We start from the raw sequence: 72,089 nt of genomic DNA, 5'->3' as shown, positions 1-72,089 counted from the left end.
TGACGGCGGATAAAGGTGTTGAGCAGGCTATAAGGTAGTCCATGATTTCCAGAAGTAGATAAACTAAAATTATGTGGATTCTTGAATAATGAAGCAGTGGCCCATGCACAGCCTCTGAAAGGTTTACCCAATGACAGCTCTACCTCAGTCGATTTCCAAGAACTTTGCTTTAGTATGATACAATGTAAATTAAGTAGGGAAGCAGAGGCCTGGCTGATAGAAGGACTGGGGACAGTCATAACCACTCTTCTGCTGCTTTCCATGCTTCAAGCACACTTTACAGCGGCAAACTGGATGATTCTTTTTGGGTGCTTTAGGAATGTGATCAGCAGCATGTCGCTCCTGCAGCCTTGCCACATCCTCCAGAACATATAAAGTGGAGGCTGCTGCTTCTGTAGCAACAGTGGGGCTTTCAATCACAGACAACTGGAAGTCAAGGAAAGACATGAGTCTTACTTGGTTGTCTGACAATAAATAACATACGCATTGCATGTTGCCATCTGGATCAGATGGGTAAACAGTGTCTTGTACGAGTTCTACAACACACATTGTATGGTTAAAGAACCTGGTCGTTCTTGCCCACTATGCCCATGTACTTATTGTAACCAAGTATACAAGTGGGCTTGTGGACTTCGGCCATCTGACCCCAAACCGTGATGACAGAAGTGCTCTCATCATGAATTGTAGTGAGCACATTTACATCATGCCTATTCGAGAACTTGACTGTGAGCAGTTCGTTAGAATGCAAAGCAGTACTCCAGGATTTCTGGAGCTTTTTGCAAACAAGCTCCTGTGGGAATCCTTTTCGGTTACAACAAACTGTACCGCAGGCCATAGTGCCAGCTTTGTAGAGCTGAATGAACAGCTCTACTCCTGTATAGAGATTGCCCACATAAAGGTTAAAACCTTTGTGGACGAGTGGCTGGACAAGCTCCGATACAGTTTTCCCTGTAACCCCTAGCGTGGGAGGACAGCCTACAGGGTTTAGCGTGGAGTCCTTTCCTGTATACACTCTGAAGCTGTACACATAGCCAGAAGAGCTCTCACACAGCATGTACAGCTTGATGCCATAGTGAGTTCTTTTGCTCGCAATGTACTGTCTGAACTGTAGGAAAGTACCATCTTGCCTGGCATGTTACCCCCATATTTCACTGTATATATGTTGTTTTAGTTGTATGTGTCACTGGGACCCTGCCAGCCAGGGCCCCAGTGCTCATAAAGTGTGCCCTGTATGTGTTACCTGTGTTATGACTAACTGTCTCACTGAGGCTCTGCTAATCAGAACCTCAGTGGTTATGCTCTCTCATTTCTTTCCAAATTGTCACTAACAGGCTAGTGACCAATTTCACCAATTTACATTGGCATACTGGAACACCCTTATAATTCCCTAGTATATGGTACTGAGGTACCTAGGGTATTGGGGTTCCAGGAGATCCCTATGGGCTCCAGCATTTCTTTTGCCACCCATAGGGAGCTCTGACAATTCTTACACAGGCCTGCCACTGCAGCCTGAGTGAAATAACGTCCACGTTATTTCACAGCCATTTACCACTGCATTTAAGTAACTTATAAGTCACCCATATGTCTAACCTTTACCTGGTAAAGGTTGGGTGCTAAGTTACTTAGTGTGTGGGCACCCTGGCACTAGCCAGGGTGCCCCCACATTGTTCAGGGCAAATTCCCCGGACTTTGTGAGTGCGGGGACACCATTACACGCGTGCACTACACGTAGGTCACTACCTATGTGTAGCTTCACAATGGTAACTCCGAACATGGCCATGTAACATGTCTAAGATCATGGAATTGCCCCCCAATGCCATCCTGGTATTGGGGAGACAATCCCATGATTCCCCGGGTCTCTAGCACAGACCCGGGTACTGCCAAACTGCCTTTTCAGGGGTTTCACTGCAGCTGCTGCTGCTGCCAACCCCTCAGACAGGTTTCTGCCCTCCTGGGGTCCAGCCAGGCTTGGCCCAGGAAGGCAGAACAAAGGACTTCCTCAGAGAGAGGGTGTTACACCCTCTCCCTTTGGAAAAAGGTGTTAAGGCAGGGGAGGAGTAGCCTCCCCCAGCCTCTGGAAATGCTTTCATGGGCAGAGATGGTGCCCATTTCTGCATAAGCCAGTCTACACCAGTTCAGGGATCCCCCAGCCCTGCTCTGGCGCAAAACTGGACAAAGGGAAGGGGAGTGACCACTCCCCTGACCTGCACCTCCCCTGGGAGGTGCCCAGAGCTCCTCCAGTGTGCTCCAGACCTCTGCCATCTTGGAAACAGAGGGGCTGCTGGCACACTGGACTGCTCTGAGTGGCCAGGGCCAGCAGGTGACGTCAGAGACTCCTTCTGATAGGCTCTTACCTGTGTTGCTAGCCTATCCTCTCACCTAGGTAGCCAAACCTCCTTTTCTAGCTATTTAGGGTCTCTGCTTTGGGGAATTCTTTAGATAACGAATGCAAGAGCTCATCAGAGTTCCTCTGCATCTCTCTCTTCACCTTCTGCCAAGGAATCGACTGCTGACTGCGCTGGAACCCTGCAAAACTGCAACAAAGTAGCAAAGACGACTACTGTGACCTTGTAACGCTGATCCTGCCGCCTTCTCGACTGTTTTCCTGGTGGTGCATGCTGTGGGGGTAGTCTGCCTCCTCTCTGCACTAGAAGCTCCGAAGAAATCTCCTGTGGGTCGACGGAATCTTCCCCCTGCAACCGCAGGCACCAAAGAACTGCTTCACCGGTCCTCTGGGTCTCCTCTCAGCACGACGAGCGAGTTCCCTTGAACTCAGCAACTCTGTCCAAGTGACTCCCACAGTCCAGTGACTCTTCATTCCAAGTTTGGTGGAGGTAAGTCCTTACCTCCCCACGCTAGACTGCATTGCTGGGAACCGCGTGTTTTGCAGCTACTCCGGCTCCTGTGCACTCTTCCAGGATTTCCTTTGTGCACAGCCAAGCCTGGGTCCCCGGCACTCTAACCTGCAGTGCACGACCTCCTGAGTTGTCCTCTGGCGTCGTGGGACCTTCCTTTGTGACTTCAGGTGAGCTCCGGTTCACTCCACTTCGTAGTGCCTGTTCCGGCACTTCTGCGGGTGCTGCTTGCTTCTGAGAGGGCTCCTTGTCTTGCTGGGCGCCCCCTCTGTCCCCTCACGCAATTGGCGACATCCTGGTCCCTCCTGGGCCACAGCAACATCCAAAAACCCTAACCGCGACCTTTGCAGCTAGCAAGGCTTGTTGGCGGTCTTTCTGCACGGAAACACTTCTGCACGACTCTTCATGACGTGGGACATCCATCCTCCAAAGAGGAAGTTTCTAGCCCTTGTCGTTCTTGCAGAATCCACAGCTTCTACCATCCGGTGGCAGCTTCTTTGCACCCACAGCTGGCATTTCCTGGGCATCTGCCCACTCCCGACTTGATCGTGACTCTTGGACTTGGTCCCCTTGTTCCACAGGTACTCTCGTCAGGAAATCCATTGTTGTTGCATTGCTGGTGTTGTTGTTTCTGGCAGAATTCCCCTATCACGACTTCTGTGCTCTTTGTGGAACTTAGGTGCACTTTGCACCCACTTTTCAGGGTCTTGGGGTTGGCTATTTTTCTAACCCTCACTGTTTTCTTACAGTCCCAGCAACCCTCTACAAGGTCACATAGGTTTGGGGTCCATTCGTGGTTCGCATTCCACTTCTAGAGTATATGGTTTGTGTTGCCCCTATCCCTATGTGCCCCCATTGCATTCTATTGTGACTATACATTGTTTGCACTGTTTTCTATTGCTATTACTGCATATTTTGGTATTGTGTACATATATCTTGTGTATATTTGCTATCCTCATACTGAGGGTACTCACTGAGATACTTTGGCATATTGTCATAAAAATAAAGTACCTTTATTTTTAGTATATCTGTGTATTGTGTTTTCTTGTGATATTGTGCATATGACACTAGTGGTACTGTAGGAGCGTCACTCATCTCCTAGTTCAGCCTAAGCTGCTCTGCTAAGCTACCTTTTCTATCAGCCTAAGCTGCTAGACACCCCTCTACACTAATAAGGGATAACTGGACCTGGTGCAAGGTGTAAGTACCCCTTGGTACCCACTACAAGCCAGTCCAGCCTCCTAGATGAACAGCAGCCGCCCTTTATACAGCATCAAGGACTCATTGACTGCTATGTTCTCTCCAGGAGTATAGCTCTCTATATGTTCCACAACAGGCTGAGTTTTGAACAACCTGTCATTGTCTGGATGGTCCTGGGGCAATGCAGCAGAATTGTCATTGAAATGCAGCATACAATGCAATAGCATAAAATGATCTCTGCTCATGTATGGTGCGAAGAGACCCTAATGGGTGAGTACCAGTGCTCTAAACACACTGATTGATTGATTGATTAAAGATGGGGGTTACCCAAACCGTGTGAGTCGTCCAGTAGGACTGTATGGTGGGTCTCTGCACTAACCCCATTTTGAGCGTAAAGCCCAAAAATATCTTCAACTCCGCTAGCAAAGTGGGAGTCTACTGGCGTGCACTAGAATGGGCCCCTAGAGTGCCTCCATGCTCCCTCAGAAATTCTTCTGTACGCAAGTTTGTTTGCTGCACTATTTGTGGAAGGGAGTCAACACCCAAAAAGGGATGGACGTAGTGGACTGGCAAAAAGTTGATCGTATCGACTTTACATCCAGCGTCACTGGTAAAAGGTGGAATCTGGGGCTAAACTATGGTGGGGGGCTGCCAAAAGAGCACTCTGTCCGTGCTTGCCACTGCACTCACCTGCTCTCTGCGTTGGGCTAACCCGCTGTTGTCCTGCTGCACAGGCTGTGCTTGTGAAGGGACAACACGACTGTCCACATCGTCTCTCTTAGAATCACTGGAAGAGGTGTCGTCAGACGGGACTCTGTGGACTGTAAAATCACTCCCAGATTCTGCTCCATTGTCCTCTTCCTCAGTTGCTGTCTCAGTCTCTGAACCTGCCTTAGAGCTGTCCCCATATCCTGAGTTACGGCTTGAGTAGCAGTCATTCAGCAAGACGCCATCTCTGCTACTGGCTGAACTGTCCCTCTAAAACACTAGCCTGGACAGCAGATATGTTGTCAGCAAAATTTTGCGTGTGTGTGTGATGTATGCAACAATAAATGTTAGTCACCTTACTTTTGCTTTCTCCTTCAATCAGCAGGTTCAATAAAGACACTAAAAAGAACAAAAAAGGCGCACTATTACTTTACTTTGACACATACCCATCATCACAGCCTTTAGTGCTAGTGGTGCCCAGTGTGACAATCATTTTTGGCACTCTTGTCCCATGACCTCCTCCTTGTATTCCCTCACTACCACCCAACAAAAGTGCCCTTCATCTCTCAGTAGCTCCCCTCGCACATACATTTCATTTGTTTTAAAGCGTAGGTAACGGCTGGTTTTACCAATCCACTTAGCTATTCACATAAAATACAGATCTATTCCCTGCAGCAGGCATATAAACCTAATGCGGTACTTTATGGTGTCAAAACCGCCACTAGACAAAAGTCTCTTTCTCTTGTAGAAACATAATCACAAGATATTACTTGATATTTTCATTGCTGCCTGACAGTTATCTATGCCTGAGAGGTAGATATATATCTATATACATAGATATATGGTGGTCATTACAACCCTGGCGGTCGGTGTTAAAGCGGTGGTAAGACCGCCAACAGGCCGGCGGAAAAAAAAATTGAATTACGACCGTGGCGGAAACCGCCAACAAAGACAGCCACACTCCGACTGCCACGGCGGTACAAACAAACAGCATGGCGGTCACCGCCAACAGACAGGCAGGGGACAATGTACCGCATACAGTATCACAACCTACCAATCCCCCACCTTTTCCGGGGCGGATTCACCGCGAAGAAAAACATGGCGGAAACAGGACTTCGAAGTGAAAACGCTCACCTCTACACACCCCACGAGGAACCAGGACACCATGGAACCAGAGCTGCACATTTTCCCTGCCCTTATCTTCTTGCTCCCCTACCAGGAGCACGAACGCCGGCGGCAAAGACCACGGTGAGTACTGCACCTACGACACAGGGGAGGGGGGGAGGGAAAAAAAAGTGACACACACACGCAACACCCCCACTCCCACCCTCACCCACAACAAATTACACACAAATACAGCATGATACATTACAGTTACACCCCCCAAAACCCCTGGAAGAATGCAAAGACAAAAGGAATTGAGTGTAATCATTGTAATATATCAAAATCCAGTAGGCAAAAATATATATACACTATTAACAAATATATACACCAAGAATAGTAGTCCAGGTATTGCTTCATTGAAGTCCGTGGAACACTGGGCCCACACGGCATGGGCGAGGCCCACACCCAATACCCGAACATGACGGAGAGAACACTGCAGGGGCATCAGATAGCAATAAAACAGACACCTCAGGGGGAAGGGAAAGGGGGGGCACCTCAGCCGGTTGAGTGCACGACCCCAAATCCACGAGGGGGCCCCATGCCCACTGTCCAATCCTGGGGAGTGCAAAGCCACAGTCTCTCAAGTCTCTATAGTGGGTGGTCTGCCTGCTGTCCAATTCTGGGGAGTGCAAAGCCACAGTCTCTCAAGTCTCTGCAGTGGGTGGGTTGCCCACTGTTCAATCCTGGGGAGTGCAAAGCCACAGTCTCTCAAGTCTCTACAGTGGGTGGGTTGCCCACTGTTCAATCCTGGGGAGTGCAAAGCCACAGTCTCTCAAGTCTCTACAGTGGGTGGTTTGCCCACTGTCCAATCCTGGGGAGTGCAAAGCCACAGTCTCTCAAATCTCTGCAGTGGGTGGTTTGCCCACTGTTCAATCCTGGGGAGTGCAAAGCCACAGTCTCTCAAGTGGATAACAGTCTCCACTGGTTCTGGAGGGGGCTTTGTGCCCAGAGTGCATCATCCTGCCAAGGACAGAGGTAGTGGATGCCTTTCTCCACTGGTTCTGGAGGGGCCTTTGTGCACAGAGTGCATCATCCTGCCAAGGACAGAGGTAGTGGATGTAAATCTCAACTGGTTCTGGAGGGGGCTTTGTGCCCAGAGTGCTTCATCCTGCCAAGGACAGAGTCAGTGGATGTAAATCTCCACTGGTTCTGGAGGGGGCTTTGTGCCCAGAGTGCTTCATCCTGCCAAGGACAGAGGTGTAGTGGATGTAAATCTCCACTGGTTCTGGAGGGGGCTTTGTGCCCAGAGTGCTTCATCCTGCCAAGGACAGAGGTAGTGGATGTAAATCTCCACTGTTTCTGGAGGGGGCTTTGTGCCCAGAGTGCTTCATCCTGCCAAGGACAGAGGTAGTGGATGCCTTTCTCCACTGGTTCTGGAGGGGGCTTTGTGCCCAGAGTGCTTCATCCTGCCAAGGACAGAGGTGTAGTGGATGTAAATCTCCACTGGTTCTGGAGGGGGCTTTGTGCCCAGAGTGCATCATCCTGCCAAGGACAGAGGTAGTGGATGTAAATCTCCACTGTTTCTGGAGGGGGCTTTGTGCCCAGAGTGCTTCATCCTGCCAAGGACAGAGGTAGTGGATGCCTTTCTCCACTGGTTCTGGAGGGGGCTTTGTGCCCAGAGTGCTTCATCCTGCCAAGGACAGAGTTAGTGGATGTAAATCTCCACTGGTTCTGGAGGGGGCTTTGTGCCCAGAGTCCTTCATCCTGCCAAGGACAGAGGTAGTGGATGCCTCTCTCCACTGGTTCTGGAGGGGGCTTTGTGCCCAGAGTCCTGGGCAGCGGGGCTGATGGCGGTCTTCTCCGCCTTGCTGCTCTTCCTAGACTTGCTGAGTTTCTTGTGCCCCTTCCCCACCTTGGAAGGTGTCGAAGCTGAATCTACACTCCCACCTGTACCCCTGGGAGCGACTTTGGTGGCTGGAGTCTTCCCTCTCTCCCGCCGGGCACTGGCCAACTTCTGATGCTTGACAGGTGGGGGACTGTCCGTGCTGTGGCTCCTTGCCACACTGGCTGCCCAGCTGCCTAGTGCACTCCAGAATCCGGTGACTACTGGCACCACTGGTCCCAGAGAAGTTGTGGCTGAGGTGCTAGGTTGGGACCTGGAGAGTCGGGCCCTAGGATACTGACGGGGTGGGGGAGGTGAGGGAAATAGGTCAAGGGTGGACAGGAAAAGTTTTTGGGGAACACTGGGACGGGCAGCTGGAGGGGGTTTGGGAGTGGAGGAAGAGGTTGTGGTTGTAGGAGGTGTTCGTTTGGTGACTTTGGGTGAAGGTGCATGCGCTGGAGGGTGGGTGGGTGTGTTCCTGTGTTCGTGTATCTTGGGAGGGGGCATCACAGACACACTGGGAGAGGACACAGGGGACGTGTGAATGGTAGTGGGGGTGGTGACTGCACGTGAGTGGGGTGTGGTGGTGTGTGTGCTGGTGATGGAAGTAGTGGCTGTAGATGTAGTGCATGCAGGTGGGAGTAGAGACTAGACTGGGAGGGAGGAGGGAGACGAGGAGGATGGGGACACAGTGGAGGCAGTGGATGTTGGTGTGTCTGCATGTGTGTGATGCTTGCGTGAGTGCCTGTGTGATGTATGGTGCTTATGTTTGCCTGAGCTTCCCTTGTGTGTTGACGTGTGTGCATGCTGGTCTGATGGTGTGCTTGGTGTAGGCTGAGGTACAGCGGTGTGGGTCTGGGTGGAGGTAGTTGGAGGGGGAGGCTAGAGACAGGGACAATAGCTGCCATCAGTGCTGAGGCCAGAGTCTGAAAAGCTCGCTGAAGGGCTGCCTGACCAGAATGAATGCCCTCCAGGAATGCATTTGTTTGTTGCAACTGCCTTTCTACACCCTGGATGGCATTCAAAATGGTAGACTGCCCAACAGTGAGGGACCTGAGGAGGTCAATGGCCTCCTCACTGAGGGCAGCAGGGGTGACTGGGGCAGGGCCTGAGGTGCCTAGGCCGAAGGTGATGCCCACCCCCCTGGGGGAGCGGGCACGGGGCAAAGGATGAGGGGCTTCTGGGAGGGCAGTGCTGGTAGGGGGGGTGGCGGCTGTACCTGTAGATGCGGGGGCACAGATGTGGCTGCCACCACAAGGAAGCTCCCATCAGAGGACAAGTCCGTATCACTGGTCTCAGCTCCGGTCCCCGCTGTGGACCTCCCCTCGCCCTCCGTCCCACTGGTGAATTCAGAGTCCGTAGTCTCGCCCTCCAGGGCCATGTGGGATGCAGCTCCCTCCTGCTCCGGTGCCACTGCTTCTCTGCCTGATGATGCTAATGCACACAAGAACAGGGAGACCACAAGAAGGGGGGGGCGACAGAAGAAAGACATGTTGAGTGTGTCGTAGTTTGGACTCTTGCTCTGAGCAAGACTGCTGGTCTCAGGATGACAGTACTTTCGTTTGTAGGTGACTAAGGGGGTCATTCCGACCCTGGCGGTAAATACCGCCAGGGCCGGGGACCGCAGGAGCACCGCCAACAGGCTGGCGGTGCTCCCTTGGGCATTCTGACCGCGGCGGTTCGGCCGCGGTCAGAACAGGAAAACCGGCGGTCTCCCGCCGGTTTTCCGCTGCCCTGGGAATCCCCCAAGCTGCGCCGCCATGGGGGATTCCGACCCCCTCACCGCCATCCTGTTCCTGGCGGTTCCGCCCGCCAGGAACAGGATGGCGGTGAGGGGTGTCGTGGGGCCTCTGGGGGCCCCTGCAGTGCCCATGCCAATGGCATGGGCACTGCAGGGGCCCCCGTAAGAGGGCCCCACTTTGTATTTCAGTGTCTGCATTGCAGACACTGAAATACGCGACGGGTGGCGCTGCACCCGTCGCACATCCTCCACTCCGCCGGCTCCATTCGGAGCCGGCATCCTCATGGAGGGCTGTTTCCCACTGGGCTGGCGGGCGGCCTTTTGGCGGTCGCCCGCCAGCCCAGTGGGAAACCCAGAATGACCGCCGCGGTCTTTTGACCGCGGTACGGTCTTCTGGCGGTTCCCTCCAGGCAGGCGGCTCCCGCCGCCCGCCGGGGTCAGAATGACCCCCTAAGTCTCTTCCTACAACTATTTGTAACTGTTGTCCAAACCTTACCGGCTTACTAGCAGTACCTCACCAAAAACACAATAGTAAAAGGTGATTTGTAGCAGTCGCTTACGCATGGACTCAAAATACAATATCTCAGGGTTGTCGTGGTTAAACGGAAATTACCCTTTTCTCACAGATTTATTATGTCTCATACAAACAAAGGCAATAACACAGATGCAGTAAAGTTATAATAGTTTTTATTCAACATAACTGCAATTTGTGATAAGTTGCATGAACTGCAATGATTAGGATAATGAATATGCCAAGCAACAGTATTGTAAAGAGGAGAGTCATTGTTATAAAGACCCCCACCATTATGCAATATATGAAAGAAATATATGTATATGTAAAAGATGGAATAAGCCCTAAAACCCTAAGGAGAGTAGGTCTAACCTCCTACCTAAAAAGGAAGAGCTGCCTAATCTGCCAAAACCGTGTCCATGAGAGGAGCCCCCAACCCTCGTTACCTTGGAATGAGGTCTCTATCTCAGACTCCGCAGGGACACGAAGACTGGATCAGTGTCAAGATGACTGCAGCATCGGTATCAGCGATGGTGGCGATGCCCTCTGGTCGGAATCCCTCTGATTATCTGTCTAAAAGTGTGTTGTATTTATACAGATCTACAAGGTCCCCTGACATAAGTGTTATTCATAACAATAGATAACAGGCATGCTTGGGACGGCAATTAATATCAACAATCCCTTGAAAGTATAGAGAGGGAAAATCCCTAAGTGTGAATGCCTACTGTATGTTTGTCTTTCGTGCTTGATCTTGACGCCTTGGCGCAATGACACTGATAATAGAACCCATAACAAGTGGCCTAACTATAAACAAGGCCGCCATTTTAAAGGAAATAAATAATTAAATGGACTATGACAGAGCAATCTAAGTAGGTTAAAAGTCACTAGGTGACGGGGGCACGAGTTTACAAGCCTACGGCTAAGCTAACTCCTGTTATCCCGCTAAAACAACCTAGGATTCACTACAAGTGCATGCATTACCACTACCGTTGGCGGACACGACAGACACAGAAGCCCCCTGCACTACGCCGCGCACTTGGGGTCCACTGTTCAATCTCTGGGACATGGCCTACAAGGCTATGGCCGACATCTGCACACATGGATGTCACAGGAGCCTGACTAGGTGTAGTTGCCACTGTACACAAATGGGGTGGGGTGCCACAGGGTCTGCCAGAAGAAGGGGACCTAACTAGCACACTCGCCCTGGCCTAGGGAAACCTACAGCCCTCCTCCCCCACCCAGACACCTCCACTGCGCGCTGAATCAGCTGAATGGGAGTGTACTCACCCCCTTGTGGCTGCTGTGATGCCCTCAAGCGCCCATCCAACTCCGGGTATTCCACCGCCAGGATCCTGAACATCAGGGGGGTCATGGTGCGACGGGCACCCCTCCCACGTTGGGAGGCCATCCCCAGCTGGGCCTCCGCCGTCTTCTTGCTCCAGCGGCGAATGTCGTCCCATCTCTTACGGCAGTGGGTGCTCCGTCTGTGATAGACCCCCAGGGTCCGGACGTCCTTGGCGATGGCACGCCAAACATCCTTCTTCTGGTGGGCGCTGACCTACAGGAATTGTACAGGGGAAAAAGAAAAGTTATTACCAACTGCACCGTCACAGTCATTGGCACCCATCCCTACCCTTGCCATGTGGCACATGCACTCACCGTCATTTCATGCACGCCTCAATCTCCCCCCCCCCCATCTTTCATCCACCCCACTCCACACAGGCATAGCCCATACAGCATGCTCCCAGTGTACTAACCTGTTTGTCTGGAGGACCGTAGAGTAGCTTGTACTGGGGGAGGACCCCATCCACGAGTTTCTCCAACTCCTCCGATGTGAAAGCAGGGGCCCTTTCCCCAGATGCACGAGCCATTGTCTCTTCCAGACTGAGGTCACAGCAGCACTTGCAGTGTAGGGCCTCTCCTGTCGAAGATCAGGTATCGAGTGATTGAACAGATAGAAAATGGCGGTCACGTCCGCAGCGGTGCGTACCATCACCGCCGGCGTACAACATCATTGGCTCCTGGGACCCATAGGGTCCAATGTTAACCAATGCAGAATTGCGCCGCGGTCTTCGACCGCCTACTGCGACGGTGTACAACGCCAGCGCAGTTACCTCACATCCCATTGTCCCACTTTACAGGTCAGGCAGCCGCCATTTCAGGGGCCCACATGGCTTAATTTTTAACTGCGTCACACATACCTAGGCCTTGCCTCAACACTCATACATGCAAATTTCGGATTATGAATCGTGTTCTGTGTAAGCTGTGTGTACGTACCTCTGAGTTGGTTGACTCTGTGTTCGCTGTTGTCCTTCATAGGCACCGTCCGCTGGGACGTGAGGAGATGGCAGCATCCTCCGGTGTACAGTCCGCTGGTGGACCTGTCGACAATGGAGGAAAGACATGTGATCAACACCTACAGGCTTGATCGTGCCACAATCCTGGAACTGTGTGCCCAGTTGGAGCCAGACCTGATGTCGGCTATCCGCCATCCCACAGGAATCCCCCCTCTAGTGCAGGTGCTGTCAGTACTCCAATTCCTTGCAAGTGGGTCATTTCAAACAACAGTGGCCATAGCATCATGGATTTCCCAGCCTATGTTTTCTAACGTGTTGTCCAGAGTGTTGTCTGCCCTGCTGAAACACATGCGGAGCTACATGTGGCTTTGCTACCCCCCCCCCCCCCCCACCGCAGGAGTGAACAGGTGTACAGAAACCGGAAGAGTTATCATTCGATGAGTGTGCAGATGGTGATTTTGGCCGACCAGTACATCTCCCATGTTAATGCCAAATTCCCTGGCTCAGTGCATGACGCTTACATCCTGAGGAATAGCAGCATCCCCTATGTGATGGGGCAACTCCAGAGGCACCGTGTGTGGTTATTAGGTGAGCACCTGGTAGCAAGTCAGTGGGAATGGTTGTCTGGGTCTGGGGATATCCCTACAGGTTAGTGTGTGTCTAACAGTTGTCCCTCCATATTTGCAGGTGACTCTGGTTACCCCAACCTGTCATAGCTACTGACCCCAGTGAGGAATCCCAGGACAAGGGCAGAGGAACGCTACAATGAGGCCCATGGGCGAACTCAGAGGATTATAGAGCGGACCTTCGGCCTCCTGAAGGCCAGGTTCAGGTGCCTCCATATGACAGGTGGTTCCCTACTTTACTCACCAAAGAAGGTGTGCCAGATCATCGTGGCCTTCTGTATGCTTCACAACTTAGCTTTGCGACGACAGGTGCCTTTTCTGCAGGAGGATGGTCCTGATGGAGGTGTTGTGGCAGCTGTGGAGCCTGTGGACAGTGAAGACGAGGAAGCAGAAGAAGAGGACATCGACAACAGGAACTCGGTGATCCTGCAATACTTCCAGTGAGACACAGGTAAGAATACAAACCTGCCTACTACATGTACTTTAACACTACTACCTCTCTACTGTCTGTCGTTTTCACCCAGTGTATGGTCACTGAGTTGTCACTTTCCCTTACGATTTCACAGATGTGGGTCCCACTGTGTGACATCTGCTTTGTTTCCTCATGGACTAGAGCTGTGTGACATAGGTATGTTGACATTACAATTGAAAGAGCATTTTGACACTGACTCCAGATTTTTTTGTGCTGTAAGTGTGTTTATTTAAGTGCTAAATAGTGGAGGGGGTTGTAAAATGGTTAGGGGTGATGGTGGAGGAATGTCCATGGCAGAGTCCAGTCTATTAGTCTCACAGGTGCATTGTCCAAAGGGGCATAGGAAGTGGAGCTGGGGCAGTTTAAAGATGGACAGGGTGACAAGGTGGGACAAAAGGATAACAATCAGGGCGGTCTCATTTCTTGGCGGGGGTCTTGGCATCGTTCTCTATCTTTGTCCTGGATCTCAGGGACTGTTTGCGGGGTAGTTCTCCCTCTGCAGGGGGTGGTGTGGTGGTCCTGTGGCGGTGCCTCCTGTCCACTAGCGCCGGCGAAGGTGGTGGGCAGTTCATCATCCAGGCTAGTGTCAGGGACCCCTTGTTGTGCCACAGTGTCCCTCCTGGTGTTGAGGACTTCCTTCATCACCCCTACGATGGTGCCCACGGTGGAATTGATGGATCTGAGTTCCTCCCTGAAGCCCAAATACTGTTCCTCCTGCAGCCGCTGGGTCTCCTGAAACTTGGCCAGTACCGTTGCCATCGTCTCCTGGGAATGATGGTACGCTCGCATGATGTTGGGGAGGGCCTCGTGGAGAGTGGGTTCCCTGGGCCTGTCCTCCCCCTGTCACACAGCAGCCCTCCCAGTTCCCCTCTGTTCATGGGCCTCTGTCCTCTGGACCGTATGCCCACTGCCACTGCCCCCAGGTCCCTGTTGTTGTTTGGGTGGTGGGTTAGCCTGGGTTCCCTGTAGTGGTGGACACACTGCTGATTTACGTGTCTTGGGGACAGAGGTATGAGCCCGCTGGGTGGGTGCTGTGCTGGTGTTTCCAGAGGGGGGAAGCTCTGTGGTGGCCTGTGCCAGTGTGTGGGGAACCGACTGTCCCGAGGTCCCAGATGGGCCGGGCTGTTCATCTAGATCCAGTTGGACAGAGCTGCTGTCATCACAGTGGGCCTCTTCTCTTGGTGGTGTGGACATGTGTGGACCCTCCTGTCCGGTGACGTTGGGTAGGGGTCCTGCAGGGGTATAATAGGATGTTTATTGCATCTGTGTGTGCCATGGTGTGCAATGGGTGGGTGACCGGGTACCCCAGTGCTTGCATTCCTGTGTGGGACCTTTCGTGATGGTGGTTTAGGGGGTGTATGGGTATGTGCAGTGGACATGCATTGGTGATGGGTGTCCATGCTTTGGTGTTGCATCCAGGGCTTGGTGTTGGGATGTGTGGTTTGTGATATTGGGACATTTGTGAGGAGTTGGAGTGATGGGGGTGAGGTTGAGGGTGGGGGTATATGATAGCATGCAGGTAGGGTGGGGGATGTAATAGTTAAGAATTGACTTACCAGAGTCCGTTCCTCCATCTACTCCTGGAAGGCCCTCAGGATGCAGAATCGCCAAGACTTGCTCCTCCCATGTTGTTAGTTGTGGGGGAGGGGGTGGGGGTCCGCTGCCAGTCCGCTGAACTGCAAGGTGGTGTCTTGAGACCACGGAACGCACCTTCCCCCGTAGGTCGTTCCACCTCTTCCTGATGTCATCCCTATTTCTTGGGTGCTGTCCCACTGTGTTGACCCTGTCCACTATTCTTCGCCATAGCTCCATCTTCCTAGCTATGGAGGTGTGCAGCACCTGTGCTCCGAACAGCTGTGGCTGTACCCGGACGATTTCCTCCACCATGACCCTGAGCTACTCCTCAGAGAACCTTGGGTGTCTTTGCCGTGCCATGGGGTGGTGTGGGTGATGTGTGGGGTGGTGTGTGTTGTGATAAGTGGGGTGATATTTAGTGGTGTGTTGTGTGAAGTGCGTGGAAGTTATGTGGGTGATGGTATTGTGTGCCTGTGGATGCCTGGTAGTAGTTTGTAGTGTCTCTCTCTGGCCTTCTTTTGGTATTTTGGTCATAGGGGTTTGTGGGTGATGTGGGTGTGTGTTTTATATTGTATTGGGTGTGTGGGAGTAGTGTGTGTATGTTTATCAGGTGTGTGTATTTCGATTTGTCCAATGTGGGAGTGTTTTGTAAATGTGTGTGTATTTTGAGTGCGGCGGTGTGTACCGCCAATGGAATACCGTGGTTGAAAGACCGCCGCGTGGATTCGTGGGTCGTGATAGTGTGGGCGTATTTCTGTTGGCGTCACGGTGGAGGTTTTGTTTTCGCCAGTTTATCACTGACCTTTGGTATGGCGGACTTCTGTGGGTGTCTCAATTTTGGCGGATTCCGAGCAGTAAGCCGTAATTGCTGTGGCAGAATTCCGCGGCCGTGGCGGTGTGTTGGCGGTCTTCTGCACGGCAGTAAGCGGCTTTTACCGCCAATGTTGTAATGAGGGCCTATATCTCTTATAAAAAAAATACCCCTTGCTATATATACATATATACATATAGTGAGAGAGAGTCTCTCTCACTATATCACTTTTTTTTAAATATATATGCGTGGTTCCCCTGGGGGCTGAGCACTGCCCCCAGGAAAACCCTACATTTATAAAACAAAGTTATATATATATATTGATAGAGAGATATCTCTCTCTCTCTCTCCATATATATATATGTATATGTGTATATATGTATATGTGTGTATGTATATATATATATATATATATATATAACTATATATATGTGTGTGTGTACACACTCACCTAAGGGTTTAAATCTAATTTTTTGTAAATGGCTGAACAGATTTACACTAGATCACAAAAAGCACACTTTCAAGTAAAGTTCTAACTTTTTGCCAAATTTGGTATAATTCCACTCAGCTGTCTGTCCTCTTTCGTACAGCAAAGTTTCCTATAGGAATTAAAATGGTAAATTGCACTTTTAGAACTCATATTGCTTTAATTCCTGAGCCCCCACTTGAAGGATCAGCACCGAAGAGTATTGTGACCCACTCAAAGCTTCGATCTTGCGAGTCATGATGACCCCTACCCAACTATGATAATACATTGAATATTATACTGTGTACATCTTTTTGTGATAGTAAAATTAAAAAACATGGATATGCTCATTTACTACATTCTATCTGTTAAGTCAGTGACTCTTGTGTCCTCGTGCCAGCTCCCCCGTGACAATCTCCTGTCCAGCTTGCCTGCAGCCAGCCTCTGCTGCCTTGGTTTGTGTTACGCTTCTGCTCCTATTTCTCTATCTTCTAGTTTTCTGCTCCTATTTCCCTATATTCTAGTTTTCTGCTCCCTTTTCCCTCTCTGTTGCTCCTTTTTCTTTCTTCTGGTTGTTTTTCTGCTCTTTTTCCCTCTCTTCTCTTTTTTCTGCTCATTTTTCCTGCTTTTCTGCTTGTTTTTCCTCTTCTTTTTTTCTCTCTTGTGCTTGTTTTTCTGCTCCTTTTTCCCTCTCTTCTGCTCATTTTTTGCTCCCTTTTCCCTCTCTTCTGCTTCTTTTTCTCTCTCTTCTGCTAGTCTTTCTGCTCCTTACTTCTTCCCACCATTTCCCTCCTCCCACTGTTTCCCGCCTCCCACTACCCCACACCCCACACCCCACCCTACCCCCAGGACCTACGTAATGAAGGCTGAGCATGTCCTCATGCCAGCAACCCCTGTGACAGTTTCCTGTCTAGCTTGCCCTCAGCCATCTTCTGCCTCCTTGATTTGTGCCGCTCTTCTGCTTCTTTTTCTCTATCTTCTGCTCATTTTTCTGCTCCTATTTCTCTCTCTCCTTCTTGTTTTTTCTGCTCATTTTTCTCTCTGATCTGCTCATTTTTCTGCACCTTTTCCTCTCTCCTCTGCTAGTTTTCTGCTCATTTTTCTCTTCTGCTTGTTTTTCTGATCCGTTTTCTCTCTCTTCTGCTTGTTTTTCTGCTCATTTTTCCCCTCTCTTCTGCTTGTTTTTCTGCATCTTTTTCTCTCTCTTCTACTCATTTTTCTGCTCCTTCTCCTCTCTTCCTGCTATTTCCCTCCTCCTGCTACGCCACACCCCACCTTCTCCCCAGGGCCTGCTTAATGGAGGCCGCAGTGCAACCCCATTGAGCAGGTCTTGCCCACAGCCACCATTTGCTGCCATGGTTTGTGCTGCTCTTCTGCTTGTTTTCCCTATCTTCTGCTTGTTTTTCTCTCTCTCCTGCTTGTTTTTCTGCTCCTTTTTCTCTCCCATCTGCTCCTTTTTCTGCTCCTTTTTCCCCTCCCTTATGCTTGGTTTTCTACTCCTTTTTCTCTCTCTTCTTCTTTATTTTTGCTGGTTTTTCAGTCTCTTCTCATTTTTCTGCTCCTTATTCTCTCTCTTCTGATCATTTTGCTGCACATTTTTGCCTCTCTTCTGCTTGTTTTTCTGCTAATTTTTCTCTCTGTCCTGGTCGTTTTTCTGCTTGTTTTCTCTCCTCTGCTCATTTTTCTGCTTGTTTTTCTGCTTCATCTCCTCTCTTTGCGCCATTTTCTGCCTTTAGGCCCCCCAGAACCGTGCCCTCCCCCAGGACCTACTTAATGGAGGCTGCAGTAAGGCATTGCTTCTGGCACACGTCAAAGGCGTGCCCGACTGCGCCCACCTCTGTCTGTTCTGCATCCAGTGCCAGGACCCCAGGCCCTCCCATTGCTACACCGCCAAGGAGATCCTGGCCCTGAGTCCCAATCACCAGAACAACTGCTGCAACGCGTCCTTGCCTTAATCAACCAAAAGACTCTTCACCTGCCGCCACTGCCAATTCTCATGCAACACAGGTCTGCCAGCCTGCATGGGACCCTATGCCACTTCTGCCCACCACAAACAACCAGGAACCACTCCAATCCATCCTGCTCAAGGCCCAATCCCTCTGCAAGCATACCATGGAAATCTGGGACTCCATCCCACCCTCTCCCCTGATGTTGCCTTCATCACCAAAACCGGGTTCAACCCCTCCTCGAGTCCTGACATCGCCACTGCAACTCCAGCTGGCTACAAGATGATATGCCGAAACTGCTCCAATGAAATCGACCGGGGCATCGCCATCATCTTCAAATGCACCATCAATGACAATGACCCCACGTCTCTCATAGAACACCTCAACTTCCAACGACAGACCAATGCCAAGACCACGATAAGAGGCACTCTTGTATACAGACCACTGGGACCCTGACCAGCTTTCTGCAACGCCATCCCTAACCTCATTGCACCACTGGCCATCGACTCCTGCCACTATGTCCTACTTGGTGACCTTAATTTCCACATCAACGACCCCAAAGATGCCAACTCCAACAGCCTTCTTGAGAATCTGAACAACATTGGCCTCACTAAACTGGTCACTGAAACCACGAACAAAGCCGGTCACACTCTTCACCGCCAGCGACAGAATCAAATCCAGTGCCTCAGAACTCGCCAACTCCAAGCATCAGAACTCCACACACCGCAGCTGGAGCAGAGTAACCAAGATACAGGGACAACGGACCCTCAGCACCACCCAACCCGAAGCATCATGAGACCTTGACCAAGCCATCAATAACCGCTCTGCATGGATCACCAACTGTGGCAACAGAGTCGCCCTGTTGAAACCAGCAAAAACCAGCAAAACCTCAAAACATGCTAGCTGGTACACCCCAGAGCTCAGAACCATCAAGCACAACTGCTACAGACTCAAGCAATGATGGCACGTCACAAGCAGCCCCTCTGCCAGAGCCGTCCATAAAGCATCCCTCAGCAACTACCACCTATGTATCAAGGAAGCCAAGAAAGCAGGCATTGCATCATACATCGACATGGCAGCCAACCACACGAAAGTACTCTTCAAAATAGTCAAGGAATTCTCTGGCCCGACAGCCACGAAGAACAACATTCACCCCTCTGAAGAACTTGAGAGTTCCTCTCGGAATACTTCCACACCAAAATCACCTACATATACAACAATTTTGACCCCCAACCCACGTCTCTTAACCTCAACCAACCAACGCACACCAGCCGAGTTATCCCCACCTCTTCTCCGCTCACCACGCAGATCACCATGGCCATCATGTCTTCCATCCACTCCGGTGTGTCCTCCGACCCCTGCCCCACTGACTCTAAAACCTCAGAGCTATCCCAATCAGCACGATCTCACCAGTATCATCAATACCTCCATTTCCATGGCAGCCTTCCCAGAGAGATGGAAACATCAGAGGTCAAGTCACTCCTAAAAAAAAAAAAAAAAAACTCCGCCAACCCCATCAATTAAAAAAACTATCAACCGATTTCTCTGCTCCCCTACCCAGCCAAATTACTCGAGAAAGCCATCTGCCAACAACTCACCGAACACCTTGAAGAAAATCACCTACTTGATACCTCATAATCAGGGTTCGACACCAACCACAGCACTGAGACCATGCTGATCGCTGCCACAGACGACATCATATCTTTCCTTAACCGCGGAGAAGCTGTGGCCCTGATCCTTCTCAATCTCACTGCTGCGTTCAACACAGTTTCCCACCACACCCTCATCGACAGACTCTACAACATCTGCATAGGGCAAAACACTCTCAAGAGGATTTCCTCTTTCTGTACAGGGCTCACACAGAGCATCCAGCTGTCTTCCTTCATCTCTTAACCCAAGGACATCATATGCGGTCCACCCTAAGGATCCTCCCTCAGCCCCACCCTGTTCAACACCTACATGACCTCCCTCGCAGACATAGTCAGATTTCACAGACTCAACATATTCTTCTATGCTGATGACACTCAACTAATCCTATCACTCACCGAGGACCTCTCCAATGCCAAAAATAACTTCCATGACCAACATAGTCAAATGGATGAGAGACAACTGTCTCAAACTCAGCTCCGATAAGACAGAAGCACTGATCTTTGGGAATAGCACCTCCACTCGGACCAGCACCCATACCCACAAACAATGCACACAACCTAGTCATCACCCTCAACAACAAACTGACCATGAAACGACAAGTCATCACAGTCGTCTCCTACCACTTCCACACCCTTTTCATGGTCCACAGAATCTTTAGAGGGATCCCACTCAACACCAGAAAAAACATCACCCAGGCCATTGTCACCAGCTGCCTTGACTATGGCAATGCTCTTTATGTAGGCATCTCTTCCCAGCTCCTCAAAAGACTCCAGACCATACAGAATGCAGCAACCAGACTCATCCTGGACCTCCCCAAATGGACCCACAACACCCCCAGCCTCAAAAACCTATACTTGCTCCCCATCCAGAAGAAATGCCAGTTCAAGATCCTCATGCATGAGTCCAAAGCTTTACACAATCAAGGACCGTCGTACATCAACCATCGACTGAACTTCAATCAATCAATCATAGCATTTGTAAACCGCAGCACTATCACCCCTAAGGGTTTCTGGCCACTGAGGGTGCTGTGTCTCAGTTGAAAAGCCACCTCTTGAGTCCCCTTCTGAAGTCGCCAGGGAAGGAGCTGTTTGGAATTGGAGGGGCAGACTGTTCCAGGACTTGGCTGCTGTTTAGGAGAAGGAGCGCCCTGTGTTGTGGCTGCGATGTATGCTGGGGTTGTGTGTGAGGTTTAGCGAGGCAGAGCGTAGTTCGTGGGACATAGAAGCTCAGTTGATGGTTGATATATGATGGCCATAGGTTGTGGAGAGCTTTATATGTGAGTGTGAGGATTTTGAATTGGCATCTCTTCTGGATGGGGAGCCAGTGAACGTTACTGAGGTATGGGGGGATGCTTCAGTGCTTGGGGATGTTGAGGATGAGTCTCTTGGCAGAGTTCTGTAGTCTGGAGTCTTTTAAGTACCTAGGAGGACACTCCGGCGGAGAGAGCGTTGTCATAGTCGAGGCAGCTGGTGACCAGGGCATGTGTGACTGTTTTTCTGGTGTCAGTAGGGATCTATTTGAGAATTCAGCAGAGCATACAGAGGATGAAGAAGCAGGAGGAGCCCGAGTTTACTTGTTGGTTCATGGAGTTGGCAGATGAGGATGAGGATGATGCTGAGGTTTTGGGCATGGTCTAAAGGATAGGGTATTCGTCTGAGTTCTGGTCACCAGCTGTGATCCTATGTGGAGCCAAAGATCAGGACTTCCGTTTTGTGGGTGTTTGGTTTGAGGCAGCTGTTTTTCATCCATGTGGCTACATTGGTCATGGCATTGCAGAAGTTGACCTTGGCATTGTGGGGGCCTTCGGTGAGTGAGAGGATCAGTTGAGTGTCTTCGGCATAGGAGACTATATTGAGTCGTTAGGATCTGATAATGTCTGCATGGGGGGGTCACGTAGATGTTGAACAGGGAAGATCCTTGGGGTATGCTGCAGGTAATGTTCTTGGGTATAAAAGGGAAGGGAAGAAGGTGGATGCTCTGCTTGCGGCCTGAGAGGAAAGAGGTGACCCACTTAAGGGCATTTTGATGAATGTCTATGTTATGGAGTCTGTAGAGGAGAGTGTGGTGGGTGACTGCATCAAACACTATGGAGAGTTCCAGAAGGATCAGAGCTGTTGACTCACCTTGGTCGGGGAGGGTCCCGATGTCGTCCGTGGCAGTGATCAGTGCAGTCTCAGTGCTATTGTTGTCCTGGAATTCTGATTGTGAGGTGTTGAGAAGGTTGTTTCATTCGAGGTAGTCGCGAGCTGTTGGCTGATGACTTTCTCAAGCACTTTGGCTGGGAAGGGGAGCAGGGAGATCTGTTTGTAGTTTTTGAGGTCTCTGGGGTCAGCGGAGGGTTTCTTTAGGAGGAGTCTGATCTCTGCATGCTTCCATTCGTCCGGGAAGGCTGCTGTGGACATGCAGGTGTTGAGGATACAGATTAGTTCTGTGCTGGCTCAGAGGTTGAAAAGCTGGTGGGGGCAAGGGTCGGTGGGTGTCCTGGAGTGGATAGACAACATGATGGCTGCAGTAGTCTGTGTGGTAATCATGGACCAGGAGGTTATCGTGTGGCTGGTGTTCGTTGCGTGAGAGATGTTGTCTAGGCTGGAGATGGAGGGTTGGGCATTTAAATTGTTGTATATGGTCGACGTCTTGCTGTGGAAGTAGTCTGAGAGGGTGTCTCAGAGTTTCTGGGATGGGTGGATGGTGGTCTCTGTGGCTATAGGATTAGCAAATTCCTTGAATGATTCTGAAGAGTTCTTTCGTGTGGTTGGCTGCGATGTCAATGCGGGCAGTGATTGCTGCCTTGATGTGATGGTGGTTGTTGAGGAGCTGCACTGTAGGTAGCTCTATCGGAGGGGCCCTTGGTCACGCGCCATTGTTTCTTCAGTCGGTCACAGTCGCGTCCGGAGTTTATGAGCTCTGGAGTGAACCATCTTGCTGGCTTGGAGGTGTTGTTGCTTTTAGCTGGTTTCAGTGGGGCGACTCTGTCAGCAGATTTAGTTATCCAGGTGGTGAAGTTTTGGACAGCCTGGTTGAGGTTGAGGCCTGCTGTGGGGTCAAGTTGTGCAGTGCCTAGGCCCTGTGCCCATAGCGTCTCGGTTCCTTGCCCCAGCTTCGGTGGGGGGTGCTGAGGTGCTTGGAGGTGGTCTGCTATTAACTGGAAATGGTAAAGTGGACAACGATGTGGTCAGTCCAGATGAGTTCAGTCATGTTGGTGAAACTGATTCTCTCACTAGAAGTGAAGGTGGCGTCCAGGTGCTTCAGGTGGGGCATTAGGTTGTCGTAGGTGGTGGTTAATTGAATGATTTCCTTGAAGATGATGGCGCTGCCCTGCCAAGTTTGTTGATGCGGTCTCAGTGTATCATCTTGTATCCGTTAGGAGTGGCCGTGGCAATATCAGGGTTTGAGGAGGGTGTTAGCATGTTTCGGTGATGATAATGACTTCCATCTACCCTCAAGACACCTACACTCCTCCTCTCTTGCCCTTGTGCACACCTCCCACATTATTCGTAGCTGCAGCGGTGGTCGCTCCTTCACCTACATCACCTCCAACACCTGAAACAACCTGCAAGCCCCCCACCTCCGAACAGCACCCCTGGCAGACTGTAGAAAGAAACTCAAGGCCTGGTACCCGCAGCACCCAGATATCCCTAGGTGTGACAGTGCTGCTCTTTACAAATGCTGATTGATTGATTGGTTGACTCCCGCAAAGATTAGTACACTAGGTTCCGTGCTTTCTTAGCAACAGATGCATTGTGCATTCATCAGGCCATTTTAAATGCAAAAAACAAAGAAACAAAAAATGAAAAAAGAAGGGATGTTTTCTCACTCTAGTCACACAGAAGAATTTAGAACTGTATGAACATGAAAATGACTCCAAACCTCCTGCTATTTAAGTGAAGAACACATTTAACAAGTATTTTACCCCTGCACAAGAGGAGGATACTATCCCAACTGATCTGCCATATTGTGAGTGGTCTCAAATCGGCGGCTACACCCCTTGTTCAGCTCTCCATTGCTCTCTGGCTAGCGTTGCATGTTACCAAGGGGTGCATGTTTTCATGCTGAATTAACTGATAAAGTAACTTGGTTGTCCTCCCAAGAATTCCTGGCTGAGATCATTAATTGAAATGTTGCAGTGCTTGACCGAAAGGATACTGTCGAGCGACAGGTTGCCACACAGGCCATGTGAGAGGACCCTCTTACGTGTGTAGTTTTGTATTCCAGCTGGAGTCCCTAGGTATTATATGCTGGCAGGCACATGGGGATGGTGAAAGGGTTCTGCACCGTCTTCAGACCAGTCATGTTCAACGCATGTATATGTGAATAGGGTCTCAACAACACATACTGTGGCACTGTACCAGGCAGTGAGCAAAGCATGCTGAGGCATATTTAACTCATTAAAGCTGATTGCACTTGTGTGCTCTCAGGGAACTAAGCAATTATCCCTCATACAGTGTTTCACAACTCTTGGTCCACGGGTGTTGCTAAAGTTTTCTACTTGTTGGTTGTCAAACTTTCTGATTCATCTTGTCTATGTCCCTTGTTGTGAAGTCCACTCTTTTCTAGCACTTTTCTATGCTTATCTTGAATCTCCTGTTATCTTCATCCTTTCAAATGCTGCTTTTTCTGCCAAGTACTGAAATGTTACGCTGGTCATCTTTTATTTATCCTGCTTCTGCCTAGCAGCACAGTCCAGTTCTTGTCAACCTTCATCTGCCAAGAGCATTTGAAACCGTCATCAAAGATATTCAAATTCGTGCTAATGACTGCATTTACCATGATGCCTTGGGGTCACAAATGCTGGAATGGAAGACAGGGTGCTCCCCGTTTTGACTGTTATCAAAGATATCTATGCAGAGTCTGCAAGTCGGGACAGATTGGATGACAACACTTTTATCTCACCATTGCTGTAATTACCATGGGGGTCCGTGCTTCACTCTACTGTGCTTCATTGGAATTCATTATCCACAGATTGAGGTGGGCCATTCTATGTCAGGACCAGAGGGTCAGGTTATGCATTTCTCTTTCAGTTTATTAAATCAGAAACCATACAAAACTAGTATAATATTTAACAAAAGACTACACATCCCACGAGACTTCAGTGTTGAACATAATCTACCAACAACCATAGAGTGAGTCCTATATAGTCATTCACCGATGAAAAGCACTTCCTCTTTCTTCACTGCTGAGCAGCCAAATAAGTGTTTTCCTTAGTGAATGTTTTTATTGTGGTTATAACTGTAAGGATTTATGATGTGACTACTCAGATGTTTTCCTTTGCAGAATCTCTCGTTAGCTTCGTACTCTCCCTTTGAGCAGCTTGGCTCTTAAGTAACACCCGTGTGTGATTTTAACACCCTGTAGCCCCAGGGGCCGTTGCAACACTGTAACTTAGCTGCAGGGGATGATGCTGCTGTGAGACCCTCTCTTAGTAGGCAGGGACCATGGTATATTGTTGGCGCCTCTAGAAGGCATTTGGTTACAGTTCGCACACAGCACGATCGCACGATCAGAGCGCACAGTTCTCTGCGGGGCTTGTAGTCATCTCCTATGTTCAGCGAAGGGAAACCTGCCCTCTCAACGAGCATGTGGAGAAATCTCAGACCTGTTTAGCTTCTTTTTTCGCTCCAGCATAAAAGGTTTACACTGAAGAGTCTATCTTATGAAGCCTGTGCAAATTAGTGGACTTTCCTCCCAGGATGGCCTCCTCCTCCAGTCAATAAGTACTGGTACCGGCAAACAAGCATAGGTAATAGCAAATACTCTTTCTTCTTGAAGAAGGCTTATTTTCTTGCAACCACTATAATCTATCAATAGCACCTGATGACAGGTGTAGATAATGGCTATTTGGAGTCAGTGGAGGAGTAGCAGATGCTCCTTGTCTTCCATGAGTAGGCAAATAATAGAATTTACAGCTCAAAGCAACATTCTAACCCCTGGCAGGGAAGATGGGGGGGCCCTTGCCTCAAGGTGACACTCGTCGCAGAGGCTCTTTCAAATCTGCCACCAAGGCTAGGGCTGTTTCACCACCTTCAGATACATTTGAGAGACTGTGCAGAGCCTTTTTCAATAGGAGTTTAGACACCCTTAATATTCAACAGGCAGAGTCCCCCCCTTGGTTTACCCCCAGTGATAATACCTACACCCCATGGGAGTGGAAGGGGATACCAGTGACGATTCTGAAAATCTTGATCAGGACTCTGGTGATGAACCAGGCCCCAGTAGACCGTGGCGGCTGGAAGGCGGCTCCAAACCTCCCAGGGTGGATGAAAAGGGCGAAGCTGTCCCACAGGAATCAGCAGGATCTCTGAACAAGTTGAACCTGGAGGACATATACCACTGCACTCCGCAGATTGGTCGCTAGGTGCTAAAGTAATGCAATATGTGGCCACTCTCATTTGTAAACTTATGAGATGCAGGGAAGACTGAAAGCAGAATGCTCGTTGACTGGGAAAGTGGTCTGTACCCGCGAGATTACCATAAAAATGGCAAACGTTTTTACAAAAATCATCAACTATCAGAAGAAGGGCCTTGATCGTTCCTGGAAGTCCTGGCAGCGCAAGTTGCTCAATATCTTGGGTGCGCTCACAAACATTTTAGAGATGGCTGAAGATTCTCATGAGACTGGCAGTCTGAGTGATCCAACAATTCTTTCTGACTGGGCTCAACAAGTGCTCTGTGTTCTGGGCAACGCAAATTATGCATTATCTGCATTATCTGCAGACAGCCAATACTCAAAATGATTGTTTGGGTGAACTAGTTACCACGGAGGCCGGACCAGTTGCAGAAGGAGGTTTCTTTGTAAATCCTTTTATTAAAGAGCTCACAGAGTTCCTGACCTCTTTCCCTCCCTCCTAAAGTGCAACATTCCATGCACAGAATATTCAGCCTAAAGGATTCTGAAGGGGCCAGAAGAGGTAGGGGGCTCTCCTTTACCCGTGCCTACTGCTCAACCCCCCACAAACATGACATTCCATGCAGTAGCTGGACCAAAAGAAGTTTGTGGTAATGGAAACAGAGGAGCCTCCCAGGGAGGTAAATAATACTCCTTCTTCCCTACAAGAGGTGGAGAGTAGATTACAATGGTTCTCCACAACGGGCCAAAATCACAGGGATGCCTGGGTACTATCAACCATTAGGGGGTTTCACATTGAATTCTGTAGGACTCCTTGACATATTTCCTGCCTCAGGGCCCTGGTTTTCTCGCCGGAGGGAATGCAAGTGGTGGACCAGGAAGTCCATGCTCTAATGAAAAAATGGCCGATTGTACCATCTTCTCTCCTCAGCAACATTTTCATTGAGGAGAAAAAGGACAAAGGGTAATTTCCCATGATCACTTTTTAAAACTTCAAGTGGATAGTGTACTGGCACCTTAAAATGGAAAACATACACCTTCTCAAGAATATCCTTCACCCACATGGATGGATGGTAAGACTCAATCTGAAGGACGCTTACCTTCCCATTCTGAATTTTTCCCCTTCACAGACGCTTCCTGCAATTGAAATGGAAAGGACAAGTCTTCGAATTCGGTTATATGTCGGACCAATGGGTGCCTAAACCACCCGTGGCTCAACAACGAGGTCGGAACAACTACCTCGTTCTAAACACTAATGCCTTTACCACGAATACGTTTACAACGATTTTACCGTTTTAAACGCATTCCTTGTAAAGGCATTACCAATCACCATGCACAACCCAGCATGCTTCCACCCCAGTCCCACACCCCACCCCTTAAACCTAAACCCTGACCTCCCCTCCTCTACCTAAACCCTAATCACCCCCAGGCCACACCCCAAAAACTAAAAATACCCTGAGTCCCCACCCCCGCCCCTAAAACCTAAACCCTGCCCCCTAAACCCTAATCACCCACAGCCCCCCATAACAGCCCCAGTCCCAGCCCAACTTACCTCCTCCTTCACCGCGTCCACTCCGACTCCCTTCTGTACCTTAACCACGCATGTACGTTGTTCAGACATGCGTGGTTAAGGTACCAAAACCAGGGAGTCGTGGAAAACGAAAGCGTTGTTTCTCTTTTGTTTTTCACAACCTCGTGGTTCCGGACTCATTCTTCCTGGTGTTGCCCTTCGAATTCGCCCGTTTTCCGTTCAGTAGTGCTTCGCCAAGATGCTTCCACCAGATATGTAATGTTTAGATGCATAGGGGATCAGACTTATAGTCTTCCTAGATGACATTCTCTTAATGCACCAAGATCAGAACACCTTACTAGCTCAACCTGAGTTGGCTAGAAACCTCCCTCAGGACCTGGGCTTTGATATCAACATTCAGAGGTCTGAGTTAATCCCAACCCAGAAATTTGTCGTCTTGGGATTTGAGATAGACGGCACTCACCAGTCATTGAGATTACCTCAGAGGAAGATACTCCTCATTCGAGGAGAGTTACGCAAAATGCTGTGGAAAGAGAGATCTCGTGGCCAGGAGTGTAGGATTCCTGTCCTCTTCCATTCAAGCCATCTTCCCAGGTCCATTGCACTACAGAGCTCTTCAATGATAGAAGTTAATGCACCTAAGGAGTGGTTTGACGTATGCCCAGGAAGTGACACTGTCTGAGGATGCTAATTATTGAGTCAGATGCAAGGTGACAAGAAGGGGGAGCTCGCTCGGGAATTTTATTGCAGGAGGTCTGTCGTCAGTGAACGAAGAAACTGCATGCCAACTGCTTGGAACTCCTAGCTTAATCCTTTGCAGTAAAAAGTTTGGCAGCAAGCAAAGGGGGTCATTTCAACCCTGGCGGTCGGAGACCGCCAGGGCTAAAGTGGGGTCCGTACCGCCAACAGGCTGGCAGTACGGAGACCCATATTTCGACTGCGGCGCTAGCGCCGCTGTCGCACCGCCGGGGCCGGCGGTTTCCCGCCGTTTTAGCCCCGGCGGTAATAATCCGCCAGGGCAGCGCTGCAAGCAGCGCTGCCCTGGGGATTATGACTCCCCTACCGCCAGCCTGTTTCCGGCGGTTTGCACCGCCAGGAAGAGGATGGCGTTAAGGGGAGTGCTGGGGGCCCCTGCACTGCCCATGCCACTGGCATGGGCAGTGCAGGGGCCCCCTAACAGGGCCCCGTGCAGCTTTTTACTGTCTGCATAGCAGACAGTGAAAAGCGAGACGGGTGCTACTGCACCCGTCGCACGGCCGCAACACCGCCGGCTCCATTAGGAGCCGGCTCCTATGTTGTGGCCGCATCCCCGCTGGGCCGGCGGGCGTAAACTAGGTTTCCGCCCGCCGGCCCAGCGTGGATGTTGTAATGGGGACCGCGGGAGTGTGGCCGCATTGGCGGCCGCACAGCGGTTACAGCTTGGCGGGCGGCAGTAGCCGCCCGCCAAGCTTGTAATGACCCCCAAAGTCCTGTGTTCCATTCTTGTGAAGATGGACAGTGTCTCAGTGGTTCGATACATAAATCGCCTAGGTGGCACCCAGTCCCATGCGTTGGCAGAATTGATCAGAGACTTTTAGAATAATTGCCTCCAACACAGAATATCAGTGGTGGCATAGTATCTACTGATTTGATTAAACCAGACAGCAGTCTAGCACTTGAGATATCTCAGGGATTCCAGTGCTTGGAGCTCGACCCAACTCTGTTCCAGAAGATTATGCTGAAGTGGGGCCTGTCTCAAATAGACCTCTTTGCCTCGTGGAAGCAACACCAGTTACAATGCTTCTTCAGCGTGTGCCCGGACCCTCTTGCAGAGGCAACTAATTTTTACAGGATTGGAGTCCGATTTGAGGGGTATGCCTTTCCTCCCTTCTCAATGATTGCCAGACTTGCAGCACAGGTCAGACGACAGACGGTGGAGGTGTTTCTGGTGGTACCAATGTGGAGATCGCAAGTTTGGTATCCAATTATTCTGGAACTTTCCATGGATTCTCCAACCCCTCCTCTTCCCCAGAGTCCGAACCCATTGATACACACTGACAGACAATTTCACTAGTTGGTTCAGGATAGGACACCCCTTCTAATGGCATTCAATATTACCGGGGACGCTGGGAAATCCCAAGCCTATTGGCACATGCAGCCCTTCTAATCAGAAGAGCGTGGGCCGAATTGATGGTCAAGTGATGCAGCTCAGCTTGGCACAGATGGTCACGCTGGCGTTTGTGGAGAGACCTTGATCCCGAGGGCTAGATGTGGTCTACACAGTAAATGTTTTGTCGAATTGGTGGGAGTTGGGTTAGCATACCGCATGATTATTGCTTGTAGGTCAACCATTCCGGCAGGCCATTAGCCAGAAATTCTGGCAGGAGAACATCCTCTTATCTGTAGACTCCTGATAGGGATTAAGTTGTGTACTTCCCCAGAGCCTCTATATTTACCCTTGGGGATTCAGTGCGGTTCTTTGACTATTACAGTCATGGGAAGTCAATGAATATCTATCTTGTAAGGAACTAACAGGTAAGTTGACAATTTTACTTTGTCTAATCTCATGCAAGAAGTGTATGATGAGCAAGCACTAGACATCTCGGCTTGGATGCATACCCCAGAAGAGGTTTCATTTACCATTTCCGGGAGTACCAAATCCAGTTCAAGAGGTGGTCTTTTAGCCATGTTTTCCTCACCACCCCAAACTGTCTGTGGTGCCCTGTCTCAGGGAGTATGAGGCCATAACGGAAGACCTCCATCCTACTGGGACAGCTCAACTACTCATAGCTCTAAAGAAACCGTGTGAGCCAGTTTCATCTGCTACCAATTCTCAATGGGTGAGGAAGCAGGCATTGACAAATCTCTATTTAGGGCACACTCTACCAGTCGTCGTGGAGCCCAAACCCTTATCTCTGGAGTGGAGGGGGTCACTTGGAGGATATCCTCAGGACGACAGACTGGGCCTCTGATTCTACGTTTAGGTCTTTTTAGTTTAAGTCAGTGGGGGGAATGGCATGACTTGTGGTCAGTCAGATTTAAACTAAAATAATCTGTGCCTTCGGTCCTGACATAGAATGCAAAAATTCCTGGCTACCGTGAAGGAAGGTTTCAGTTCTCATAATAACACAGAAGTAAAGATTAACCCTCCTAGTTATTCTAGTTCAGAATGCCCTCCCACATTTCACATGAAATTCACAACATTGCCGATAAGTATATTGAATTGTATGTATGCGTGTGTTGATACTGTTGCCGTTGTTCATATTAGCAGTTGATGGTTATTCTAAACTGATGATGTGTATCTTAAACAAGGCAAGGATACAGGATGTATTTGTTTGTTCTTTTTTCCTAGGATCAGAGCAGAAACAAGACTTTTAGTATGATTGGTATGGTTAAATGTTACCACACGAAAAAAGAGGAAAAAGAGGAAATGCTTTTCCATGGTGGATGATTATATAGGACTTACTCTGTGATTGTTGGTGGGCTATGTTCAACACTAAAGACTCAAGGGATGTATAATATTTTGTTCAATGTTATACTGTTTGTTTTTTATGGCCTGCTGAGTTAGTAAATTGAAAAAGAAATTCATTATCCTTGCCTCCGTGTTCGTGGCAGAATTTAAACTTTCCTTCACAATAGCTAGGGAAGATTACATTCTGTCCCCCTCCTAAGCCTGCTGGGTAGATCTCCCTCAACAAAGAGATAGTTTGGTTCTCCTGGAATTTCTAAGGCATTCCGGTGTCCCTTACATGCTTAGAAATCTGGATGAGGTTGACTCCTCTGCCAACAAGTAGTAACCCAAACTTTTCCTTCTCTGCTGCCTTTCTCTTCTTCAAGTTAATGGCCACCCCTTATCATTTGCCTCCTGGTGGGTATCTTCAGTGTCTCTTATCCTTGTGCTCTGTAGAGCATTGAATATGGTTACTGGATAGAATTTCAGCCTTATTACCTGCTGGAAACCGACCAACTTTAGGGTGCCATTGTTCAATGCAGTAGGAAACTCAGGTGTGGAGCCCAAGCCTAATTGGACAAACACTGTCCAGTGCCAGTCCCAAAGGCAGAATGAAATAAAAGCTCCTATTCCATTTCATTCGTAGTTCAGTAAACTTCACTCATTAGAAGTTGCTTATGGATTTCAAGGTGCTTGCCTGGTGCCTGTTCCACTGCTCATTTCAAATGGTAATTTTTAATTCCCTGGTCTGTTCGTTGAGCTTCAAGTCCTCCAAGGTGCCTTACATTCCCTTTATGCTTAATTACATACACTAATTCAAGGCAATACAAAATGATCGTTTTGTGTTGCTCTGTGCTGGGAGCATTTCCTGTTCACTGGTCTTGCTGCTTTTGTCCTCTACCCAACTCCATTTACTCATAAATCAATGTCTCCTTCTTTGGAATTAATGCAAAACAGGAAACTAAAGTTTAAATAACTGAGTAATACATACACCTTATGTCTAAGGTACTTGATTAAGCCACACAAAAGAGCTGAGTCTTGCAGTCTTTTAAATTTTTTGTTCAGCTTTGAGAAGTCTCTCCTGGAACATTTATGAAGCTGGGATTTACCAAAGTATTGTTTTCAGGCAAACCAGATGCTTCTGCTGGCTTGCTTCTTGATCAAACTTCATTCTCCTCTTTTATCTGTGTGGAAGAAACACATAGCCTCGGCTAGGGAGTGGCTAGAGGCACTGGCTGGAAAATGCAGGCTCCATGTAGAAAGGGAAATGGGGTTCACCTTTACCTAAGGCTGTTGCTGTGCTACCATCCTTTCTATTGTTCCCTCAGGAAAAAAGATTTCACAGCTGTTTTTCTAGTGGCCCCTGCTATCCACTGGTCACTGTCATTGTGACACTATTTTGCTCATCTCCAAGTCTTGCAGTTATCCTCTTTCCAAAGAGTTGAAAATGGAAGCTAGGTTGTAGAATTATGTGCCACATTGGAAAGGCCTCCTGTTTTGAATTGTGGTCAAGAGGAAACCAGACATTCCTTTATTTGGAGGGAACTGCTACCAATTCACAAGGCTCAGATGACTTTTAATAAGCAACTCAGTGCTGACATGTTAATCAAGTGGGACAGTCAAGTGGTAATAGCATGTATCATTCACCTGGTGGAGCCAGACATCACAGATTAGCATATTTAACCATTTTCATAATGATCTGAGTCATACGGAATCTCTTCTCCCTCGTAACAACATATTTTCCAGGCAAAGAATAAGCATGCTGATCATGGTTTTACCCTCTTCTGAACCTTTTGTTAGGACTTTTTGCAAAAGGAAATACTCTCCAGCGGAAATTTAGATTTTAACATCTATCTACCCAAGCATGAAAGGTGGTTCTCTGTCCTTTCTTTCATGAGGTGATCGGCTGAAGGCCTTGCACCATCCCTCCAATTTACAAGATTATCTTGCAGTTCAAAGGAAGGCAATGGGGGGGTGGAGTCTTCCTGCTAGTGTTATCATTCTCGGAGGGAGGAGGGCTTTCAGGCAAACCAGATGCTTCTGCTGGCTTGCTTCTTGATCAAACTTCATTCTCCTCTTTTATCTGTGTGGAAGAAACACATAGCCTCGGCTAGGGAGTGGCTAGAGGCACTGGCTGGAAAATGCAGGCTCCATGTAGAAAGGGAAATGGGGTTCACCTTTACCTAAGGCTGTTGCTGTGCTACCATCCTTTCTATTGTTCCCTCAGGAAAAAAGATTTCACAGCTGTTTTTCTAGTGGCCCCTGCTATCCACTGGTCACTGTCATTGTGACACTATTTTGCTCATCTCCAAGTCTTGCAGTTATCCTCTTTCCAAAGAGTTGAAAATGGAAGCTAGGTTGTAGAATTATGTGCCACATTGGAAAGGCCTCCTGTTTTGAATTGTGGTCAAGAGGAAACCAGACATTCCTTTATTTGGAGGGAACTGCTACCAATTCACAAGGCTCAGATGACTTTTAATAAGCAACTCAGTGCTGACATGTTAATCAAGTGGGACAGTCAAGTGGTAATAGCATGTATCATTCACCTGGTGGAGCCAGACATCACAGATTAGCATATTTAACCATTTTCATAATGATCTGAGTCATACGGAATCTCTTCTCCCTCGTAACAACATATTTTCCAGGCAAAGAATAAGCATGCTGATCATGGTTTTACCCTCTTCTGAACCTTTTGTTAGGACTTTTTGCAAAAGGAAATACTCTCCAGCGGAAATTTAGATTTTAACATCTATCTACCCAAGCATGAAAGGTGGTTCTCTGTCCTTTCTTTCATGAGGTGATCGGCTGAAGGCCTTGCACCATCCCTCCAATTTACAAGATTATCTTGCAGTTCAAAGGAAGGCAATGGGGGGGTGGAGTCTTCCTGCTAGTGTTATCATTCTCGGAGGGAGGAGGGCTTTTGTTTAATGTTCTCTATAAACTGATTTTATGGCCTCCTCTACTATTTCAAATTAGTCTGTTCCCACTGAACCAACCTCCAGTATCTCCGAATTCACACTAGCAACTTCACCCCCTATGCCTGAAAAAAGGACAAGCCAGAATAAGAGTTTCCACAAGTCAGTGGATTTGTGCATTCACCAGTTCCTGCTGGATTGCTGCGCTTGAGGTCAGTGCCTAAGAAGTCATATTCTACGTCCTGCAATTCTTTTATGATTTTGGAGTTGTTCAGGGATGTGCTTTTATAGCTGTCTCCATTTGTTCCTTAAGAAACCAGTGATCATTATCAAAGCGATGAGGGGTTTGGAACAATGCAATTCATTTGCATTTTGTTGCTTCTCGTCCCGTTTGCAGTTTTGATTTTCCATTGTCCGTAACATCCTGGAGGAGGCAGGCATGAGATATTGTACATTCCCATTTCATATTTCAATCATTTTGTGGTTCATGATTTAGGATTGTGGTTCTTCTTAAGTAATAAAACTTTTTTTTGATTTTTTTGGAGGAGGGGTAGAACTTTGGCTTGGTCTTGTTTTTGTACTACTCTTTTCTCTCCTTTTGATGCTTAGGTACCTGTGGCACAGAGGAATTGCTAAACCCATAAATGATGTGTCCCAAGCTCATACTGATCCCTTCACAACTCGGAACTACTAATTCTCTTTGTCACTCAGCCAAAAAATCATTGTTTTTCTTGCCTAGATGTCTCAGCTGGTGCTCTTCTAGTGTGTGATTGTGCACTAGTCAGCTTACCTTTGAGAAAAATAGAATGCTAGAATGCGAACACACTTTCATGCTTTGTTTAATATTATGAATTGGTGGTTGTTTCAGTAAAATATATAAGGATTGCAAGGATGTCAGGGTCACAGCCTGCAGACTAAATAATGCACAACAATATCTCCTACAATGCTTATGACATCACATCTAAAAGGTGAGTTCACATCACTGTTTTCATAGGCATCAGTGGAGGAAATTAACAACTCTTTACCCTAGAATCCTCTGGTCGTGCCCTTTGGGCAAGCACAGCAGGCCCTCTGCTCAGCACCTCTTCCACCAGATGCCACTCAACCCAAACTCTGGGTGTTCTGGTTATTGGCAGTCAACTAAAGGACCTTAACAATACTTTTTCCGCACTTGTGATGGATGCATACAGTATTTAAACTACACTGTGTTTTGCTCTATCTGGCAACAGATGTGCAAAAGAGCAATAATGCATGGCTTCAGTGTTCTCATAAAATTAGCAAATGCTTGTGGGATGAGACCAGTGATGCCACCTGTGATAATATAAATGATGTGTGCGAGGTCATGATCAATACAGTGAGTGGCAGTACGGTTGCTTAGCCAAACTTAACTGATGAATTTCACACGGGTGATTAGATTTTAGCTAGTAGCCGTAATGCTTCTTTAGCTTAAGTTGTTTGATTTGTTTTTTAAAACCTGTTTAGAATACAGCATGAGCTTTGGGATCTCTGGATCTTCTATCAGCATAGACTTAGGTGGCATAACAAAGTGAGACTGAAAACGTGGTAGACTGTAACCGCAAACCACCTTAGACAGAAATATTTGCTGTCAGTAGGTTCCAAACCTTCTTTCGTCATGAATAGACACATTCAAAAATACATGCCAGGAATAAACATTTATGACTTTTGTAATTTTCTTAAAACCAAAATCCTAATGTAGATTAATGTCTATTACTTGTGGTGGGCTACCATCCAGCACAATTAATAGTTAATTTTCTTACATTAAAAAAACACATACTTAAACAATACCAAGTGGTATGCATTTGTAATTGAAAACATGTTCACTTGCTTGCATGAATATATGAAATTCAATCGCACTGCTTAAATAGGAAAAATATGAAGATTAAATCATCACTGGTATGATAATGAAACATATATATCCACGTGCAATGATGACTGGAAAAAACTAGGCAATATTGCCATGTGCCTAATTCAACTAAGCAGCTTTGTCCAATTCAATCCAAAATGGATTAAAACAAACAACAGCAGCTTCTCATTGCTTTTTTTCTCGTTTTACTGAGTTCGTATCATTTTGAAAACAGATGGAAAGTTTGTATCTGCAACATCGAAAACGAAATTCATAGATGGAAATGATGTTTCCAAGTTTCCTTGCAGCTGACCTAATCAGGAATATTAAATTCTGAAGTGGTAGGTGAATACGGTGCGAAAGGAAGAGTTTGGGATGTAGTTGCAGTTGTTGTGGCATTTTGTAAAGTGCCATTATGTCTGAAAATGGTGAAATTTTGAGTTGCTTGTTGTTTATTGAGCTTATCTCAGATCATTGCGTAGATGTAGTAAATATATAGCAGCCTTGAGGATGGGTAAATGCATTGCACTGCAGACGTACGTAGGCCGTACAGTTGGTTGTTCCAATGAAATATCCAGGAAACCTCTGCACCAAATTTCAGGTATCACCAAAGGAGCTTGAACTTTGTGAAAAGACAGACTAATGCCATAGTTTTGCGGCATTGATATACATTTGGATAGGCTGCATCTTCATCTTGCCATTCATGTTGACTTTTATTTCTTTGTTAGGAAAAAAAATTGCACAACGAACTATAAGACATGTAGTTGATATTCCACCAAACAGATTTGAAAACAGTGACCAGTAGAACAAAGGGATAATTAAGAAAATAGTCTTAAAGCCAGTCAGCAGTTCGGATCCAGTGTTTCAAAAATAAGGATGATGGCTGTTGTATTTAAAGCATGGAGTGGGTCAGCAAAATGTGTTGGGAGTTGACTTCAAAAGTTGCTGAATCTCAAACACTGGGTTGTTTGCAGGTCAAATGTTCCTGGTGAAGAGGTCAGGGTACCTCTTTCTGGGTTAAAAATGAAATGAGGTTACTTAATTTATCAAGGCATGTATTTATTATGTTTACTTCTGTCATGAGACATTCAGAAACCTTTGTTGGGGGTGGAGTAGGGGGGAAAGAACTTTTAATACCACAACTGTTTACAGTTTTTTTTAAACATCACATACACAAAACCCAGATTTATTTGTTATTGTTTGAATTATGTAGGGACCATTCCTAGAAGCTTGCGTGGTAAGAAGGAATTAAGGAAGCAGCTGCTGTAAGTAGTCTACAAGAAAGGCAGGCTTTAAAGAGTTACACAGGTCTCAATAGTAATATAATCACAAAGAAGGCTCTGCCCTATAGGACTTGTGCATTCAGATGCACTAAGGAAAGCAGGATTTTCCTTTTCCAACATTCATATTTATAAGGCAATTGCCAGACATGATGTAGGAAAGTGTTGTGCATGCGTTCACTCCATCCTAGACATGTATGCTTCTGACATTCATATAAATGAAAAACAGTGATTGGTGAGGATTTTACTCCATGCAAGAGCCACACAAGATGTGGATATTCGGTGACAGAAAAGGGAGTACTCTCTGTTTCATTGAGAGATCATTGCAAGGTCCTTATTTGCTTTGCATCAGTTTTTAGGAATGTAGTTACCATGTACTGATATTTAAATTTTGATTTGCATTCTAATCAAAATGAGGATGGATATTTTTGCATTAACTATCCAGCAGTATGACCGTTGTGGAAAAAGCATCTTTCACTGAACAAGCAAGTGACTATCTGTAGCACTGGGTACTTGGAGAGATTAATATTTCGCGTGATTCTTGTGTTTCTACAGTTTCAATATCTCAGTCAGACTTATTTTCAAATGATGAAATCTTTTCCAGTTGCATCATTTCAGTTGATGTGGATTCTATTGATGGTCCGTTGTAGATTGCAGTTGCAGGGGTGGCAGTCGTTGATACAGCAACAGGAGGTTCACTTGCTGAAGATGTTGCTTGCACCACAACAGTCAGTTTATTGCTTGATGTACTTGGTATCAGAAGTAAAGCTGGAGGCACAGCAGGCTCAACAGTCCCTGTGGCCAGTGATTTCAGTGTGGCTGTACTACGTCAGAACAGGGAGAAAATGTGCTGGACTAACCCATAGGCCTTTTTGTGTCTGTAGCGGTCTACTACAGAGGATGGGCCACATAGCCCTTTTTAATGTGATTTATAGACATCTTTCTATTTTTGTTTGCACCAAGAAGTGGTGGCAGGATTACAGTGCATGCCTTTAACCAAATAACTGGACCAGGTGGCGTCCACAATGAACCAAAGACTTGCTTGTCAGGAATTTGATCCAGTACTAGCTCTCCCACCTTTGAGAGCTTCCCATTAGTAGCATTATCTTTGATAATGAGAGCCTTTCATGTTGGTGAGTTTTTTTCCTAACTTTTTGACTGTTCTGTGACAAATACAAACATGAAGCAGGGTCAGTTTGTTTTCAGCTCCACCACTATTTCAAGGAGATCAGGTCAACGGAACAACGAAGAGTAGCTTGTATAGGGTACAGCCACCTAATACTCCACTAGCCAAGTTATTTAGTGCTCTCGGAACCCCTTAAAAGTTATAAAGCCATGTCAGTCCTGCATCCAATCCCTTAGCCGGCAAGGCTTGTTTAAGCGTGCCATTGGCTCTCTCTGCAAAACTGGTTGATATCACACTGACAGCTTGGCTGGAAACAGCAGGGCTCAATTAATGTTGTCCTTCCTAGGCTTTGCTTAATTGCCTGGGCGTCCTGGCACTGTCACGGTACCATGGCTGTATAATGCAGAAAGTTATGATTTACAAACTTTCACATTCCCAAGGGCCATGTCCATGTGCTAATTGTAAGATATGATTGCAATCACAATATTTAAAAAGTTTCAAGATCTGTGGGTGGGGCTGAACACCCAAGGCCGGCAACCAGGCACATTGTGTGCCTACTCAGTCACAAAGTGCTGCAGTGATATTACTTTGAACACGTTCTGAAGTAGCCATTGTTCCACAACTTTTTACAGGTTGCTACATTCTGAGTTCTCTGTGACTCTGATCAGTCGCACATTGTTCCTACTTGAGTGTCCCTCGGCAGCCTCTGCTCAGCTATTCAGAGTCTCTACCGCCACGGTCAAGCCTCTCACTGGAGTTTGTAGCTCCTTCACTGTGAGCACACACAGGACAGAGTAGACTCGTCTCCATCACCCTTTCGGCCAACTTCCTGTGGCTGGCACAAAGCACTGTAACATCTGTGCCAACACCGTCTGTCATTCCCTCCAGCGTGGCCGTAATCTCAAAAAATCACCTGTAGGATAGCCTCAAATTTCTCCTTTAGTTTTCTAGAATAGTTTCTACAGATTTGAGGGCAGCATATGTGACAGGAGTTACCTGACGGTGCAGCTCCTGTTCTCTGTCAGTGGAACCCCCTCACAAGAACTTTGGTTCCAAATGAGTTCAAGTTTTGCTTGCAGAGATGAAGAGAACAGTCTAAAATTAATTGAGGTGAAACATTATATTTTCTGCTGAAAAAAACGATTCTGCAGGCATTTCCTTATTTTTAAAAACTGAAAAATATCTTCTGCACATTTTGACTTGAAATGCTTTCCCACACACACCCATTGAACAAAATAGAGTTGTAGTAGTGTTTGCTTGCATTGTAGTGCCTTTTATTGCTCCTTTTTAATGACTAGCATACAATGAAAACATATTCAACAAAAACTATTAATAAATGAAAAGTCGGATGCTTTCATTATTGATATTGATGAGGCCCAACTTACCCCTCTGGATATTCATGGACAAATAATCCTGATGTTCACTTTTTCTAAAACACAGAAGTCAGTTTCCCTTGGACTTGGGACTTGTGTGCATGCAAACAAACTCACCTAATAATCACTCGCCTCCTGCAGGACCAACACACTACTGCTCTCACCTACCAGCTTCCAGCATCCTAGGCTCGTGGGAGCGTCCGTACTGGCAGTGATGCCCCACAGCCCTAGGATTACAAACTCCTCTCGTTAAGAGCAACACATCCCAAAAACTCAAGATCACTAATTTGTGTTCTGCCAAAGGCTGTCCTTAACCATCCAGTGTCCCTTGTTGCTCATGCCCACCTTGTCAATTCCGACACGCGAGTGAAACATGGGTGAAAGCAGACCAGTGGACCAGCAGAAGCCATTAGAAGCGCAAGTGTGCCGTAACACAAGAGGAGGAGGAGACACCACGTAGACCTTCTTGCAATATAGTTTGTAAAGGTAACGTTATCTGTTTAAGAATGAATTAAGTGCTAAGTGAGAATCAGCCCATTCTTATAGAGAAAATGCAATTATGATCAAGCCATCTCTCTTCATTTTATGGTGATAGCATATGATTTGTGTTAATAGGGTGCCAATGTGCTTTAGGATTGACATTGGATAGTTTGAGTTTTATTCTAGGAAGCCCCGCTTTCAAGCAAAGACCTGGGACCCTACGCCCTAGAGCAGTAGCATTTGCCAGGAATCTACTGGATCGAATAAGCTTATTGGACCTTTCAGGGGATCCATCGGCTTCAAAGTGCCTCCTTTTCTGTCATTAACAAACCCAGCTTTGGCTACTTTGATCTGCATCTGTGCTGAAACTAGTTATAGGAAAATGATTTGCAGTGATGGGTCTCAATGCCCGGAATAATATCAGCTAGAGACAGAAAACAGTCTGATACATTTGTGAACAGATACAATGTCTGCATTTAAGAGCTACGAAAGACTCAATTTCCCTTTTCTTATGTCTAGCTTGCTTCTCTTTATCTCGCATACTCACGGGTTTTAATATAAAATATATATCCGGAGAATATAATACTGCTGTCCCTTTTTTCTAGCACTGTGTATTTGACCTCCTTTTAACTGAAATGGCAACTTACCCATAAGGCCACTGCCTGCTGGTCTCTGTCTTTTAATTCACCAAAATCGCCAATAACAGACTGTATGCCAACGATATGGGTGGTTTTATTTTGTGATTAAACTGTTTTGAAATATTTAATGATGCAGCGCTGATCAGTCAATGAAAATAAAAGACTTATAAAGTCACCTCGATCGTTTTTATTGTTTAAAGGTTCAGGATCTGTCTGAAAAACTCTTTCATCAGCAGCTTCTGAAGAAACGTCAGGGCGGCCTAGAAGAACAGAAAGACCAGCTTGTGAAGGAGAGCAGGCAACTTCTCACTCTGCTTGTGAGCTTTTTCTTCTTTACTATTGTTTTACTAGAGTAACTCCCAATCAACAAGTAGAATTATCAATGCAAGTACCGTCTTGAAACACATTTATCTCTAGGGAGGAGGTACATATATTATAATAAACTGGGCAGTGTGGAAATAACCTTGATAGCAAACCAGTTAAACTTGTTAAATGATAATTTTAGCGTTTATTGTTCATTTATATTGCCAAACGCCTTGTGACAATTAATGCTGAACAGAATAAAGACAGGAAAGGGAAGGAGGTGGGCTAATAGGTAAATTAAATTGTAAATGGTTAAATATTAAAAACATATCTAACTAAAAGACCTCCCAGGGTAGGTATGAGACCACCTTTATCCATAAGGTATTTTAAGGAGTCAGCAAATTGTAGCTATAACAAACTAGAGGTTTATCAAGCACCTTCAGTATGTAGAGGTGAAATAGTCCATCCGGCCCAAAATGTGGACCATATGTTCAGACTAATCAGTTTCTGACAACAGTGTCGAATGATAGCTTGAATGAAAAATGCTACAAAATGTTTTGAAATTCGTTTTAATGTTGATGCAAGTCACTGTGAACTGCATGGAATGAGGTACCGCATTTCATTCAGAAATACAACTGAAAGAAAAGAAAACCAAGCGTGTCCAGACACATTGTAACGACCCTTACAATAGTATCAAGATGATAATAAAATGTTGCATTATACATTGCCTGTACATAGGACAAAATTATCTGCAAAATATTTTAATGCTTATAACAGGGTTACCAAGCAGAGGGATGCTAGGAATGAAAACTTAATTGAATGCATTTCCACGCCTGGTGAAACATTTTGCGACCGACTGACAGACAGTTATGAATATGGGAAGTTACTCTACGGTCACTCATAAAAGCCTTTGTGACTTGACTCCTGAATGCCCAACTGCCAATCAATCAATCAATCAATCAGAGCATTTGTAAAGTGCACTACTTACCCGTGAGTGTCTCAAGGCGCTGATGTGGGGGGCTTTTACTGCTCGAACAGCCATGTCTTGAGGTGTCTCCTGAAGGTAAGTAGGTCCTGTGTCTGTCGCAGGTGAGTGGGAAGTTCCACATCTTGGCAGCGAGGTGGGAGAACGATCCATTAGTAAAGGTACTAAGAAAACACAGTTCTTCCTATATGTACGAATTCCATATGATGCTTTCTTGAATGTTCCCTCGATATATTCCCATTTTAGGTATTGTGGGGACAGTAAATATGCAAAAATAGTAGTCACAAAAGGTAAAGCCCAACCCCTTATTTCAGTATTGATTGTTGACACTAGATGATCCTTTGAGCTGAGCAATTCCCTAGATCAGTGGTTCCCAACCTTTTGACTTCTGTGGACGCCCACTTTTTCATTACTGGAACCCGAGGACCACCCACTGAGTCATTATTGGAATCTGGGGACCCCCCCTACTGAGTCATTACTTAAAGCTGGGGACGTAATCTGTTAATACAGTTTAATTTTCTAAACAGTCGCGGACCCCCGTGGTGGCTTCGCGGACCCCCTTGGGTCCCCGGACCACAGGTTGGGGACCACTGGCCTGGATAAGTCTGGTTGTTTGTATAATATTTGTATCCCAAGAAAAGTATTTGAGGCACAAGACATCAACATATGGATGAATAATAATTCCGTGACACGAGAATTACAGAATAAAAACACAGCAAGATGTTTGAATACTGAAACAAAATATTAGTCGAAACCTTGTATACAATCAGGCATGGAAGGAATCTTTCGAAAGTTTTACTTTATGAACAGGAAATTGTTACTGAAAATGAATGACCACGTGATAGTCTATAAAACGAGTCAGTGTTTCCATTACCATTTATAAAATCTAATTAAACAAATAACCTTTTAAACAAATACATTTCCTTGATAAATAATAGAAAAATTGTCAACCCTAAAGCAGTGACGGCTGAGTGGTGGGGCTTAATACTCAACCCGATTTTGAGCGAGCTAATTAAGAAAGCCTTATTTTTTGAAAGGGGATTCATGGAGGAGAAGAAAGGCGATATGTCCTTACAACCAGAGCTGCTGACCTTGGTACTGGGGACCAGGCTCAAATCCCAGCAATGCTGGACAAATGACTTTATCTCCCCGTGCCCCAAAAATGTAAAAAAATCTGATTGCGTTTAATATAATCTAGTGTGCATGTAACCTTCTCTGAAGCCCTTGGACCAAGTATGCCCTATATAAAAGCTGCACGAAAAGGAGGACTGCCCCACAAGGAAGTTTTGAAAAATTGGGGTCGAACAATGTATTTTAAATCATTGTTTTCACACAGATTTGCTTGTTAGCTATTGCTGCGCCTAGACATTAAAGCCTGATGTTCTACATTGGTTTGATCCCATTTTCCCCCAAAATGTGCAGTCGGTGTCCCTTACATGTCAGTAGTTACCTATGTTATGCAAGAGCCAATGGTGCCACCTTTTGCCAAGAATCATGACTGACCCATATCTCAAAAAGTATCACTAGTATGGTAGGTACAGTATTTTTATCATGTTGTCCAGGACCTCCATGTCCATGGTTAACATCCATAATTCCAAGAATTACTTCCAGTTTGCCAGCACCAGCATTTTGCCATGAATGTCCCATTTAACAAGAATTGCATCTTGTGGACCAGCGGCAGCATTTTGCCACTGATACTGCTTATGTCAAGAAGTATTTACAATAACCCAGCTCCAGGATTTTGCCACGGGTACATCAAGAACTTCCTCAAAATCTTGGTGCTAAAATTTTGCCATGGCTGTCCCTTATTCCAAGAATTATATCCAGTATACCAGAGCCAGCATTTTGCCACAGGTGCCTTTTTGGCTGATAATTATCTCCGATATGTCAGTGACAGTATTTTGCCATGAGTACCTTTAATTCCAAGAATTACGCCCATTATGCTAGTACCAACATTTTGCCACAGGTGTCTATAGGGCAAGAATTACCTCGAGTGTGGCACTGTCAGCATTTTTCCCAAGGCGAGTCTTATGCAAGCATTACCTCTAAAATACCAAAGGCAGCATTTTGCCATGGGTGTACTATATGCCAAGAACTGTTTCTGGTGTGCCAGCATTTGAATTTTGCCAAGGGTATCCCATATGCAAAAAATTACCTCCAATAAGTGACTGCCAGAATTTTTCCATAGGCACCACATATGATAAAAATAACCTTGAATATGCTAGGCTAGTAGCAGATTCGTAAGAGTAACACACTCTCTTAAACAGAAAATTCACCCACTCGCATACATTTGCACTTACATTCCCTCACTCTCATATTTCCTCACACTTACTCGCAGTCATTTACACACTCACTCACTGTCTCTAGGCACTACAGCTCTTAAGCCTAAAGAACCCTATGCAACCTATATGGGGGACGCATCAGTATGTTACTAACGGTGTGGCACAGAGGCGTACAATACCCCTGAAAAATCTTCTCATTACTGTTACATGCTCCTCTGGGCACCTGTGCTATCCATCAAACTCACTGCCTAAGGAAGCCAGTTGCTCTACCCGAGTGTTTTTTCAACTATACCTTGCTCCTTGGATGGAAATAAAAGATGGCCATAATTCCAGTATTTGACACCTTACTCCTCTAGGCATCCTTCTACTGCATCAGCTGTGCTAATGATAGCTGCACCCCTGTTTATGAGTTCACAAATCCCTCATTCTACCTGTCTTTGCTCCCTCCTGAGTAAATCCATCCCCTCTCCTCAATTCTGGCCCTTTCTTACACTTTCTCACATCCCTGCCAACTTCCACTGACTTTCTTTCCCACTGAAACACTCATTTGTCTTTATGTCCTTCCTTCCTTCCTCCCTTTTTTTTTTCTCTTCTCCCTTCTCCCCTTTTTGTTTTTAAGTCGAGCCTAGGCAGCACGCAAGCGCTGTTTCTCAGCATGTTGTAATCTACTCCTGTGGGTTTTCACCACACCCATTTCACACCCTTGACTTCTATTCATTCTTTGGCCTGATTCCTCAAGTAAATGCTTTACGTTTGTCCTGCCTTGAAGCCATATAGCTTAGTGTAGCGCACTGTTTTCTTTTGCCTTTCCATTTCATGTGGCGTGGTCGTATGCTGTTTCTTCCTTGTTTTTGGGCATGCCGCTGTTTCTTTGTGGTGTCTGAAAGGCTGCAAGCTGGAGGGGAGTTCTTTTTTATTTATTTATTTATTTTTATGTTTCATATAGCGCAAACTCAATTGGAGGAGTACTTTACATGAGTACCACTTACGTACATGAAGTTCATATATCATTTACTCGATCGGGGGAGCTCTTTACATGAGTATCACTTACGTACAAATTTAGCAGTTGAAAAATATACAAACTGCCGCATTTGAAACAGAAAAAAACACAGACATCCTCAATGCGGCTGCCGGCACAGCGGGAGAGCCGATACTACAATATTCACTGCACTTGGGAAACTAGTCCCATAATGTTTTGCAAGGCATTTCTTTTTCAAAACATTTTGGCCCATAACTCAGCCTATGGTGGTCCTACGACAATGGGACCACCACCAAACAATTCAGCACGACATGCTCTTGCTCTTTCTGTCTAGGTCATCTCTGGATCCCAGCACTAGGTTGGGGGATGCCAAAATAGTAACTTCTCCCACCATTCATTGTCTTTTTAAGCTTTCATGGCTGGAACTTTTGTTTTATGGCTGAGAGTAGTTTGGGGGTCATTCCGACCAGCACCGCCAACAGGCTGGCGGTACCCCGCAGGGCATTCTGACCGCGGCGGTTTGGCCGCGGCCAGAAGAGGAAAACCGGCGGTCTCCCGCCGGTTTTCCGCTGCCCTGGGAATCCCCTATGGCAAGCTGCGCCGCCATGGGGGATTCCGACCCCCTCACCACCATCCTGTTCCTGGCAGCTCCGGCCGCCAGGAATAGGATGGCGGTGAGGGGTGTCGTGGGGCCCCTGGGGGCCCCTGCAGTGCCCATGCCAATGCCATGCCCATGCCCGTAAGAGGGCCCCACTTTGTATTTCAGTGTCTGCTTTGCAGACACTGAAATACGCGACGGGTGCCACTGCACCCGTCGCACATACCCACTCCGCCGGCTCCATTCGGAGCCGGCTTCCTCGTGGGGAGGGGTTTCCCGCTGGGCTGGCCATATGGCGGCTCCCTCCAGGCGGGCGGCGGCCGCCGCCCGCGGGGGTCAGAATGACCCCCTTTGTGTTTTAAGCGCCTTGTTTGTAATATTATTGCAGTAGGCCTATAAGGCCTGAATATGTGTAAGGCACTATGCCCTGTAGGGGCTAAATATACGCTTACACTGCATTTCTTTCTGCCACTCTCTTTTCATGTGGTTATGCCCTCTAGGGGCTGACTATATGGTTACATGGTTATTGTTATTGTGGTGATCTCTAGGGGCTGTTCTGAACATTACAGTCAAGATACTATAATATTCGCTGCACTCAGAAACTTGCCCCATAATACTTTGAGTGGCATTTCTTTTTCAAAACATGTTTGCCCATAACTCACTGTGTGGTGGTCCTAGGACAGTGGGACTACCATCAAAGCGGTCAGCATGGCATTAATATTATAGAAAATATAATACATAATGGCAATATTTTCATTTTTTGTTTGAGATAGAGGAAGAAGATAAATGGAAGTTCTTTCGTTAAATGCGGTACCACTGGAATTATGTGTCAGAGAGGAACAAATTATGTGGCAAGAAAAGTCCAGGTAGGCATTTACAACGCCGATAGCTCTAACTCAAGCAAATGCGAGACCTATTGCATTGCAAATGCTTGTTATTCCTGTTTTCCTCTTTCTCACACCTCACTCATTCTCTCCTCTCTCCTTTATCTACATCTTTCTCTCAATATCCCTCTAATCTGTCTTTCCTTTTAATCTGTTTCCTCCCTTTGTCTTTCAGATTTCAATCTTGGCTTCACTTTTCTCTCTCGCTCTAGTCTCCTTTCTTTCTTTCTATCTGATTTCCTTATTTCTGTAGTATTTTTCCTCTTATCTCCTTTTCGCACCTTTCTTTCTCTTCCTTATCTCCTTTCTCTCACTTTTTCCTCTATTTACTACATTTCAGCCTCTCCTTCCTCACTTTTCTCTCGTTTTGATTTTTCTCTTATCCTCTCCTCTCTCATTACTCCATCTCTCGCGTCCAGTAGCTCACTGTCTTTTCTTTTTCGCTGTGCCCACTTTTTCGCTGTGCCCACCTTCACACCTCTTTTTTTATTTTTGTCCTTACTGTGCTATATCCTTTAGCCTCCCTTGCTTTTTTCCATTTTGAAGTTTATTATTTTTTTTCTTTTCCCTTCTATCACTTTTTAACTTCTGTCTAAGCCCTCTGCTCTTCTGCTCCCCTTTTTCTCACCATATTGGTTCTCTGTTACTCGTCATTCATCGTTCTGTGTTTTCCATCTGCCCTTATTTCTTTTCTCTTCTTGCCCATCTTTCTCTTTCTCCTTCTCTTTGACTTCTCTACTGCTGCTCTCAATTTATCTCCCGGCAGTCAAATCTTCTTTCTACCTTGCTCTTTGGTCTCCCTCCTGTCTCCTATATCCTTCCTTCTCCTTTTGATGGCCTTCCTGTCTTTTCTTCCCTCACTTCTTTGTTACTTGCCTAGCTGGCCTCTTTTTTGCACCGCCTCCTGATCTATTTCCTTTTGTATGTTACCTTCATCCTGTCTGCTGTGCTTCTTTTCTTGATATCCGCTGCATTCCTTCTCTTTTTTCTCCTTTTACACCTTTATTTTCCTTCTAACCTTTTCAGTCTTCTTTTTCTTTCTCCTCATGCATCTTTTTTGGAATGAAACCTGGGTCCAGCAGGGCTGGCACAAGGCATAGAGGATAGAGTGAGTAGCTGCCCAGGTGTTACGTATCATGCAGAAATAAATCACCAGGAACGAAAAGTTATGGATAATAACTCAAGATTTATTTCACAGAAGGACTTGTGGTATCGGGTTAGTACGCACCCCGGAGCCGTGCACATGGTGAAGGCTTCGAGATCGATGTCCGAGGGATTCAAGAATGGAATGTGTGGGACAACAGCTGTTGGAAGTGGACGGATGAAGTTGTGTATTGCCTGTATTCCAATAAAGAGTTGTACAACTTACCCTTGGAAGTCAGATATTTATTCTACAAATTGGTGATGAGTTGAACCATCGTGCTGCGGTCATATTTGGAACCGGTGGCTACTGGAGAGCAGGTCCTAACGAAGCTGCCGGACCGTAATGTGGAACTCGCTGGTTGCGTTGTGAGCAGGAGGAGGAGCCAGTGTTCTGGTCACTTCAACTAAGGTCACGCAGGGTTGGTCATCCTTTTCGCAGGGGGAACTTCTCTCTGCGTTTCGGAAGCAAGGGGTTTGCCTCCTGGAGAGCATACGTTCACGTGCTCACTCAGTGCGCACTAGGCAGCAACGCGGCGACGTACAAAGGAAGAGTGCCACCATCTTTAAACCAGTCATCAGTGCGCATGTAAGGTGCGTGCAGGTTGCTTGGCAATAACGCAGAGACGTACAAGGGAGCGTGCTGCCATCTTTAAACAAGGCTTCAGTTATCACGCTACAAGCACTAAGGAAGACACTATTCTAAAGAGTGGCAAGTGCTTATTTTGGATTCAGCATCGGTGATGTGTACACCGTATAAGTATCTCGGTGCACATCTGTATAACAATTTTTATGAATTGCTTCGGTGACGTGCACACCTTCTACGCTAGCTTCTGCATGCCAACAGTTCTCCTTATTCTAGGGGAACTTTCATCGGTGATGGGCACACCATATGTGTTGTATGATGCACACCTGAAAGAATAATTTCATGACAGTCCTCGTTGGGTCACCCACCTTCTTCATTATTGCTTAGCTTATGTGATTCAACAATTCGTTTCCAGGGGATCCTCATCAATAGTCATTAACACTGAATATTCCCACCCACATGCGGGGACCGCGGAGCATATACCAACACACACGTATATGTATGGAATATATATGAAAAATTATATTTTAGGAGAGAATTTCAACACAAATATAATATATACATGTGAAAACAGCAATGCAGCCTATGTTGAGAAAACAGGCTAAAAAAGCTTTATTTTTGGAGTTTTTTAAACGTAATTTGAAAACTTCAATTAAAGGTAAAACAACTTTCTGTAGTCAAAGTAGAAGGCATAGAAAGTGTAAGCAATCCATTTTAAAAGAGAAAAACTACATTGAAAATAAAGGAGCATTATTAGCCAATAGGATGCATGCAGGTTGACACAGCAAAACCAAAAAAATTGGCACTGTGCTTTTAAGACCCTGAGCACCTCCAGTATCCCACCATGCCTCAGGGGTGAGAGTGAGGTGGCAGCTGGTTCACAGTTAGGTCAGGTCTTTTTTCTGTCTTCTTCTGTGAGGATCCTGGAGCACTGAGCTCTCATTTTTCAGGTTATTTGGCCAGAAACTTTTTCTGAAACTATTTTTTGTCTGCTTTACGCAACGGTTCTTCATATTTCCTGAGTAGAGGGATAATTTTTTCTCACAAATATGTCTTCACTTTTTGTGAAATGTCCTTCTTGTGGGAAGAAGAAGGCCCAGTCAGACCCACACTCTGTGTGCATAGTATGTTTGCCTCAGAGTCACTGTCCAGACACCTGCAGACATTGTTAAAATCTGTCCAAAAGAACTCTCAAAGACAGAGAAAGGATTTGGTTTCATGGTCTGCATGAAAGAGAGAAGACTTCTAAAGACTCTTCGGAACAACGGTGAGCCAGATCGATGTCGGCAGGTAGGAAAATTCCTGTCTCTCCAGCGTCGACGTCATCCCTTCCATCGTCACATCACCGTGTCTGGAAGAGTACACCGCCGTCGATGGCGACTCAAGCGACGTCGAAAGACTTGACGCCTAAGACTCAACTCCCTCATCGGGGTAGTTCTCCGTTGACGGTCACACACCGATCGACGTTGAGCAGGTACATCAGTACTCACCCGCCATTGAAGTCGGCCTCAAGAACTAGGTCGAGGTCCCCTCATCATGCGACATCGAGATATTCATCTCCGTCTGCCCTTCTCTCGATGTCAAAACACTCAACGTCGAGGCATATTCCTGCAATGGGCCACCTCTTGTCGTTGAAGCATTCGACGTCGAGACCTAAGAAGACGGGGAAATCTCGCTCGATGTCAGGAACTCATAGATCTCCATCGACGGCAGTGCAACGTCGATCAACGTCGAGACAACCATCACCTGTAACATCTGTCTCGCAAAGAGTTGTTCTACGTACCAGCCCCCCTCAAAAATCACCTACAGGTCTGCAACAGACTTCTGAGACTGTTCTTCTTCACCAAGGCCCGGTACTCACTATTCAGAGTGGGTCTTCAGGGGCATCAAGAGCATCATCAGTACGACACCTCTCACGATAAACTTGACTCCAAGGTGGTTGGAAAGCCTTAATAAGACACCGGCTTCTCCAGACTCTCAATATTCCCGACTTTATTCACCATTGGCGTCTTTGTCTAGAACGCCTTCACCGATGACATGCGCCGAGCGCACAAGGCCAACTTCGGACCAGCCCAGTCCTAGACACCAGCGCAGCCAGTCAAGGTCCTCCACCCGAAGTAGGTCTCCAGGAGGCGGTCCAGATATAGATCCTCTAGATCACGGCAACAACGGCGCAGGTCTCCTTGGTGGTCTACGGCACCGGAGTCTTCCATCAAAGACTATTTGCCAACCTTGACTAACTCCCCTCCGGCAAGAGTATCGCCAGGTGACGATATTACAACCTTTAACGAGGTCTTGGCTAGAAGGGCCCAGAAACTTAATATAGATATTCCAGACCCGACTACTTCATTGTCGGTAATTTTTTAGACACTACATCATCGTGCCTCCGCCAGACAGTTATTGCCACTGGTTGCTGGTCCTTTACAACCGGCTATAGACACATTTCTAACCCCTGTATGCGTACGCTCAGCTCCGTCTAGGATACTAAAAAAGTATAAAGCCCCAGACCAGGATCCTTTGTTTCTCAGGGTTGATTCACCTCCAGACTCTGTGATTTTAGCTGCTGCCCGTAAGACTCATTCAGTGGCATCATCATTGACGGTCCCTCCAGATAAGGAGAGTAAACATCTGGATTCATTGGGCAGGAAAATGTGTGGCACTTCAGCATATGTGAAGGTCTCCAGTGCCTCTGCACTGTTGGGAAGATACGACAGTTCTTTGTGGGACTCTCTGAACAGGTTCGTGGAAAAACTGCCTAGGGAAGATAGGCAAGATTTTCAAGAGATCCGTCAGGAGGGGAGTTTAGTGTCCAACCAAGTTATTAGTGATGCTGCAGATGGTGAAGATTTGGCGGCTCATGGCTATGCACATGGCATTTGTGCAAGGAGGTCCTCATGGCTTCGTCTGACAGGGTTGAGGCAGGAAGCACAACACCGCATCCTGAACCTGCCTTTTAATGGGAACTCATTATTTGGATCTCATACTGATGATGATATGGCAAAAATGAAATCCGGGTCAACACTATGAAAGCAGTGGGGCTAGATAGGGAAAAGAGTATAGAAGGAGATACAGGCCTTATGATAAGCACCCTTATCAGCAGAGGGTTCAAACCCCTCATTGGTCCCAAAGGCCTCAGCAGAAACAGGGACGGCCTTTCTTTCAGTCACGCAAAACTGCAAGAGATTGCGCACCAAGCAGACCACATCAGTCTACTCCTAAGGCATCGGGCAAACAATGAGGATTCCCTTCTCCCTAATCCTGTCTACCACTCCAGTGGGGGGAAGTATTACGAATTACGCTCACAAGTGGCACGCCGTAACAAAAGACAAATGGGTGCTAAACATTGTAGAGAATGGATACTCTCTTTGTTTCAAATCTCCTCCACCTCCTCTGCCACCAACGAGGTCAACGCCTGCTCACCACTCATTACTACAAAAGGAAGTTCGCATCCTGTTGCAAAAAAGAGCAATAGAAAAGGTTCCATCTTCTCTAAGAGGAAAAGGAGTGTACTCCCGATACCTCCTAGTGAAAAGGAAAGACCAAGAAGGGGTTTTCAGACCCATTTTAGATCTGAGGCATCTGGTCAAATACATCTGAAAAGAAAAATTCAGAATGCTGGCCCTTCATCAGATTTTCCCTCAGCTACATCGAGGGGACTGGATGTGCTCCATAGATCTACACTACAGGATGCTTACTTCCACATCCCGGTCATGGCAAAACATCAAAAATGTATTTGCTTCGTAGTGGCAGCACAACACTACCAGTTCAAGGTGCTGCCCTTCGGACTAAAATCAGCCCCTCGGACAGTCTCCAAATGTGTAGCAACAATACACACTTGAGAAAAGAAATATCTTTATTTATCCGTACCTAGATGATTGGCTGCTAAAACCCATCACCGCAGAGAAGACCTTGAATCATCTCAACATAGTTCTGAACACTTTCAGCTCTCTGGGTCTGCAGGTCAATTTCCAGAAGTCCACTCTCACTCCAACTCAGACGCTCCATTATCTGGGGGCAATGCTAGACACCAAGCTAGAAAGAGTGGATCCTTCGGAGGAAAGACTATCATCGATAGCGCAGAAGTGCCACACACTTCTCCACACTCTGAGGCCTACAGTCTGTCAAATAGCATCTCTGTTGGGCTCCATGGCCTCCTGTATTTTCATTGTCCCGAACGTCAGATTGCACATGAGACCTCTTGAAGAAAATCTAGAGGATCAGTGGAGTCAGCCAAATGGGAAGACAGAATAACTCTTTCAATCGGGGCTCAGACATCTTTGCAGTGGTGGATGCGCCGACAACACCTGTTGGTGGGGGTTCCTTTTCACCAGACCATTCCATCCGAGACCCTTGTAACGGATGCATCACTACAAGGCTGGGGAGCTCACCTGGGGCCCCTCCAAGCACAGGGCCTATGATCCAGCAAGGAACAGTTACCACATCAATCTGCTGGAACTGAGACCGGTCCATCTTGCCCTCAAGTTGTTTGCTCCATCTCTCAAGGGAAAGTCCATTCTGGTCCAAACGGACAATACAACCTCAATGTATTATCTGAACAGACAGGGGGGCATGAGATCTCGTTCTCTGTCCCGAGAGTCTCAGACCATTTGGCACTGACTAATAGAGAGGGGGATGTCTCTCACATCGGTCCACCTTCTGGGAGAACAAAACTCAAAAGCAGATTTCCTAAGTTGAAGTCTAATACACTCCCACGACTGGGTTCTTCACGACGATGTTGTAGCAGACATCTTTCAAAGGTGGGGTCAGCCTCAAATAGACCTGTTCGCAGACGACGTAAACAAAAAATGCCCAGACTTCGCATCCAGGTTCTACCGTCCAGGGATGAAAGGGAATGCCCTGTTGATAGACTGGTCAGGGACATTTCTGTACGCCTTTCCACCGATCCCCCTGATACCTGCGGTGATCAACAAGTTCTACAGGTCCAAAACGAGGATGATAGTTATAGCCCCACAATGGCCTCGGCAATACTGGTACACAGACCTCCTCCAGTTGTCAAAACAACCTCACAAGAGGCTGCCGTGCAGACCGGATCTTCTCCACAGATTAGGGGGGAAAATTCTCCATCCCAACCTTCCCTCTCTGAGCTTGACAGGAATCCATGGATATTTTAAAGGAGTCAAAAAGACCATCTATATGACACTACTATGCGTTCAAATGGAAAAGGTTTTACATGTGGTGCCGGCAGCATGATCACAACGCTATTTTGGCCCAGGAGGAGGTTTCGAAGGATCTTGCGAAGTCAGGACTGCAGTTTTCCTCCATTAAGGTACATTTATCTGCCATTACAGCTTATCGTAAGTCGCCCTCTCAGAAGTCTTTCTTTACTATGCCAGTGGTTAAGGATTTCTTAGACGGCTTGAAAAAAGTTTTCCCACCGATTCAGAAACCCTCTCCTCCATGGGAATTGAATGTGGTCTTGTCTAGGCTTATGGCCTCTCCTTTTGAGCCCATCCACAAAGCTTCCTTACAACACCTTACGTGGACGACAGCTTTTCTGGTAGCCATTATCTTGGCTAGAAGGGTCAGTGAGATTCAGGCTCTATGTTCGAGGGAACCCTTCATGGTTTTCCACGATAACAGAGTAGTTCTAAGAACCCACCCATCGTTTTTGCCTAAGGTGGTGTCGGACTTCCACGTTAACCAAACAATATCACTTCCAACGTTCTTCGCTAAACCTGTTACTCCGGGGGAGAAAGCCTTGCACTCCCTGGATCTTAAGAGGGTGCTCATATTTTACCTTGATAAGACTAAGTCAATCAGACAATCTGATTGCTTGTTTGTTAATTATGGACATATGAGGACAGGTGAAGCTGCTTCAAAGCAGACTATTTCTAGATGGATAGTTTTGTGTATTCTGACTGCATGCCAATTGGCTAACAAACAGTTATCAGCTAAACCTAAGGCTCACTCTACGAGAGGGAAAGCGGCAACTGCAGCCCTTCTTAAGAATGTACCCATCTCTGTGATTTGCAATGCTGCCATATGAGGATTCGTACATACTTTTACCAGGCATTACTGTATAGATTCAGATGCCAAAACTGACACTTAAGTGGGTCAGGCTTCTTTACGAAATGTATTTGCATAAAATGTGTATTTTTCCTGCACTTCTATCCTGTCCGCAGAGATTTGGGATGGGCTTGTTAATCTATTCAGTGTTTGACTATTGATGAGGATCCCCTGGAAGAGAAGGATGAGTTACTTACCTGTAAATCCTAGTTCTCTTCCAGGGGTATCCTCATCAAAGTCATAAACAACCCACCCTCCTCCCTGGATGTGATTTTTAGAAGTGCAGCACTAGTCATGTGCCTATTCTATTTCTCCTTACCACTTGGGAAAAAGGTACTGACCTAACTGTGAACCAACTGTCATCTCACTCTCACCCCTGAGGCATGGTGGGATACTGGAGGTGCTCAGGGTCTTAAAGGCACGGTACCAATATTTTTGGTTCAGCTGTGTTACTCTGCATGCATCCTATTGGCTAATAATGCTCCTTTATTTTCAGTGTAGTTTTTCTCTTTTAAAATGGATTGATTACACTTTCTATGCCTTCTACTTTGACTACAGAACGTTTTTTACCTTTAATTTTTTCAATTTATGTTTAAAAAAAAAAAACTCCAAAAAATAAAGCATTTTTAGCCTGTTTTCTCAACATAGGCTGCATTGCTGTTTTCACATGTATATATTTTATTTGTGTTGAACTTCTCTACTAAAATATTATTTTTCATATATATTTCATACATATACATGTGTGTTGGTATATGTTCCGGGGTCCCCGCACGTGGGCGGGAATATTCAGTGTTTATGACTTTGATGAGGATACCCCTGGAAGAGAACTAGGATTTACAGGTAAGTAACGTATCCTACTGTGGGTGTATATATTTACATAGTGATTCATAGGGTGCATCAATATTTTTTTTAAAACATGTGTGCGCAAGAGTTTTTGTTCACTCCTCCCGTTCCGTTTCTTCCCAGAGTGGGTGAACCTGCAATGAAATGGATTGATTGGAAGGATTATTTCTTAAACTACATTGCTGCCATTGAAGAGGAGAGTGGGGAAGAATTTTCATGCGTGAGAAGGAAACGCATACTTTTGCATAGTTTGGGACCGGAGGGTCAAAGAGTTTTCATGCAGATGGGAAAAAATCCCAAGCGCTAGTGATCCTGATGTGTTCAAACACGCCTGGGAAGATTTGGACGCACATTACCAACCAGTCGTTTGTGCAGCCGTGGACAGATTCAATTTCTTTCAGCGTAAACAAGGCAAGGATGAGACTGTTGAGGAGTATGTATCTGATCTTAAGAAGCTGGCGATCACTTGCAAGTTTGGGCAACTACATGATTAACTTATTTGCGACCAAATTATAATGCATTCTAATAATTCAGGCAGGAAAAACTATGGGTTAGTGGTGATGCTCCCATGAATGAAATTATTGCCATTGTAAAGAAAGCAGGGTTATCAATGCATTGTGCCAAAGCTGCTTTGAGTAATGGGAAGAAAGTAGATTTGGTATATAAAGTTATGAACGAGGAGAAGAAATTTGCCAATACGAAGAATGCTATGAATAAACCTGGTCTGAGGAAAAGTCTGCAAGAAAAGGGTGCTACGTGTTACAGATGTGGCAACAAATTACATTTTGCGAGAGACAAGTGTTACCCTGCAATTAAATCTAAGTGTGCCTATTGTGGTATTATGGGGCATTTTGCAAAAGTGTGTAGGAAAAAAGTGAATGATTCTATGGTTAAGTATGTGAGCGTTGGACAAGAATGTCCTGTTGAGGGTTCAGAATCTAAGGATGAGGAATATATTTTAAGCACTGACAGTATTGTGTTAGGTATCAATGAGATGCAAAAGAAACCCTTGCGTGATATAAAAATTGGGAGTGTACAAATACTTATGGTAGCTGATTCAGGATCACTGTATACTACTATTCGTAAAGATGTTTTGGAGGAAAAGTTTGCAAAACTACTTGGAAGTGAATTATCACCTTCCAGCATTCGACCAGTTACATTTACTGGTGAGAAGATTCCTATTGTGAGATGTAAGAGTTTAACGTTTGAGTTTAAAGGAAGGATGGCACCATGCATTCTGTTTGTGGCAGAAAAAGGACCTTCGGTCTTAGGGTGGATGGATCAAGGGGCATTAGGGATCATACTGAATCCCAGAAGTGATACACAAGTGTTATCTCTTGAGGAACCTTGTAAACGTTTAGAAGAGGAGTTATTGAGACAATTTACCCAAGTATTTTTGGGTACGGTAGGCAAACTATCTAAATTTAAACATAAAATTGTAGTTAAAGAAAGATTTACTCCTGTGTGCCACAAAGTAAGTAACATTCCCTTGAAAGTGAAAGAAGCTGTTATGCACAAATTAGACAGGTTAGAGAATGATAGCATAATAGAGCCCATTGAAAGTGCTGAATGGTTAGCACCTTTGGTAGGGGCTCGTAAGTCTAACGGGCAAATTAGTCTCTGTGTCGATTTGAGAGAACTAAACAAGAGCACAGGGGTGGATAAATATCCTCTTCCCAAGATAGACGAGTTATTGACTAAATCTAAAGGTAGTCAGTGGTTTTTGACAATCGATCTGACGTCAGCGTACCATCAGATCCCTTTGCACCCTTCAGGTAAGAAATTTACATCTTTTTTACACCTTTTGGGTGTTACAGGTTTTGCCGTTCAGACTTGCTTCCGCTGCAGCAGTTTTCCAACGGCTAATGCACAAAATATTGGGTGACATTGTAGGAGTTACTTATTTCCAAGACGATATGCTCATCGTGGAGAAGGACAAAATGAAACATGATGCAAGATTAATGCTGGTTATGGAAAGGTTTGCTAATAATGGGTTGACTGCTGAGCTCAATAAATGCAAATTTGCAAGGGAATCTGCTACGTACTTGGGGCATGAAGTGGGTAGGCATAGCATCCTTCCAAAAGATAGTATTTTGACTGCCATCGTGGATGCTCCAGTTTCTGGATCTAAGGATGAAGTGAGGTCCTTTTTAGGGCTAGTAGAGTTTTATGCTAAATTTGTCACTTTTTCACTAAATGTATGGGTTAAGGCAACTGCTTAAGGAGAAACAGGAGTTTAAGTGGGATGTAGAATTGAATAATGATTTTGAACAACTTAAACAGGAATTTTGCACCACTATTCCTTTACAAGGTTTTGACAGCCTAGAACATAGTATCCTAACTGTTGATGCTAGTGGCAAAGGTCTCGGTGTTGTACTAACACAAAAGGCGGGGTGAGGGTATAGAACGAACAATTGTGTTTTCTTCACGTGCCTTTCTATCCCATGGAAGATACATTTTCTTTTATTGAAAACGAGATGCTGGCGGCAGTTTGGGGAATGGAAAAAGTGTAGACATTACCTATGGGGTTCTAAATGTATCCTGCAAACTGATCATAAGCCTTTGTTAAGGTTTTAACGTGACAGGGTACAGTGACGGCAACTCCCCGCATTGCTAGGATGTCGTTTAGATTATTGGACTACATCTACAAGGTATTGTACCTGCCATCTCTTAGAAATAAGGTGGCGGATTATTAGAGCTGGTTACCATTACCCATGCAGGGTTGTGCATGCAAGTGGGATGAATATCTTGTCGCTGTAGCAGATGTTGATGAGGTAAAGCCACCTGATTTTGAGAACAAAGTTATTGGTAAGGAGGAGTGCTTAACAGCTTACAACAATGACAATATTTTGCATGTGGTAATGGAATATATTAGATTAGGCTGGCCTAGCAAAAACAAATTGGCCAAGGAATACCTTAAGTGGTGGGAAGTCAGATACAAATTGACTACTAATGACGATGATTTTCTTAAGAGGGGTGAAAAGATTGGGCCTCCTGAAGTACTTGTGGCCATCTTGGCATTGTAAAGTCTATTAAAAAAAAGTGAAAATGTCATATTGGTGGCCTTGGTTGAATGATGACATTGAAAGTACAGTGCGTGATTGCGAGATGTGCGCCAACGCAGACAAATCCTTGAAGGTGTTTAGACCTGCCTTAGGTGTAAGTGTATGTCCGGAAAGCCCACAGGAAGAAGTGGCTATTGACAGATTTGGTCCAGTAACAAATTCTGTAGGTGACTCCAAGTATGTAATTGTCCTCTTGGATCATTATTCCAAGTGCCCTGAATACAAAGTGTGTGAGGTTAACTCATTGGTGATAATCTCATTTGTGTCTGGTATGTTTTTAAGGGAAGGTATGCCTAGATCTGTTCTGAGTGATAATGGACCTCGATTTGTGCCAGAAAAGTGGAAAGAATTCTTGTTAAAGAATGGCATAAAAAAAAAACATACCCCAGTTTACCATTCTGCAGGCAGAGGGGCTGTGTAACTTTTTAACCATGTCATTATGGGTTCTGTTCAGGCAGCCATTAGTGCAGACATGGATTGGGAAAAGGAGTTAGCTAGCATGGTGTGAACCTATAGGATAACCCCACTCTTACTGGATATAGTCCTTTCAAAATACTAAGAGGAAGAGAACTGTACACAAAAGATAATAGGGCTTGGATGAATCTGAAGATTCAGAGTAAGTTGTCCCCTGCAATGGTCAAAAGCAATATTTTGAAGGCACAAAGAGTATATAAGGAACATTACGATCAAAGCCACAGGGTGAGAGATGTTAAATTGGTGCCAGGTGATTGGGTCAAGGTGAAATTGGCATGAAAACACAAAAAGGGAATAGCAAGTTTTCTAGTCCTCTTCAGTTTGGAAAGGTTTTTAGAAGTTCAGCCTTGTTGAGTGACGGGAAAATGTGGCACCTGGGCAGATTGGCTAAATGCAATGAAAATTTGAAGCTATATTATGGGAAGGTTGTTCTGGGAAAATCTGGATCTGATTTTGATTGGTTATGGCCAGAGGTTGTGGGTGAAAAGAACCAAGGTGTGTTAAAAGAGGAGAGTCACCTTAATAAACAACATGAACATCTGTCGGTGACTACCCAAGTTAGCAACCAGAATGAACTGCCTCCGGTGACCACCCGTAGTGGTAGACTTATTGCACAACCACAGAAATATCAAGATTTTGTATTGAGTACTCAGAGTCTATGTGTACCTCCCTAATTTCTTGTATATCTTTTTATTTGTTGTGTTAACAGTATTTATGTCAAGAGCCTGTTAGCATATTAAGAAAGATTGTTTTCATCTGTTACATTGTTAAGGAGGAGGGATGTGTGGTATCAGGTTAGTGTGCGCCATGGAACCGTGCGTGTGGTGAAGGCTGAGGGATCGATGTCCGAGGGATTCTGGAATGGAATGTGTGGAACAACGGTTGGTGGAGGTGGACGGATGAAGTTGTGTAATACCTGTTCTCCAATAAAGAGTCGTACAACTTACCCTTGGAGTCGAATATTTATTCTACAGGACCCATGGCCAAGTAGCACCCCAGAATTCCCCATTCACCCCGTGAACACATTCCATGTAACACTGTCATCTATTATGACACCTACACATTCCAATATAAAATAATTCTGCATAGATTCACAACAATCTTAAGTAAATCCTAAATAAACATATATATATATATATATATATATATATATATATATATATATATATATATATATATATATATATATGTGTAAGTATGAAAAACCTCATCTCCCTTTTCCCATCAATAAGAAAAAAAAAGAAAACATATAAATGAAAGACATGAATAGCGAAGTGAACCAAAGCAACAAGTTATAAGAGAATACAAAATGATTTTACATGACATAACCCCTGTATCTGATAGGAATGGTCCGTGCTCTTAAACTTCTAGTTGCATTTCCTTCTCCACCATTCCCATTCATAGGTGTATCATACTCCAGTGGTACCATGTGGGATATTATAATTTTACACTTTCTACTGTAAACATTTTCTGACATTGAGTGTGCACGCAACAGCAGTTTGTGCTCCCTTTTTCAACATACAATTCGCCCTGTCAGCAAGTCAGTTGGAGGAAGGACTGTATATGGCAACTCTAACATGTTTTACATCATGTTTCTTGAAAAATACAGACATCTCTTCAGACACAAAATGTGTACCGTTATCTACAATAATTTCCTTAGGAGCTCCCACTACTTGAAACAAACGCTCCAAAAACTCAATAGCAGTCAAAGAATCACTAAACTTAACAAATGCAAAATACAATCACTTAAAAAAATAGTTCACAGCTGCAATCAAATACCTTGTCTCATTTTTTTAAATATTAAAAGGTTCAGCAAAATCTATGCCTACCTTTTCCCACAAACAATTTGGCCACTCCACAGGACACGAAGTAGTAGTATAAACCCCCCAATGTTTATCAGAGCACAAACATTCTGCACACTTACCAATGTAAGATTTTACTTGTCCATCAATTCCAGGCCACCAATAACGTTGCTTGATTTGCTTGTTAGTGGCTGTAATGCCCAGATGATCCAAACAAATTATTTTACCATGTAAACCCATGGTGGAACAAACAAATCCTGTCTTAAAACAATGCCATTAATGCCAACAAGTAAGCAGCCACTTGTTCAAAAGATTTGAATTCCACACCCAGACTCCTGTCACATGGCCATCCAGATATGAGATACTTTTTAACCTTTCTCAACCACTCATCACTGGAGAAACAATCTCTGGAGTAATTCCGAAATGCTCTGTAGCATCCTCAACAGTCATAACACATTCATATTCCTCCAAATACTTTGATTCTGATTCACTGTCATCCAATCTTTTAGGCAGTTGTGAAAGATAATCTGCTCTGGTGTCTTTTCCTCCCAGTACATATTTAATATCAACATGAAGCTCTTGCAATCTCGACAAAAGTCAAATCAACCTAGAGGAGGCCTTATTTGAACAACTATACCCTTACATGTAAATTAAATTGTGGTCCATGATTACATCAAACCCCGTTCCCCAGCCATACTTTTTGAACTTTTCTGGAGTCCATGAACATGTCATTGCTTCACGTTCAATTGTGCTAGAGTTCTTTTTAACGGAATTAAGTTCTCTAGATGGGAAGGAAGTAGTTCTTTCCCTTCCATCCTCAAATTGACTAAGAACTGCACCTAGTCCTATAGAACTTGCATCCACCCTAATTACACGTTTCTCCCCATCCATAAAAGGAATGGCAGGAGCATCAACAATTAACTCTAACTCTCCCAAAGCGGTTCTGTTTAACTTCCGACCACACAAATGTAACATTTTTTTTAATAGTGCTCTCAACGGTTTAACAAGAGCATAGCCTTGTAAAAATCTGGCATAGTACTCACTCAACTCCAGAAATGCCCTTAAAGATTCCTTATCTTTTGGTACTGGAGCATCAGTAATGACCTTTACAAATGAAGTTTTGGGTCTGATTCTTAGAGAAGAGATACTATGGCCAAGGTAATCTACCTGAGTGGTAAGAAATGTACACTTTTCCTTATTCACAGTTACGCCTTGTTTCTCCAACTTGCTTAGCACAAGACTCAAACGTGCATGATGTTCCTCCAAATTTTCAGTATGAATAAGTATGTTGTCTTGAAAAGCCTTTTATACTGCTATCATCACCAAACAATTCATCCATAAAACGTTGAAACACACTGGTGGTGGATGCCAATCCGAATGGCATCCGCAAATACATAAATGCTCCAAAGCGTGTTATAAACATTGTTAGAGGCTGTGACTCTTTAGCCAAATGTATTTGATGATAGGCAGAATGTAAATCAATAGTAGAAAAATACCTACTATTTCCCAAATTTGCCAAACTTTGTCCAGTAGCAAACTAAGATCTTCTTTTGACTGATTATAGTACAGGTCTCACTTTTTGTATAACAGGTATGGTACTGCACTTAAGTTTAATTTTATGCTCGGATCCCTTAACACATCCCACTCTTTCTTTAAAAACTGTCCCAAAGTATTTTTTGCAAAGGTTGTGGGGAATCAACACCATGGACAGATTGTGTCTGTTCAACAGACAAAACTGGTAAAGCATCCAAAATAACAGGCACTTCATGCCAAGCTCTCAGAATAATGCCCATCTTAGCTTGTTTTTGCCATCCAATGATACCTCTCCCCTTTTCTGCAACGTATATCTTAGTAGTAATCTCCCTGCCTTTGAACATAAGAATGTCAGAAAAGTAGCCCTTCATTATGATGTCATATTCCCCAAAGGCTCTTGGGTTGACATCTGTTTGTCTCAAAAGTGATTTAGGCCAATACTTTTCATAAGTAACATCAGAGAGTATAGTGATGGGAGAGCCTGAATCAGCCATAATCCCACAATTTATATTGCCAATCATAACTTTGCATAATGGACCTTTATACTTTCTCAGAGAAGACTCCAGTGCATTCACATCAACTGTCAGTAATATATTGTTAATATCGTCGCACAACTGATCTTCTTCCACACACACCTGATTGACTCTGTTTTTTCTTGCACAACACACAGCCTGAAAATTAACCATTTTTTTTTTGCAATTGCCACACTTTTGCCAAAATGTGAACGCAAAACATTATTCCCTAAATTGATATTAGAACCACAACCGTAGCACGGTTCTTTCAGTACCCTTCTCAGTACACTTCTTGAGCTTACTGTTGTTCTCAATAGCAGATACGTGCACATCCTTATTATCAGTTAGATCAGATACTTGTTCTTGCGCATTGCCCTGGAAATCCTGTGACAAAATCTTTGAAGAAACAAGAGATCGTTCAATACTTCTAGCAATAGCCATCACTTCATTAAGAGTAGGATTTTTGCAAGATAAAATACCTTCCTGAATCTTCTTGTTGAAACAGTTAAATACAAGTTGATCACGTAAATAAATATCCAAATTAGCATCAAACTCACATTTGGCTGCTAGCACTCTTAACACTGCCAAATAATCCTCTATGGATTTTTCCAACATCTGTTTACTTTTAAAAACAATTATGTCATTCCAGCAGAGCGGATGGTTCATCAGTAGATTGTTTGCTCATGCGAGCCACCCCTTCCTTATAAGCATTCCATGTATCATCCTCAGCAGGTGCTACAGCAGGCCGCACATTTTCAAATACCTGTTGACCAGTATCACCCAAATGGTTGAAAAGTAAAGCTGCAAGATGAATCTGACTGTACTTGGTAGTGCCAATAGCAACCATATCATTTTCAAGAACTCTCAACCATTTCCTCCATGTCATGGATGGTTTCGCCAGATTTTGCAGGAATGGTAAAGGTTGCACTACATTGTTGGCAGATGCCATTATAAATATAGAGCAAACTAATAAAACAAATAATTAATAAATAACTACAAGAAAATTAAAACAAATACTTATGGTAAAAGCAATGCTGTATAATATGTGCTGTATCACCCTGATAAAAGCCACCAGCAGGAAAGCAGATGAGAAGGCAAACAGGTGTGCCTATGGAAACTGTGGAAACTGTAAACAATGGAGAATCGTATACATTTCTTAGAAAATACGATCGTTGTGCTTGTCACTGTGGCAACAGGCAACAAGGAAGATGAACACCAAAAATATGGCGGCCGACGTGCAGGAAGTAGAGCGTGTCAATGTGTGATATTTTTAAAGTAGATGGAGCTTATATCACCGGGGTAGCGAAGGCAGCATGCTGCGTGAGTTGCAGTGATGTCTGCACGAAAAGGAGAAAGAGAGTCAGCAGCGCGAGAGCCTACACCAGCTGCAAATTGCCAGCAAGAGCATTATTTGAAATTGAGCAACTGCTGTTAATTCCACAAAGATCCACTGCAATTAATTCCACAAAGATAAAGGTCCTCAATGTATCCAAGGTGAAATAAATATTCTACACTGGCACATGTGACTGTACTATTCAAGGATTAAAATGTGGTGCTGCAACTAAATCAGTCCGCCGAATTGTATTCCCAATTGCCGCATAAAGGCAAAAAGATCCAACATAATTCCGGTAAAAATCTCCTTTCGGTAGGTCCTTAGGATCACCAGCCCTCGTTGCCAAATTTGTTACATATCATGCAGAAATGTATCACCAGGAACCAAGAGCTATGGACAATAATTTAAGATTTATTTAACAGAGGGACCCAACGCTGTAATCTTATATGACATCTATACATTCCACTATAACATTCTACTGCATTGATTTACAACAATCCTAAGTAAATCCTAACAAGGCACGAGGCAAGGCCCCACACACTGCCCACCAACATTGGGCCCACACCAGTACACATACTATAGCCAGGCCATAGCGAACCAGTCCTCTTGCTCATCGAATTGAGAGCAAGGTGTCTCACTGCAGTTGTGCCCACAATTGTTTCCACTCTTTCCCGGGCCTCAATGGTATGTGAAGCAAGGCGAGGCCTAGGGAAGGGGACACATTTTGCAGGTTTCTCCTGCAATCTGGACTTTTACTCTGCTACCCTTACAGAGGCACCAGGGATGCCCAGTGTACCACAGTGGCCCTGCGATTTTAATCCTCTCAGCCTGCAAGCAAACCTCACACCTTCTGCCCTTTAAAAGAGGTGCTTGTAGGCGTCTTATAGGGAAGGGATGCAGCTCAGAAAGAGTCTGCATTAAACAGCTTCAGGAGCTTGGTCATATATAGAGAGGCAAACAGCCCTTAATGAGTCAGGTTGTCAGCCGAGGGAGGCAGTAGAAAACACATTTTGAGGGGACGGGCAGCCTGTTAAATAAATTGCAGCAGCTTCGGCGTATGCTAGGGCCTCTTCCCTCTGAGCACCGACTGCACCACTGATAGCTACGCCTCTGCTGCTTTTAGAGCTTTCGGTTTCACTTCATCTTGAAATATATATATATTTTCCACTCTGCCACTCCCGTCCAATGTTGACTTTTCAGGCCTAGAGGGTATGCATTTTCATTACGTAAAAGGCCTGGTAGGGTATCTTTTAAATTTGACTAAGATTATGTTGTAGTATGAATCTCTTTAACACAGTATAATTAATGTTATGAGACGACCTCGGCTAGTTTGCTCTCTGTTGACGTTGCTATTCGCACTTTTATTTGGGACCCTTGTGGCATCCATAAAAAGACTCCCAGTGGTACTCATTCCCATTGAAATTCCGGGAGCATCCAAATTCGGAACGTTTGCCAATGATGCGGTATTATATTTGTAACCACAGCAATTGAATTTTAGAAGACATCGTTTTTCAGAAAATTAGTGAGTTTCCAGCCATGGAACTAATACAGTATGAAGAGAAGTTTTAATGGATCACGTGGAGGAATCTTCAATACCCTCTTGAATAAGAAGATAAAACAAAAACATGGCGCAATTAGGAATTTGGGTTATGACGGATATGTCAAAGGTGTATTAAATTAATTATAAGACTCTTTTCAGCCAAACTATACAGCGATATGTAATTCGAGGAAAGAGTGCAATGCTTCCTCGTTCTATTTTTATTTCAGCCTATTGCTTATTTCTTTTAAAAACTAAGGCCCTCATTACGAGGCTGGTGGTCATCAGACCGCTGCATTACAAGTTGTGAGGTTTGGCAGAAGCCAAACTGTCACAACGCCGCCTGGCCCGCTGGTGCGGTCGCACCAACGCGGTTGGCGGTTAGCTCCTCCAGTCCGGCAGCAGGCCTCTGTCTGCCGGCCGGATTACAAGGCTGCAGACCGCCAGGCTTTCCCTGCCGGTCACCCTGCCATGAAAACTCTGGCGGTAACGCACTTGGTGACAGGAATCCCATTCCTGTCACCAGCACCCCCCACAGGTCCACACACTTACAAACACCCCACAACCGTACACATCCATCCTAACACCCCCACCCGCTCTCACACTGACATACATACAACCCCACTCACACATACACACCCCGCAGCAAACATTCACACCTCCACTCCGCATACATTCACATACACACCCCTCCACATACATTCACATACACACCCCTCCACATACATTCATACACACCCCCCACTCAGTCGCACACTTGCACACATGCACCCCCACTCACATGCATCCCAATGCACATACCTACTAACTTGCACCCGACACCCCCCTCCCCAACCGCAAGCATACATCCACACACCCCACTCGCTCGCTCACAAACATGCACTCATACACTTCTATTCACACACATACATGCACACACCACACACATGCACCCAGCCCCCTCCCGCCCATTTCGGATGATCAACCTACCTTTTCCAGCGAGCTGGTCATTCTGGAGGGGATGGGTCCTGGCGGTTTTGCGCCACCAGCACCACTATGCCAGCAAGTCTCCGCCAAGCCCTATTATGTCTTTCTGGCGTGGCGGTGCTGGTGATGAAACCACCTCTTCAACGCCGACGGCCAGGCGGAAGTCCAAACACAGCTCCTAATACGGCGGTCAGCAGACCGCCAGCACTGGCGATCTGTTGACTGCAGCGGCTTTGACGGTCTTTGAAAAAGACCGCCGAAGTCGTAATGAGGCCCTAAATTATTTGGTTTCAAAATGTATCTTGCTAAGCAAGACTCTCATAATTTATAGAAGTAAATCATATTGTTTTCTAGAAAACAGTGGCTGGACGTTTTCTAAGGTACTGGAAAGGTTCTAAATGGCTACTTCCTAGAACCTAGTCTGGTAGTCGCTTGGAGTACTTTGTGTTTACAATCTAGAGTTGCTGTCTATAAACCCGCAGGTTTTTGCCATCAAATTCCAACATCTAAAGCCTTTTTTTTAATAAAAAAAAAAAAACTTGATATTTTAGGTTGATTTACGTTGAATTTGGGTGGCTTTTATGAGATATGGGTCTCTGATTAGATCTATGAGGGTTCGAGTAGGTCTGTGAGTGGGTGTGTGAGTGCGTCTGTGAGTGGGTGTGTCAGTGTCTCAGTGGGTCTGTGAGTGGGTGCATAAGAGTCTGAGTGGGTCTGTGAGTGGGTGTGTAAATTTCTGAGGGGGCCTGTGTGAGGGTGAATGAGGGCCTCAGTGGGTCTGTGAGTGGGTGCATGAGTGTCTGAGTGGGTCTCTGAGGGTCTGAGTGGGTCTGTGAGTGGGTGTGTGAGTTTCTGAGTGGGCTTGTGTGTCGTGCATGAGGGTCTCAGTGGGTCTGTGATTGGGTGCAAGAGTGTCTCAGTGGGTCTGAAGGGGTGCAGGAGTTTCTGAGTGGGTCTGTGAGTGTCTAACTGGGGCTGTAAGTGGGTGTGGGTGTGTGAGTGTCTGTGAGTGGGTGTGACAGTGTGTGTAACACTATGGTCCTCATTACAATCCTAGTGGTCGGTGATAAAGCGGCAGTAATACCGCTAACAGGCCGGCAGTCAAAAAACATGGAATCACAACCATGGCGGAAACCGCCAATACAGATAGCCACTTTAACACTCCGACTGCCACGGCGGTAGCAACAAACACTGCGGCGGTAACCGCCAACAGACAGGCGGAACACAATATACTGCCCACACTGTTACAAGGCACCAATCCGCCAGCTTTTCCGGAGCAGTACCAACGCCATCAAAAGCACAGCGGGAACAGTCTTTGGAAGGGAAACCACTCACCTCACGACACTCAACGAAGAACCAGGACGCCATGGAGCCCTCACTACAGGTCCTGCCCATGTTGCTGTATCTCTTAATAAACCACGAAGTGGAAAGAAGGCGGCGGCGGTGACGACCACAGTGAGTACTGCACCTAGCACACAGGGGAGGGGAGGAGGGAAAAGAGAGTGACACACACACGCAAAACGCAACACCCCCACCCACAACAACACACACACACACATATCCAATAACATCACAGTTATACACTGTCACCCCCTGGAAGAACGCAAGGACCAAACGAAATGAGTTTAACTAGTGTAATATTCTAAAAATCAAATAGCCCAAGAGAACAGTAAATAATCAGTATACACAAATATTTTCAGCAAGTACACAAGTCCGTACACTGTCCCATGAAATGTCCGTGGACCAGTGGTCCCAAAAAGCATGGGTGAAGCCCACACATGACACCTGCCTCATAACGGAGGGAACACTGGAGGGGCATCAGGTCGGAAAAAAAACTAGCACCTCCGGGGGAGGAGGGGCACCTCAGCCGAATGATGGTACGACACCACTGCTCCTCGAGGGGGCTCCATGCACCCTGCTTGCTCCTGGGGAGTGCAAAGCCACAGTCTCTCAAGTCTCTCAAGTGGGTGGGTTGCCCACTGCTTGCTCCTGGGGAGTGCAAAGCCACAGTCTCTCAAGTGGGTGGGTTGCCCACTGCTTGCTCCTGGGGAGTGCAAAGCCACAGTCTCTCAAGTCTCTCAAGTGTGTGGTTGCCCACTGCTTGGTCCTGGGGAGTGCAAAGCCACAGTCTCTCAAGTCGGTGACATGTTCCACTAGTTCTGGAGGGGGCTTTGTGCCCAGAGTGCTTCATCCTGCCAAGGACTGTGTGAGTGGATGTTTTTCTCCGCTGGTTCTGGAGGGGGCTTTGTGCCCAGAGTGCTTCATCCTGCCAAGGACTGTGTTAGTGGATGTTTTTCTCCACTGGTTCTGGAGGGGGCTTTGTGCCCAGAGTGCTTCATCCTGCCAAGGACTGTATTTTGGGCTTCATCCGTGACAGGACTGTGTTAGTGGATGTTTTTCTCAACTGGTTCTGGAGGGGGCTTTGTGCCCAGAGTGCTACATCCTGCCAAGGACTGTGATAGTGGATGTTTTTCTCCACTGGTTCTGGAGGGGGCTTTGCGCCCAGAGTGCTTCATCCTGCCAAGGATAGGGTGAGTGGATGTTTTTCTCCACTGATTCTGGAGGGGGCTTTGTGCCCAGTGATGCTGCAGCTGGGGTGTGGCATGTTGACTTCGTCTCACCTGGGTGTCACAGATACGCAATGTACCCAGAACAGGTAGCATGATACTCCATGGAGGCAGACTCCATCCTGCAGCAACTTAGGCTGCCATTTGCTGGTTTGTGTCAGTGCTGGGGGTGGTGTCTCAAGTGGCGTGTCCAGGGTCCAGGACGTCACCTGCAGACTCTGACGGCTGCACACTGGGGATGGGGCTGAAGTCCGACAGAGTGGCATCGGCTGTGCACGTGGCGGTGCTGATGGTGGGGCAGGCGGCGATGGCTGCGGCAGAGATGCTGCCAGTGCTGGCCGTGGTGCAAGTGACTGTTGGGGTGGATGGAGACACCATACCGTTTCCGGCAGCCTCGGATGGCTGATCCTTGGGGAGGATGCTGCAGACTGATGTTGTGGCAGTCGGAGCGGCGGTGGTGACTGGGGTGCATGTGGCTGCCATCCCTGATGATTTGGTGGTCACCAGCCCGTCCCCAGGTGAAATCGTGCCCAGAGGTGATGTTCCCTTTCGCTTGTGGCCCTTCCCCATCTTGACAGCCGCTGCAGGGACCTTGGCACTGTCCACTCTGTGTTTGTGCAAGACCTTGCTGGGTGGGTGGTGTGACTGTCCCCTGCTTGAAGCCGGTCCCTTTTTGAGCTTTGCAGGTGGTGGAATAGGGTGGTCCTTCTTTTCTGTTGGTGGCACACTGGAAGTCTGACAGGTGCCCCCTTTGACCGTACTGGAGTAGCAGGGACCACAGCAGATGCAGATTTGGTGGCTGAGGTGCTGGGCTGGGATCTAGACATCCTGGCCCTAGGAGAAGGACGGGGGGAGGTGTAGGGAAGAGCTCCAGGTTACCTAGGTAAATGTTTTTGGACACACTGGGACGGGAAGATAGAGGGGGTTTGGGAGTGGAGGAAGAGGTAGTGGTTGTAGGAGGTGTACGTCTGCTGAGTTTGGGTGAAGGTGCATGGGTTGGAGGCTGTTGTGAGGTGGATGGCTGTTGAGTGGGTGTGTGCCTGCGTTTGTGTACATTGGGAGGAGGGCTCACAGACACACTGGGAGAGGATACAGGGGACGTCTGAATGGTAGTGGGGGTGGTGATTGCACGTGAGCGGTGTGTAGTGATGGGCATGCTGGTGATGGAGGTAGCGGCTGAGGATGTAGTGCATGCAGGTGTGAGTGGAGACAAGACTGGGAGAGAGGTGGAGGACGTGGAGGAGGGGGACACAGTGGAGGCAGTGGATGTTGGTGTGTCTGCATGGGTATGGTGCTTGTGTGAGTGCCTGTGGGATGCGTGGTGCTTTTGTTTGCCTGAGCCACTTTTGTGTGTTGATGTGTGTGCATGCCGGTCTGATGGTGTGCTTGGGATAGGCTGAGGTAGAAGGGTTTGGGTCTGGGTAGTGGAAGTTGGAGGGGGGAGGATGGACACAGGGACAGTGGCTTCCATCAGTGCTGAGGCCAGAGCCTGAAATGTTCTCATTTGGGCCGCCACGCCAGAGTGAATGCCCTCCGGGTATGCATTTGTTTGCTGCAAATGCCTCTTGACACCCTGGATGGCATTCAGAATGGTTGACTGCCCAACAGTGAGGGATCTCAGGAGGTCAATAGCCTCCTCACTGAAGGCAGCAGGGCTGACGGGGGCAGGGACTGAGGTGCCTGGGGCGAAGGAGATGCCCACCCTCTTGGGTGAGCGGGCACGGGAAACACGCTGACGGGCTGCTGGGAGAGCGATGCTGGTGAGGGGGGGTGGCGGCTGTAGCTGTTGTTGCGGTGGGCACAGAGGTGCCGCCCACCGCAAGGGAGCCCCCATCAGAGGAGGAGTCACTGTCGCTGGTGTACCCTCCTGCCCCCGCTGTGGAGCTTCCCTTGCCCTCCGTCCCACTGGTGCCTTCACACTCTGTGGATTCACCCTCCTGGGTCATGTGGGATTCAGCTCCTCCGCAGCTCCTCCACCTGATGATGCTAATGCACAGAAGGACAGGTTGACAAAACAAGAAGGGGGGGAAGACAGAGGAGACACATGGTCAATGCCAGCAACACCACTACTGTTGGCGGACACAACACACAGGGAGAAGCCCTATTCACTAGGCCATGCATTAGCAAATCACCTGCCCTTGGGGGACTATGCCTAACACCATTTGCTGCACACCTGGAACCCACAGGAGCCTGACTAGTTGTAGATGCCCACTACCACTATTGGGGTTGGAGTGCCACAGAGCCTGCCTAACAAGGGACCTACCCTACCAAGTTTGTCTTGGCCTAGGGGAACCCACAGGCCACATCCCCCACCCAGACACCTCGTAAAGCACGCAGAGTCAGCTGAATGAGACTGTACTCACCCCCTTGTGGCTGCTGTGATGCCCTCAAGCGCCCATCCAACTCCGGATATGCAACCGCCAGGACCCGGAACATCATGGGGTCATGGTGCGACGGGCACCCCTTCCACGTTGGGAGGCCATACCCAGCTGGGGCTCTGCCGTCTTCTTGCTCCAGCGGCGCAGGTCCTCCCATTTCTTGCGGCAGTGGGTGCTCCGTCTATGATAGACCCCCAGGGTCCGCACTTCCTTGGCGATGGCACGCCAAATACCCTTGGTCTGGTGGGTGCTGACCTAGAGGAAAGGTACAGGATGAAAGGAAATTACTCTCCCGTCCGGACCGTCATACTCATTGCCCACCAGTTCCCACCCATGCCCTGACGCACATACACTCACCATCCTCACATGCAGTCCTCAGCCCCCCCCCCCAACATGTATCTTCCATCCACACCACTCCATACATTCATGGCCCACGCATCATGCTCACAGTGTACTCACCTGTTTGTCTGG

Source organism: Pleurodeles waltl, chromosome 6, assembly GCF_031143425.1.
Source record: "Pleurodeles waltl isolate 20211129_DDA chromosome 6, aPleWal1.hap1.20221129, whole genome shotgun sequence".
Lineage (NCBI taxonomy): Eukaryota > Metazoa > Chordata > Amphibia > Caudata > Salamandridae > Pleurodeles > Pleurodeles waltl.
The sequence above is the reverse complement of the archived record's forward strand: the minus strand, read 5'-3'. Positions refer to the sequence as shown.